Raw genomic sequence first — 72,089 nt, forward strand, 5'->3', positions numbered from 1 at the left:
GGTCTACCTTCTTGGTCAATTAACATGTAGGAAGGGGAACAGCAACTATTACAGTCCTGCAGCTGCTGAGATCAGACCGCCATCAGCATTAGGCAGAGGATGAGACTTCCCTGAAACATCCAGGAAGAGAAGCAGCAGTTAAATAAAGTGTCTCAAGCTCCCAGGTGATTACTAAGGCTAACAGCACAGTTATCCACCTTCTCATCCCTTTCCAAGGGCAACACGTATAAAGCCATTTCTAATAATCTTTTTAGAAAGCAAAATTACTGTTTCTTACTCAGGTTTTTGCAAACAGCTAACTCTATGCAGAGAGCAGGTTCTTTGCCATCAATTTCAGTTTTCAGTTTTAGCATTTCTACCACATGAGCTCAGAAAAGATAGCTGCAGAAGGATCCCAAAGCCTGCACATGCAAATGCTGTGCAGTCAGACAACAAGGATGGTTCTGGAAGCTTGTGTTTGTCACAGACCTACCTTTCTTCCACCTTGAAAGGTCACAAGCTGCTGCCCCCTGTCATGCCAGTTTTAACGGCTCACACAAGGTGCTCGAAAACTGATCTCTGGGGTGAGAGTGAGAGTTTTCAGGAGAACTTTCACAGACAAACTAAAGACAATATTACAGTCCTGGATTGGGAAGAGGTCATTTTTCTGACCCCCATGGTTTTGTTGGTTTTACTGCTGACGCCTCTATAACACAGAAACTTGTTACAAAGCTTCACTTAGCTACAAAGGAAGCAGAGGCTTAGTTTAGGCAGCTAGCACACTACACCAAAGCTCCTGTATATTTTCTTCTCCCTCCAGCCATACAGCAATCACAGGCATTTTCCTTATAAGCTTTAGCTCATCCATTTCTAATGCTGGTTCAATGACCTCTAGAGTAACTGGGTGAGAGATAACCAGCTTTTATTCTTAGCTGCTAATGTGATGTACAACCCAACAATTGTCCTTCTCTGAGGAGAAGGATCAGGCCTTAGGAGCAGGTAGGATCAGGTCTTAGAGAAGCTTATAGCAATCAGAAGATTAGTTGCTTTAACCAGAGAAGGGCTGTTTACTGACATGAAGCCTGAACACAGCTGTGCAGTGGGTACTGAGAGCTCATGGACCTTGCAGAAAGAGCCAGACACTTCACAGCTTTGCCCCTGTGAATTACAGGCTCAGCCTTCCTCTTAGAGAAGGCATTATAAGACCTGTTGTACCAGTGAAACAGAAAGAACAAGGGCAGGAAAAACCTACAGTCCTTTGGGTCACAGTTTTATCAAGCTACAGCCATCTCACTGGGATAGACAATTCAGACTAAGGAGCCAACAGTCTCTCTTTTACGCTGACTTCACACCATTTTAAACTACAGTGAGCCAGGCCCCCAGGTAAGCAACAGAGAGGACTAAGAGAGGGCAATGATAGATTGGGAAAGCAAAGTTCTCTCAATTTTACACTCGGTCACCCAGCTTTATCTAGAGACAAGAGGAAACCTCATTCCATGTAATTCACTTACCCACAGCACTCAGAAGGGAAATCATTGCAATGCTGTTTGTGAGAAAGGTGAGAGGCGTGCTTTTCTAGCAGCAGCAAAGGACATGGTGGTGTCCCAACATAATCACATCTATAAAGCTATTAAGAGCCCCAAGGAGCAAAGAAAAGAAGCACCAGAGCATCAGAAATGTACTTCCCAAAGGAGTACCTTTCCACTTTACCAGCTACATTCAGATCTTACTGCCTAACAGTTCACAAAAAAAAGAAAAGCATCTGCTTTCAGGAGAACACTTTTGTACTCTTAATTGCACTACAATTGGACAGAACTGAGGCTTGTGTCCTGCCCACTTCAGGTAAGGCTGCTACATCCTCCACGGAATGGTCAGGGAGAAAGTCTATTTGCAATTTGCAGACACTCCTCCCCAATTAAATAGTCAGCACCTGCTGCACATTTACTCACTTTTATTTGTTCTGAAATTAGTTCCCTAAATCCGTCATTATTTCCTAAAGAAAAACAAATGTATTTCAGAATGGAAATAGAGGAGGCAGCATCTGAAAAATACTCTCCACTACCATTACTGGATAAGAATGATGTTAAATGTTATGTCCCCCTCCAAAATAATAAATAGATGAATGTGTACAGAGGGAAGGGAAAGGCCTGAATCACACAAAAGGCAAAGGTTTTTATTGCCTGCTCACACACTGCTGAGCAATAAAATATACTACTTGCCAAATAATGCAAATGCCTCCTATAGTCTTATATGCAGGTATGTGAAGCATTTTTAGGTTTCTGTGTAAACAGAACAATTTGTGATCACATTTCAAAAAGAACTCACTGCAGTGTGAGTGTGAATACATAGACACATGCATGAAGCACAATGCATATGGAAATCAGACACATTCATTGTAAAAATTTGGAAAGTAACTCTACTATCACAGTCATACAGCCCCTGTGAGACTATGCAGCTCGAGGGTCAAAGCAGTCCACAGAAAGGGAGGCAGTCTCCACGTTGGGACTTTGAGTTTGAGACTCAGACTTTACAAAACAGCAGTGGAATGGAGGGTAAAAACTTTAAAAGCTCATTGGAAGAGAAGAACAGTCCTGTGCAAAAAAGACCCGACTAAAATAGAGAAAGTCTGAGATAACACAGAAGCTCAAGGAAGGGAAAGGAAATAGAAACAAAATAAGACCTTGACCTATAAATACTTCCTTCATGCCTAAAAAGGTTGTTTTGCTTCTCTACCCCTTCCCATCCAACGGGTAGTAGTTCTATCTACCTGGAGTGGATTAATAGTACTGTACAGATAAGTGCAGGCACAAAAAAAGCTGCCACAGAGAATTTAACACACAGCAAATACATGGCGTAGCTTACCACACTGTGAGTCATTTCTGTGGATGGACTCCATAGCCAGCTCAACTAGATGTGAGAATTAAAAATACAAAAAGGTGCTTATTTATACAGCCACACTAGGACATTTTCTTGTTCGTGATGCTTTTTGGGTTTCTAAGGTATCTCTCTGCCTACAGAACCTCAGTTATTCTGTGAGGCAGAGCCATGTGGATGTCACAGAGGACACAGATTTTGATCTCTTCAACTGAGATATTTTTAGTTTGTTTTATTTTTCTATTTTAATGTAAAATAGAAACATTTTAGATTGAAAGGGCATGGAAAAGTCAAAAAATCATTAGTTTAGTTATATTGTTTGAACGAGGGAAATGCAGCAAATAAACAAATGACAGACAGGAAACAGTGGGAATTAGCTTTTAAAACCCCACAACTTTCTAGATTTAGTTATCTGAGATATCTTTTGTTTATTTCAGTAGTTCATTTTGTGTCTGAACTGCTTCTTTTGTGTGAATAAAATCTTCACCTTGGGGATCTACTACTACAGATTTTTTGCAGAGTGAGTGGTATTTTCACAACACCTTAACATTAACTCAGCTGTGTTTCCCCCTGAAGTCAAGAAGTGGCATTTTATCATCAATGGCAATGAAAAGAAAATAAAGCTGATCTAGAGTGCTTCACTTTCCCACACATAATTTTCTTCTTCTGATGGTTTGTACCTGTGTATGTGCATGTACCAAAGAGTTGCTTAGAAATCTGGGACACAAAAGTAAAGTTGGTGGTTCAGGTCCATATTGAAAATAGATTTCAAGAAGAAAAAAATATAGGAGTTGTACATAAAGCAAAAAGAGACGAAGAATTTTTGTTAAGAACTACAGAAAGCATCTCCATATAAAAAGCTAAAGTAACAACACTCTGATCCAAAACAAACTAGTTGAGGATAACAGAATAAAATGAAACCAGAAGACAGTAATCTGAATCAAGGCAGACCTGCCCTCACTGAAATTTTTAAGGTAGTTTTTTTTTCACATGAGGGAATAAAACAAGTACAGTTCTGTCCAGTTTCACAGTTGCATCCAAACAGAAATTCTGCATCACCAAACAACCCACTGTGGTGTGCCAGAGCCTCAGAGTTACTTTAAACTGTGCCAACTGCTTGCAGAGGAGATATGATGCTCAGCAGCACAAAATATAGGAATATTATGAATGCTGGTAAATTCCTTATTTTATGTCTGAGAAAGCTGGTACGGAAAAGGGAAATGATGTGTCCAACAGATTACATCAGATCCCAGGTCCACAGTTCTTTTCTGCTCCCAGGAAAAGCAAAAGCAGCGCATTTGGTCCTGTCAGACTTGAATAGACAGACTGGTCCTGGGGTACTTAGACTTTTAATTGCTGCATTCCTGTGCCTGACACCCTGGAGGAGAGGTAAAGCAGTTTACAGGCTTGTGCCTGAGAGCAGCTTTGTTGCATTCCTGCTCCAATCTCCCACAGTTCTGCTTGTACAGGCAGCATTCCTGAGGGGGTGGTTACTTCTCACTGCAAGCTCTCATTAAGCTGCCCGAGCAGCACTGGGGGCGGTTGTAGGACAGCAAGTTGCACTTGTCATCAACATCGACAAGCCCCTGACTCTCTGACCACATGGGTGTGGGGCAACAGAGACCCAGCCCCCCCAGCCTCAGAGGCTGTTCTGTGTGACAGAAGTGTCTGTGCGTCCACAGGAGCAACCAAGCCAAGCCACGGCCCTGGACCTTCTTTGACAATGTGTCTTTGTGACACAAGCCCTGCATTGGAATAGGGCCCCTCCGAGGCAAAGGAGATGAGCTGGAAACTCATCCTCATCTCTCTCAATGGTGATCTAAGTCCAGGAACGAGAGTGGGGAAAAGTAGGGAGCATTTCCTGAATTCCCAAAAGAAAAACCCAAGCGCCTCAGTGTCTGGTGAGCCACGGTCAGCAGTGCAGAGCATTGGGACGTGCTGTTAGGTGGTAGGATAGGGAGAGGGAAAAAGGGCCAAAGAGACAATTGCTGATGGACATGTGCGTGCTGTGGGGCCGCTGCCTGTCTCTCTCCCTCCCTCTGATCATGCAATATTCAAGTCAGCTTTTTTTCCCCTTCTGTCTTTGGGGATGTTGGGCAGCAGCACAACCACCACTGTGGGCTGCCAAGCATTCGCTTGATAGCACAAAAGTGAGTGAGACAAAACAGAGGTAACTAGGAAAAGCCCAAACTTTGAGAGCATCCTTCATTTGAAAGACAAACTATCATCTGCTTTGTGACTCCAAGGCCTTGTGCAAGAATCATCTTACAGGCTGCATCACCAGTGCTTCTCTGGCTGGGGGGACCATGTGTGTGTGGTGTTGCAGTTGGACAGCTCTGCCAGCACTCAGTTTTTCTTCAACTGCTCGAGGCTACTGGTGGTATGAAAATGGTACATCAGTGGTATCTCAACTCATTCACTCCACATCTTCATGGAGAAAGGCAGATACAGCTTTTCCTTGGGACTGCCAAAATGTTTGCTTATTCTCCAGCTGAAGCTCAATAAAGGCAGAGGCCTCTAGTTTTGCCATGGACCAAACCTGCTGTAGCTAGACTAATGCTTTTGCCTGGGGTCACTGAGGTACAGTGAAAGTGCTGTATTTGCATTGCTTTCCTTTTTTTGGCATACTCATGGGCATTATTATAATGAAGTTTTAAAACCCTTTTCACAAAGCTATTTTTGACTCTGTGTGTGTGTGCATGCATGTGAAGGCACACAAACTTTAACTTAGAGTTGCTCATCCTTTCCCATTTCCTCCTCCCCATGGCATCTGTTTTTCCTCTTACCCAGGCAGGAAGATATTAATTTTTTGCTCTGCTAGTCAGAAGATTAGAAATATTAAGATGTATGCAGCATAACAGTGTTTATTTAGTTTGGTTTGCTTTTTTTTTTTTTTTATCTGAAGGCCAAAGAGAACTTAATTTAATTGGTGGGAAGATAAAATAGGGCTGCATTTACAAACAGGTTATCTTTCTACTGTCAACTCATCTCGCCTGCTCTGTCAATTGGTTGAATTTAATTGTTCCAGGCCTCCTGGTTTTATTAAGCTCTTCCTGTCCCCTCATTCCTGATTACTCTGCTTCTGCATAATATATTCTCTTTGCAGGTGACTGGAGGAAAGCCTTGAGTGCATGATTAAAAAAAAGACATGTTAAGCAAAGCTAGAAAAGCCCAGAGCCTAACACTCACATGTACTAATATGTTACTTAGAAGGTACAGCAGACTCACCACCTGCAGCTACCATGTCTTGAGACTGGTTATTTTTCCAAGACCTGCATACAATTTTAAATGGTTGAGGGGAGAAGTGACAGGGTTTAAGGCTGCCTGTTGCTAAACATAGCTAGATGATATGGACCACAGTGGTCCATTCTGGTCCTGACTCGTTGATGCTGTGGATTGAAAAGTGTTGGCAAGACATTAGCAGTTGGTTTTCCAACAAAACAAAACAAAACACAAAAAAACCCAAACAAAACAAAACCAAACAAAACTAAAACAAAACAAAACAAACAAACCAAAAAACAAACCACCAAACAAAACACTCTGGCATGATTAAATGACAGCAGTGCCAAAACCTCTCGTTAGTCTAAATTCCCTTGGGTATTAGATACAACCTACCTAGTGGACTGAATTCTGCCTCTGCTGTCAGTAGCAGAGCCATGACAGTAAAGAGCTGGGTGCATGCAGTTTCATGGGTAGGTTTTGCATCCTGACCTGACCTCTGTGTTGCAGCAGCTATGCTCTAGCAGTATGTGAGCTGGCAGATGCATGTCTAATTCAGGAACAGCTGTAGGAGCTACAGCCATATCTCGATTAAAATTAGATTAGCCTACCCTACATTAGGTAGGCTTCAGCCAACTCACATATGCTTCAGATAGCTATTTCCCCAGTCTCTCTTTAAGCCAGCACCACCACCATTACCAAGTTTGTCAGCACTTTTCAAAGATTTTTCTATTATTAATAACTGTACCCACACTGTCCAAGGAGAGATGTAGCCTGGGCTGGCAAGTGACTACTTCAAGTCTTCAGAGGAAATAAAGTAACTCATCAAAGGACTTTATAAGGCCTGGATGGGCTCATATATACTCGTAAGGCAAACTGATATTTTGACCTGCATCCTAAATGTACTACAGTCACAACATAGAACAGAATAACAGCACACTGAGACTTCCTATCCACTCTCCTCCCTGTATTTGCACTTTAAAATAATCATATCAATCTACTTCTCAGTTCTTGTTTGGACACTGGAATACATTCATTATCACAATTACAGCTTAGGCTGAGTCTAATGTTAGGGGCTGATTTCTCCACCCTGTGCTTCTGATCAGTACCACAGCTTGAAGCTTGAGCAGTTTTCATGCTCCTTCCCCTCTTCTATTGTTCCACCACTACCACAAAGACAACAGATGCTCACAAACAGGGTCTTACCTTGCAGCAAAGGGTGAAGGCACCATTCAACATTTAAGTAGGACTGGTGACTTAAGAGACATGAAAGCTGAAAAAATCCTACGTGTTAGTGACTGTCAAATGTGATAGATAGAGCCTGAACTAGTCAAAGCAATTCTTAAGAGTTCAGCAGTACTCTGCGTATGAGCATGCAGTATCTTGATCTCTGTCTCTCAAACTGAAATGAAGATGTATGCAGTATGCCTTTCGGATCCACCTGACTCACCTTACCTGGGATTATTTACCACAAGAAATGTACCTGGAATCTGCCATGGCAGTTGAATTCCTCTTTGTCTTCCTTTTATCTTTTTCCTTCTCTTCCTAATTTAAATTAGACTAAATGGCTTTAGAAGAGTCTTGCCTAGATTCCCCTGGTGATTCAGCCCTGTTGTAAGCACAATGCAGAGACTGGTGAGTCAGCAGGAACTGAGAAGGAACAATTCATCCACCCTTCTTCTTACCATCCCTAATCCTCCTCTGCCCATGAAGAAGCTGAAACTCTCCCAAGAAATCTATTAAGTGGCGGAGTTGTTCTCTCCATTGTCAAATAAGGAGATTAAATGCAGCTCAGAGGTTAAACAGGGGGTAAAGGAGGAACCATAGAAGTAGATACATCCCTCCAAAACATAGCTCATTTTATCATGCAACTTCACATTTGTTGTAAAGAAGTTGCAGTGTAGAACTAAGAAGGAAAAACTGATGATTTGTTTTCATCCTAGAAATGGAAAAGACTTTGGAACATCATACTTCAGAGGTACAGAAATCAATTATCTCCTATTGCAAGCACCATGGTAGATAAACACCTTTCTCAACAGGTCAAATGACATACTAAACACAGTTAGAGCATTTGCCTCCACAGTAGCAAGAGAAGTCAATCACAGTTTAGGTAGGGGAAGGGCAGAGAGAAAGGAGAAGTCTCATACTCTCAATCACAAGAAGTTTCAAGCATAATCTCAAGATGTGTGAGTGCTCACCCACCACTAATGGGAGGTAGCGCATTACTCATGCCTCCCTCCATCTTTGTAATTGTACACCTCATTTATACCAGCTCTCTAGGCTGCTCTAGAGCCCTGATCCTCTAGTGGTTAGTCACTCTCCTGTAATTTTCTGCCTCTTTTATTCATGGTTGGTATATACCCATTTGCTTTTGTGCCAACATTGTCTTTTAGCTTAAACAGCTATTCTTCCTCCTTGACATTTATCCCCTTAACTTGTTTATAGAGAAAAATCATATCCCTTCTCAGCCTTTGTTTTGTTAGACAGGTGGAACACTTTGTAGTCTCCTCACATATGACAGGTTCTTCATTCTCCTGGACAGTCCCACAACCTTCCTCAGCAACTTTCTTCTTCTGTTTCTGCTGTAGCTCAGCCAGACACGTGACTGGCTGGTGCTGAGGATGATGTTCCAGATAACGCCTCAGCTAAGCCTCATACAATACTAAAAATTCCTTCTCTACCTCAGAAAGCCTTTTCATCCTAAGATTGCATTTGCTTGTTTCTCACCTGCATCCCAGGGGTGGCTCACAGTTATACTAGCTGATCACAGGATGACTAACGCCTTGGTCCTTTCTCCCTACGGTTATTTCCAATTTATTAATTTATTTATTCTGGCACATAGAAGAAATTCTCATGTTAATCCCAAGAATGTAACCTTTCACTCTGCAGTATCTAATTTCATCCTCTTTCTATTATACCCAAGGTCACCCAATGCTTCCTTCACGATCTCACTTTTGTCTTGAAAGTCTGCAAGTTTTGTTTTATCAGCTAATTTCATCAGCACACTCCTTCTTTGCAATTTTATTCCTAATCCCTGTCTTCTCCAGACTTCAGCAGTAATTTCCCATGTGGTATCACCTTCCTAAAGTCCAAAATAAATTAGATTTGACATAGTTTTCTTTCTCTCTAAAAAGTTGTTTCTCTTCCTCAAAGAAAGTATCTGGTTAGTTTGAGATAGTTCTGCTTTGACAAACCTGGACTGTATTGAGCCCACTTACCTCCCTGTTTGTATTTGTTTTTACCTTCAAAACCTTTTTTTTTTTTTAATAGGTCTACACAGATATAGACATCTGTGCAGTGTTAAAAAGGAGAATAATAAAATAAAACAATAAATAACCAAAAACAGGTCAAAAGATAGTTTCAAGACAAATCAAGGTATTTTTATCTTTTTTTCTTTTTTTCTTTTTTTTTTTTAGGTCTGCATCCTCTCAAATCTGAGAAATTCTTATTATGATTCAACCCAGATGAATAATTTCCCATTCCTCTCTAAATTATACTACACCGTTGTATAACCTCAGGAGTTTCACAAAGGGGCCCTTGAGCAGATACACATTCTTCATCAACAGGGCTGCTGGAGAGGATCAGGTTTGAGTGGTAGGCATTTTTGGTTAGGAAAAGGCAGAGGGGGTTGGGTTATCTGCATACAGCAGGTATTTCCATCTCCTTTGAAACAGTGGGAATCCACATGCTTCATATGAGCCAGGAGCATTTTCACACAAATAATGACTTGCATTAATAATGTTGTCAGCCTCCAAGTGCTGGTGGCCTCTTTCCAGGTGCTAGTGGCTGAATTCAAAAGGGCTGACTCACATAAAGCTTGGAAAACAAAAATAAAAATTAACAGGCTTATCAGAAGCTTTACCAACCCTTTCCAGTAACCTCATTAAGTTAGCCAAAGGAAAGTGTTTAAAATCCTAGCCACCAGTGGAAACATGTATAATCAGCTGGACAACACAGGTGAACAGGCTCCAAAGACCAAGTAAATGTAGCCTGATAGGGAGCAACAGGATGAAACAGCTTAGCCCTAAACTCTTGCTTGCATACATTAATTAATTAAACAAACTCTAAATTCCAGGCAAGATCCAGTTGTGCATCACCCACTGGTGAACATCCACTTCATGTGTGAGGTCGTGCTCTGCTGGGGAATGAGGACTGCAGAGTAAACCTGCAGTGTACACTCCACACTCTTGTGTGTACTCTTCCCACACTGCCATCCCAAAGATCCTAAGGCACTCCTAGCCAGAAGAGGTGACTGATGAAAAATGATCCTGCTCACAGCACCTACTTCTGCTTAATTTAGTTCTGATTTTTTTTGGATTGTGTTATATAAGTCTCTTCTAATAGCTATTGAGTCAACTGGCCGGTTTCAATCCAGTTTGGCAGAGGAACAAAAGTCTCAAGGATATTATTAAGCTCTGAACAGTTTTGTGCAAAAACCCAGACAGGTAGAAGTTTAGTTTCACAGAGCAAGAGTTTACATTGGACATGCAGGTCTCATCTGTCCTGGAAAGCTGAAGAAGTGGATGCATTTCATTTTTATATGAGAAAACAAAACAAAATTCAAATGATGGGAATAAACATGGAATTTTTGGGCAAGTGTGAGCCTCTGAATGAACCTCAAGCCCTTTTATATCTATTTATAGGTATAGGTCTATGTTGGTTGATATAGGACAGGGAGGATAGGAGCTACATGACAGCCACTAAATTTTTTTCACAAGCCATTATGTAGAAGATGCACTGGGTTATCCCAGATTTTTCTGTTGAGATACTGGAAGGGAAAGTGATGAAGAAGTGGTAAAGTACCATAAGTTTGGTCTCCAGAGTACCGCCTTCACAACATGGACTTTTTTCTTGACCCAAAGTGAAGTTTATTCTTACCTTTCAGCTTCAGTTTCAGTCCTCTACACAGCCAGGAGGTGCTTGAGAAACATTGTTGAAAGAAAGAAATGTCCCTGTACCCATTCCGTGACTTATATGGCTAACTCCAGGAGTCAAATGAAAACAAATGGGCCTTGATTTACCAAAACATTACCCTGTGTTCTGCTAGTTCTTCTCACCTTCATACAAACATCTTGCTATTTCTACTTGCCCTTTTTGCTAAACAAGTATTGACAAAATCGCATTTAATTTCAGGAGCTAGTTAACATCTTGATAAAAGAAAAGCTTTCTTAAAGAATTCATATCCATATCCTGCCATGCTTACAGTAAATATCCTTGAGGTTTTTCTCTACTGAAATAGGGCAACACCAGCTGGAACACCTCTGACATTTCTAAATATTTGCTCACACTAGCATATACATTGCTTTAATGCTGGGAAAAAAATCAGAACAGTCCCTTAAGGCATGCTCATTTCTATTTGCATACAAGTAATAGTCCAGTTTGACTAAGCTTTCCAGCCCTTTTACGTTAGTGTGGCCACATCCACACTAAGGGTGGATGATAAAACAACATAAAATCACTTTTCTAAATGAACAATTAGAAATGGACACAAAATTTGCATAGAGATAGCAAGCTAGGGAGAGATGAAACCCTTCTCCCCTTTGGCTTATCTTTGTATAGCAAGAAAATGAAAATTGGTGCTAATGCTTGTACAATTCTATAGGCATAGGAAATGGTATTACCAAAAAGACAAGTATCACTGTTAATATTATGGAACATAAGATAAAAAACAACATTGTGGTTTCAGGTGTAGTGAAAAGCAAGAGGGTCAACGTAAGAACCAAAGTAGGGAGGCACTCATTGGAGAGAAGTCGGATTTTGTCTCTACCCTGACAATTTCCTTCCTTATTCAAAGCAATTGTTTCTGCCTCTCATTTGCATAAGCACTTTGCTCATTAACAGGCTGTAAAAGGAAAAATGAGATGGGGGTGGGGAGAAGGAATAGGGCACTGATAGAATAAAAGGTTTTAAACCAGGGAAGCAAGAAGGTCACATCAAGACCGGGGTGATAAGAGCTGAGGTCAGTGAAGGCCATGGCATCCCTTTGTCAAAGTCACTCAGAAAAAGGACATGGAACTGATTTTCATTCTTCACTCTTCTATATACACAACTATCTCTCCTCTCCATTTCTTCTTCCCTCTCCTGTTCCCTCCCATCATGCTCTCTCCATGCTGCTGGCTCTTTTAAGCCCGAGATGTTTGGGCCAATTTTCCTCTCATCCCAGATGGTTTCCATGTGCTGAGTCCATTTTCATCTCCTGCAGCAAAAAATGAAGCAGACTTCCATGTTTATTGGTATCTGTCCTTGAGGGACAAACCCACAGCTGGTGTAAAGTGGAGATGAGGATACACCCCCAAAACAGCCCCTGGGGGAGACACAGGAGAGGCAGTTCAGTCTGGAACAGACACTCTGTTGTGGTATGTGTTAGGATTTGCACTGGATTTGTGACAACTGTGGCAAGAGCACCCACGGGGGTGAAAGCTAACAGAAGCTTCTGCCTGATGCTGCAGGCAGGACACATGGACAGCTCACACTCCCAGCCAGTGGATATTGGCTCACGTCACTGGTTTGAGACAACATCTGGCTTCCTCACTCTTGCTCCTTCCCACTGGCTCTCTCCTATTACAAGGACAGTTTGCCATTTACATGGCTTCAGCCCAGGAAATAACTCCATTTTCAGAGCTGGCCAGACTCAGGCTGAACAGCAAGGAAGCAATAGAAGGAAGGAAAAAAAAAATAGGAATAAAGAGAGAAATATGACGAAGTACTACATAGTGCTACAGATAACGAGGCTGAAGAGGACATTAGATGACCAGAGTACTTTCTGATGTCGTAACCATTCTCACCATACTTGTCTGATCATGCTCTTAAGAAAACACCAGCGATGGAGACTGGTCCCTTCCTACATGATCTGCTCTAGGGCGTCTCTGCCCTTACCCTTGGAGAATCTATCCCAGTGAATCTCTCACAATTAAAATCTGCTAATTTTTGTCCTTATAAACAGAACAAGAAGATGGTTGCCTTGGGTTTTGCAACATCTTTCAGCATTTTGGAGGCTATTTTCCCTAGTGTTCATTGATACACATTAAAGGAAAAGATTGTTAATTTAAGTATAGACAGGACTCAGTCATAATTTGTCATGTAAGAGCAACTTACCACAAAAATTTGATACAGGAACACACATTCATGCATTGTTGATTTTAGACTAAGGGGGGAAAAAGTGAGTAGTTATAACCCCTGTGCTCTCTTTCCTCTGCCATTCCATATTTGGAGTATATTATTCTGCTGCTGTAACTCATTAGGTAACACAGGTTAGGCAAAGGCTCAGCAGTCCTTTAGTCAGTAATGGCATGAGAAAGGATTCCTCTCCAATCAACGTTAGTATCCACAGAAGCAGCATCTCCTGAACGCAGCAAAAGTGTCTAGTACAGAGTGACTTCCAAACCTCATGAATAAAGGCTTCCTGTCACACTCAGAAACACAACATTTCAACTTATGAGTTTGGAAAGAATCAAAGGAACAGGGCTCCCATCTTCATGACTGACTCTATTAGACTTAAGATAGAAGTTCTCACCTCCACAAATTTCCCGTGCTAGACCAAAACATAATTGGTTCAATGCTCAGTATTATTACAGAACCATTCAGGTTGCAAAAGACCCCTGAAATCATGAAGTCCAACCACTAACCCAGCATTGCCAAGTCCACCACAAAAACCATGTGTCACATCTAAATGTCTTTTAACTACCTCTGAGGATGGTGTCTCCACCATTTCCCTGGGCAGCCTGTTCCAATGACTGACCACCTTTTCTGTAAAGAAATTTTTCCTAATATCTCATCCAATCTGAAGGTTGTGCTGTACCATGGATGTTGGTATAAGGGCAATCTGGTAATGTGCAGAGCTAACCATGCATTTGTCAGATCTCTGTGGAGACACAGTGACGCTCCAGCTTTCAGTTCTCATGGTCTTGGAACTGATGCCCACGTTGCTTAATTCAGCAAAGCTCCACTCTGCTCAACCAAGTTATGTCACTTGCAGCACAAACCCACAAACCTTCACTCTGTGCTGGAGAACCAAAGCCTGATATTTATTGAACAATAAGATGAAAGAGTATCATCCTACTGTAGCCAGAGAATTACTTCATTTCTATACGCCACATTATTATGCAAATAATCATCTTTGCTGTCATAAAACTTGATAGATCAGGACATAAAATTTAGGAGGTGATGAGTTTAGCATGTAAGTGCAGGTGTAGCTAGTGTTCCTGTGGTTTCCCTCGGCCATAGGAACTGTGGTCCCCATGCTTGCACAAGAGATTTTCATCACTGCCCTGCAGCTTTCATTTTCAGGAAGTCTCTTTGTTTTGTTTTGCAAAGGGTCAGCAGCACACTATGCTCACAACAGCAGCCTTTAGACAGCCCATCACCACGGTGCTGCTGACGTTTCAGAGCAGTGTGCTTTAAAGCTGAGAAAGAATCTTTATGGGGTGTTAATAGTCCCACGCAGTTAACTTCCCCAGTGACCCAGGCAAGGTGTAGCAAATGAACTGAGTTGTTTTACTAGACACCACCAATTGTGATAGAGACAGTGCCTAAATCTTCCAAAGTGTTCGATTGGAGAGAAATCTTATTTGGCATGTAGTCAATAGCCCAGTGAAAGAATAGAACCTTGTCCAGCAACATCCCCAGAGGTAGCTGGCACATGTAACAGAGGCTGGGAATGATAATAAAAAAAAACCCCGACTTGGCTTTTCAGAATGTTAATCAGGTTTACATTTCACCACAGGAAAACAATACTTTCTGGTTTAGTCTATTTCCCAAGGCTGCTGAGACACCCAGAATCTGTCAACTAGCCACAGCAAATAAATTGAGAAGTGTGATGTTGCAGAGGGAGGATCTTGTTCTATGTTGGGCAGAAAAGCCACCATAAAAGCAATTAGACAAACTCTTCAAGTGGAGCTAAACAATAGAGAGTATCTGTTCAGGGGGCTAAACAACGTCTGACACAGGTAGTCCATAAATTGTTGATCTCTGGGGACTAGAAACACATCACAAATAAATAATTTCTCTATATTTTTCTGTGTTTCATATGCTTCCTGGAAAATCCTAATACTGGTTACAGACTTATTTATATGTGGTTTTGTTCCTGTTTTAAGATCTTTTATTTTAAGATGTCATGTTTCAAATTCCTCCATTTCAGGTCCTTAGTTGTGCCTAAGTGAATGATTGCTGTCGTTTCTTGAAAAGAAGATTCCTCACCAATCTCTGTTTTATTGATAGATTAGTTGTGGCTCAAAAATAATAGCATTACTTTCTTTTATGGCTTTCGCAAACACGTGGATCAAGGCACAACAACATACCCAGTGATGTTTCCAGCTAGTAACAGCTTTAAAGTTTGTAGAGTTGGTACCAGCTTCCAAAGAGCATTGTACACACATAAACACACACATAAACGCTTGCCTAGGCCATATCTCTCATTTCCCCTTGTGTCTTCTTCACTCTCAGGTTTGAGGCTGGCTGCAGCCAATGTGCAGCAGAGATTTGCTCCAGATCTCTCATGCATCCCAACTGTAGCCATGAGGAAGAGATAGCTGGGTGCCTATGTCAGCAGGGAGCAGATTTGCAATGAGCAAAACAATTCCAACAGAGCTTACAGACAGAGCCATGGAGGCATTTTACTAAACAATGGACCAGCAGAGCTATAGTGCTTCAAGCTATAGAAAAAAAAAAAACCACCATGAAAGCTTGGAATGAAAGAGGGAGGCCATGAACTAGCCACAACAGGGCTGTGTGCATAGGAGCTGAAAAGAAAGGGATGGAGAAGCTGGAGAGCACACCCAGAGGGAGAGCAGGCAGCAAAATAACATGTGAAGGGAAAGATTGCTTTTCCCTATACCTAAATATGGTGTGCCATCCTCTGAGTCTAAGAGCTAAAAATACAGGCATAGCTACAATAATGTACTTCCTGAGCAGTGCACAATATAGAAATGGAAGCAAGAGTGAAGGAATTTGAGGCAGTTTCCTGGAATCCCACAGGAGAAATTAAATTTAGCCTGGCTGACTTGCCTCCTGCTGAGAAAAAATTATTCTTCACTCAGAATAATAATACTAATTATTATTATTATGACTGCTTACATAATAGCATTACTTTTCATTCACCACCAAAATCCAAAACTTGCCGTGCTGCACATTTTATGTGCAGTGAAAATCATTTTCCCATGTCGTTGAGACAAGACGGGATAGGGGAAAATTTAAAGTGACTCCTAGTGCAAAAGAAGTAGTAGAACCAGTTAGGGAAATCTCTTTGTCTGGCATCTCCCAGTGCAATTGGGATTGCAGGAGATCCGATTGGGTCTTCTCTCTGTTTGGCTGGGCAAACTCTGAGCCACATTGAATTATTTTCCAAATCTTTACACTCTGAACTATGAAGCTGAAGGAAATGCATAGGGCTATGGCAAGGCTTCCGTTTATCCCTCCATTAATTCCACTCTACTGTTACCCTGAACCATGAAGATGACAGTGATGGGTTTAGTTTTGGCTACATGTGAAGAGGATGTAAGGTGATACCGAAGGTACAAATATCCACTAAGAAATGTAGTAGAGTGGTTCAAGTTTACCAGGTTTATCTCTGTTATTTCTTTTTAGTAGGGGCTGCAGTCCCCAGCTGGGACATGGGAGCTGCTCTTTGGTGTTCCCCCCCCTCCAAATCCTGCACAGCAAAGGCTTTGTTTAAGCTGCCTGACTTTGCGCTAAAACAGATAAGACTTGCACAGGAGCTGTGCTGCCTAAACTCTGAGTAACAGCTGGGAGCTGTTATATCTCTAACCCTCCACGGCAGCTACATTAGAGATCTTCCTCTCGCCTGTGAAACACCCGGACTTTCAGCTGAGCAGTTCTGAGTCTTTATGCTATGGATTTAGCAAAAAAAAGTCTATGGGAGCTTTCTATATTAACTGAGGCTGTTTGCTCACCAACAGTGTACGATGTGCATTACCCATGACAGACAGCAGGGCCTGAAGACACAGAGCAATAGGAATTGCTAACAGTCCAGACATTGAAAAAGCATGCAGACCGTGAAGAAGTTAAGAAAAATCTCCCACTGGTTCCATTTCTTTGCTCCCTGGGGGGTTCCTCTCCATTTTTAATTTGTGGTGTGCTTTGTTGCTGGTCAGAGGGTGCCACAAGGCATCCAAGACACTAATCTTTATAATAAAATATTTCCTTCTGGATACTGAAAGTGCCAGAAGTTTAAATAAAAAGAGAGAAAGACAGCAATCTCAGAATCAACTTGCAACTGATAAGAATAGAAAGGCCACGTTTTTCTCAGCATAGCCGATATTTGTTTTCATATTCACATCTCATTGCCTCACATCAAGAATAAGAAGTGAAATAGTAGTCTCACAGATACACAAGCATCACCTGCCATGAAAGAAGGTTCTGGAATGAGTGTCCAAGTCTGTGAGCCAAGACAATTGGGATACCCAACTGCATCTGTCACTGACTTGTGAATCACCTTTACTAGCAATGTCTTGAGTTTCCAGACTCTGAGACAGAGCCCACAGAGCTTAGTTGTAGGAAACAGAACCAAGACCTTCAGTTGGCTTCAGCATCCAACACCATCAAGCACAGTCAAAACCTCAGTGGCCTTTTGTAACCTTCTGGAAAGGTGTGGTTAAATGAAACTGGTAAACAAAGGAGATGGGAGGAGCAGAAAACTCGTTAAAGCATGAGTCCCTGCAGGCCCTAAGGAAGTGGCTCTGTGAATTATCTTCTTAATTTTGCTCAAGGCCTCCAATTTCAAATGGAAACTACAGAGAGAAACTTTTCTGGAAGTCAGCTCTAGAGTGGCCCAAATTAGAGATGCACTGCCTCCACCCATCTGCCACCTCTAAATGAAAATGTCATCCTTAATTCATGAATGTTTTACAAATCCTTTGATGGAAAGACTTGAAAAGCAGCAGTTATTATCACAAGCATTCAGCACTGGTATCAGGCGTGTGGCTATCTTATGAGCATGCAGTGCTTTCCCCCATCCTCCCACCCTGGAAAGCTATAATGTATCTCTGGGGCAGGTTGATATTTGCACTTTGTGGACACCCAATAAATAATAATCCAAATATTTGCACACATGGAATATTTTGTGACATTATGGAGCTGACAGACTGTGATTATTCTAGAGTTGCTTTGTGCACAGAGCTCCCATTGGTTTCAAAGTAAGTGCGGAGTTCAGAAGCACTGCAGAGTAAGACCCGTGACATTTATGTTTATGAAATAGGAGAGACCTTATCATTTACTGTTTCTGTAGTCACAAAGCCAGAATAGCTGATGAGGGGCCTTTGCTGGTATCTTCATATAATCACAATGTACACAACGGAGGTGTCTTGGCAAGTAGTAAGCGAGCTAAGGAAAACAAAGGAAGATTATCAAGGGGTACTGCAGGGCAGGAGGGGAGACACAGGCAAAGCATGTGGGGGGAGCCCTGGACTGGGAAGCCTGGGGGACCCCTGGGAGCAGTGGCAGCTGTGGCAGGAAGAGCCCTGGGCTGGGAAATATTGGGGGGCTATAGGGAGGAGTGGGCACTGGAAGAGCTAGGTGCAGAGCACTGGATGGAAACAGCAGGACTGCTTTGTGGGGGGCACTGCCACAGCCAGCGCAGAAGCTAACAGAGCTCGTATGCCATCTGCTGCTACGCTATTAACTGCTATTAGTCACTGAGCTTCATGAGCATGAAATTCCCTTAGTTGCTGAAAAGGAAGGAGAAAAGCCTAGAATGTGGCTTAACTTTGATTAAGCACCAACAAATTTGGGACAATTTAAACAAGAGGGATTTCAGACATCTCATTGAAGCATGTTGCAAAATTCCTTCCTTGCCTGGGGGAGGTACACACACAGAGTACATACCATTATACTTCTCCTTTCACAGTACTTTTGTCAGCAAGATAAGAAGAAAGAATTTGCAAGTGGTTAGGGAAGGAGCCATGGATTTGCTAAATGGATTTGTATCCTGTTCCGTTAGAGTGATATGGTTCAGCACGTTCCAAAAAAAGATGGAAGTAGACAGTAGTACGAATAGAAACAGCTTTCTCAATTATGCTAGTTAAGATAAATGTTGGTAGTCTTATTAATCCTCATGCTTCAGGGCTTTTGCCGATCAGCAGCTTGGGTCAGGAAGAAACATCCCACATCTTGTCACGGTATAATGCAATTAGAATTGATGTCTCCTTCTGTTCTGGTTTTGGCTGGGATAGAGTTAATTTTCTTCGTAATAGCTAATATGGGGCTGTGTTTTGGATTTATGCTGAAAACTATGTTAATAATACAGAGATGTTTTTTATTATTTCTGATCAGGTCACTTACAGCATCTGTGACTTTTCTGCTTTCTCACAACTGGGGGTGCACAAGAAGCTGTGAGGGGACACAGCTGGGCCAGCTGACCCCAACTGACCACACAGATATTCCATACCATATGGCATCATGCTTGACATTTAAAGCTGGGGGAAGAAGGAGGAATGTTCAGAGTGATGGTGTTTCTCTTTCCAGGTAATCATTACATATGATGGAGCCCTGCCTTTCTGGGGATAACTGAACACCTGCTTGCCCATGGGAAGTGGTGAATGAATTCCTTGTTTAGCTTTGCTTTACCTATTAAATTGTCTTTATCTCAACCTACAATTTTTCTCACTTTTACCTTTTCAGTTCTCTTCCCCATCCCACCAGGGGAGAATGAACAAGCAACTGTGCAGGGCTAAGTTGCCAGCTGGGATTAAACCACGCCACCTTGCCGACTAGCTTTAACTATTTGATTGGGTATGACATAGGGCATCTAGTGACCACATAAGGAAAGGTTCAGCTCCCAGAACTGCCCTTAATACAAAGGCAACCTTAATGCATGGAAAGATTGTTGATTTTCTTCCTGTGAGCACTTGCCCTGGAAGCCAGACTGGCACTCCTGTATTTGAGTGGGAAGGGAGACAGAAAGTGAGAGCAGAGGCAACCTAATGTGACTGTCACCCAGCCACAACACATTGACACGGCTTGATTTAAACAGCAGGAGAACTAATACATTTGCAGATAAAGGCTGAAGGCACTACTTTGAGAAAATTATAATTTCCTTCCTCATACAGAGGGAAAAGCAAAATGCATCTTCCAGATTATTAGCTGTGAACGGCTTGCTCAATCTTACTGAGAACACAGTACATATAGCAAGATTTTTGCTCAGTCTTACTGAGAACACAGTACATATAGCAAGATTTGGTCCCAACATGGGACCAGCCAGCATCCAACAATCCTATGCATCTAGCAGGGTGGAATTTTATGGCAGCCACACCAGGCCAGCTGGTGCTAGGCAGAAAAAACAGACTATTTTGCGGCCATGGGAATCATAGGGTATGGTTGGACTATGCAGTTAATCTGATCACAGGGCAACTGGATCAAAGGCTCTGCAGCCATGTCAGGTAACTGCTGAGCTGGTGTAAGTTCACTGTTGGAACAAATTTGTCTAAAGCATTTTGAAAAGGTAAGTTCGAACTCAGTCTGTGCTCACCAGTCCTGTCCCATAAGAGACCCTGTGCTTCCCAGTCTCCTTGTGTCTCTCTCACTCAAACCAGTCATGATTGGGCTCCCCTTGACTGGCAGTCAGGCACCCATGGTTTTTGGCATTGGGCAAGCCGACTGCAAATTCAGACTTTCCCAACAAACCGCATCCTAACTGAGGCACTAAAAGAAGCTGTTGTCTCTTCAAGACCATACATTACAGCCATTGTTAGTCAGTCATTGTAAAGTGCTCTTAGAGCAGTGGCAGATGTCCTATTACACTGAGAGAAGTAAGACACCTGGGTTCGTTACCACCTAATTAGGTTCTCCATGTGATTAACTACTTGTGCTGCAGACAAAGAAGCAAACTACCCAAATGAATGCCAACAGAAGACAAGCTGGCATGGCAGCAGCAGGCACCTGACAGGCATAGGCAGATCTGTAACTCATCTGGCTTCCTGACGCAGAGTGAAGGATTTTTAGGAAAAGTTATAAAACTATAATCAGAAACTCTGATAGCATATGTTTGTCTGAGTCACAGTTAGATCCTTTGTGACTCCCACAAACCCTTGTCATCTCACAGAGAAAATCCATCTTGATAAACCTACCCTGGTGCATTTGGCTCAGCATAGCCCTCAGCATCTTCCAGACACCTCACCATCTCCTCCTCAGAGACACCTCCACCTTCCAAGGAGGGGAATTCTCTCTACCATTCTGTATTCCTCTCCTCAAAGACTATGCTGTCCCTCTGCATAAGACCAGTTTTGTACCTTTGTCCTGTAAGAACAACTTCTGTTGGGGAAGCCCTTTTGAATATTCCTGTGATTTGTCTGTCTTCCTCTTTCCGCCTCCATTGCCTAAGCCCAAAAAGTTAACAAAGCATGTTTCTGTGAAACTATTCCTCTTCACTGAGAGCTTCTCAGCCTGCTAGAGCTTAGGCTGCAGTATTCCTGTGGAAGCTTGAAGGCTGCAGGCTGGATTTCCTCTTGAGTGCCTGATCCAGCCCAAACACAGATCCACATTCAAACTGTCTGAAGCCTCCAATCAATCAGTGAATTGCACTGAACGCCCTTAGGAAAAAAAGATCTTTGATGAGGCTTTGCTGCTAGCAACCAATCCAAATCCATTAGCTTTCACATCTGGAGTTCCAACGAACAATAAAAATGAGCTTGATGGCCTCAATCTTGTCCTCATTTTTCAGCATCACAATAACCTGGCTCCACTAAACACAATTCAGCATGATTGCCTGACTGCTCAGACATTGGGGATACCCAGAACCACTATAGCTGCCAGAGAAGAGGGTCAGGACAGAGGGTGCTTTGGCAAAACTCTGTGTGTGTGTGCACATATGCATATTAGGGAAAGATAAGAAGAACTGGAATTGGAGAGGATGCTGCAGGGTAGGATCAGGGGTATTGGCAGAGCTTTATAATATAAATCCACTTGGTACTTTCCCAGTCACACATGCGTATCTGTGCAGGAGTATCACTTTTACAACGTGGTCATATTTTGCCCAATTTTCACCACTTTTTGAAGTGTAATTGTTAATTCCCTCTTGTAGACACTGCTGCTGTCCCCTCATAAGCCCATCCAAGCCTGCATCTCCACCTGCAAGCAGTGGAGGGCCTTCCTTTGCTATTGGGCTGTAAGGAAGGAGAACTTCCTCTGCTTCCCAAGGTGCCTGCAGGGAGGGCCCAGCTGATTTCAGGTGATGTGAAATGCAAAGAGGTGGCAGGGCATAGCAGACAGAGGCTGGGATAATTGCATGATTTGCACTCATGATGAAAGCTGTTCTGATGCCAGCCTGGGACATGTGTGCTTGGACTAGTCCCAGTGCTGCAAAGAGCCCAGCATGGCCCTGCAGCTGCCAAGCCACTTGCCTGGCAGGTGGACAGAGCCTGTGATCTGGAGTACCAGATTTTAGATGCTTCTCCTGGTCACTCCAGGAGCTTCCTATACCACAAACGAGAAGCTAACAAGAAGTTACTCTGGTTTAGTTCTTTTTCAATTGCATTTCTGAAGAGACTCTGATCCTTCCACTTCTGTGTGGTCCACTTAGGGGGGACCAGTTTAGTTCAGCCCTATTTCCAATTACTTTGCCCTCTCCCTCTTGCGTGAAAGGCAGTTGGTAGTGGCAGTGGCTTTTCTCCTTCTCCCTTTTCTTTCACACTTCAGTTCAGGTCCCACTCCCTGAACCCACCTATCTCTCCTTGCCTTTTACAAAGAGACCTCTGTGTGAAGCCATCAACAGCATCTGCTAATGGGCAGCCTAATAGCCATTTAATGGGCCTGGTAAAGCTAATAGATTTGTAAAGAAAATATGAGCAACAATAGCCAAAGAGGAGTGCTCTAAAGCATTCAAAACTGGCAGGGTCTTTCCCACTTGGACTCAAGTAGCTAAAATAGTGCCTGAAGCCAGGCAGGAGTTCGCTGGCTTTCCAAACCTGCCACACATTCTCAGGAAGGAGACTTCATCCAAGAGTAACAGTGTCTGCCCCACCTGCAAGGTTATGTGAAGGATCTCCAAGCAGCTTCTAAAGGTCTCTGCCAGATACTGTCCACTCTGAAGTGGAGCAGAGCTGGTAAACAGAAGGTCAGCCTTCCCCAGAATGAGGAGCAGGTCACTGCTGGACTCACTATTGTTAATATACTTGCAATGTAGAGAAAGGTCCACTGAGGCTTCATCCCACAGATTTCTCTTCCCCTAACACAGCAGAGTCTACCTGTCAGAAGCAGATGGATTTATTTGATCTTGACAGAATTTATACCTAAACCTTTTAATACTTATTTTCCTTATGTGTAGCCAAAAGTTTTATGAGACACACTAACCCCTGCACAAGAAACAGACAATATATTTTGAAGGATATTGTATCTAGCTGACATATCATATAAATTCCCTTTGTCACCCTGGTGCCCACCTTTAGTTTTACAACCACTGTGGAGTGAACACAGTCCATATCTCTCTGGAGCTCCTCTAAAGGCCCTTATCACTCTGCACATATGTTGCCTGAGGAGGATGCCCACGCCTGGAAATAAAAGCTGAGCTGAAATGACTCAGGTTGTCATCAGATGATCTTGCTGTTTTGGTGTCAGCAGTAATGGTACCACTAGGAAAGGATATGCATGATCCTGACAGACTTTTCCATGCCTCTGGAAGGTCTGTGGGATCAGCAAGGGAGCCACATGGTTGTCTTGAGGGCAGCTGGCTCTGGTGCAGTGAGATGGGAGGTCTTGGCACTGCAGCCTGACTGGGCTGTTCTTCAAGCTGTATATGCAGTGGCAGGAATTATGCTCCCACTCCACCAGCACATCCACTTGAAACACGCACCATGTTTACAAAAAATGTCGAGCACTCTCTTGATACAGCATTATGATATTAATCTCATGCACAACCCAGACTCTCCACCTGCTCCCAGTCCCAGCCCACTCTAAGGCCAACTCTGTTTCAAAATGGGACAGCAGAAAGGCAGGCTGTGTTTCCCCCATATTTCCCCAGCCAGTAGCTCTCTGTCCTCATTCTGGGCAAGTCCAGCAGAACAACAGAGCTGTGTGTCTGGGGTCAGTGTGGTCTTGTTCACTGATCCTGTAGGGACTATGGGTGAGGGGTATGAGATAAGGATACCAACCCTCAGAGTATAAGGGGGAAAAGCTTTTTTTCACTCCTATTCATTGTAACATAACATTTCTGAAAGATGGGTAGGTCCTGACCCTCAGCAAGATCAAATTGATTACCACATGGGGAATTATTGACAGGAGAGGACAAAGAACACCACTTTCCTATGGCTGCATCGTAAAAGCTCACCAGGTCTCTATCCAAGAAGAGCAAAAGCACAGCAGTGATGTGACATGTGACAGTTTGGCCCATTACTTACAAAGAAGCACACTGAGAGTGATTGCATTTCCTCTTGTAGCTGAATTTAGTGAAGTATAACTGCCCTCTTCTTAAAATAATGCTTCACTGTTTTAAGGAGTAAAAAGCATGTGTTTAGGTCTTGTTAACATGGGATTTGGAGTTACTTAGTGACTTCATCAGGCTACTCGGACCTGATTGCATCTTGGTAGTCCTGGAGGAGGGATTTTGAGTTGCCATTACAAGTACTAAACACGTTGGTTAAAGCAGATCCTATAGAGAGAGGCACAAAAGATTGTTTGCACTGCAAGGATACACAGCCCATATGCCTGTGCTGCCCCACCCTGAGCAGTAGCACGGTTCACTCTTGGCCTCAGGAAACCTCTGCTGCAGCCGGCCAGGGTGGTATTGAGATTGGGGGGACAAGGAGCTGGCACACAGGGAGCTGGCCTTCAGCGTCAAGGGGGAACACAGCACCAAGGGTACCCTTTTCCTGTGGAGAATCAGAGACTACCTTTGCCTTGGCAATACCACAAAGACAAACGGGATTCATAACTGTAGGAGCTCCCTGCAGCCAGGAGTTTGAATAATTCACTTCCCAGCAAAAGACATCAATCCTTTCTCCACAACCCCTTCTACCACCTCATAAGATATATGAGGGGAAGGCAGGAGGCATTTTTATTATTTTTATTTAGTTTGTGGATGTTTAGTGTTCCTCACTATGGGCTATATTCAGTCGTCACGTGTATGATATTCTCAAGACCTTTATCAGTTAACTATCCTTCCTTTAATTTCCCCCCTGTTCTTACCCTTACTTTTCCCTCTTTATAAATTACAACATTCAGGCCTTTGCTGGCGGTAGAGAGCACTACATTGTTCTGGAATAAAATGGACTTTATTCCATTATAATGACTCTGCTTCCAAAGGGGAGTAGTTATACTGGAATAAAAGTATTTTTTATGCACCAGTCTGGAGCATAATTCAATCATAAATTACATCAGAAAAAAATAAACCATAATAATAAAATGGCAGTTTGTGCATTGATTAAAGTGAAAACACTCTTCATTCTGGAATATTCCACGTATAAAGTGAAGTTAGTGTGCAATAAGCAAGGGTGTGATTTTTTATAGCACACTAACTACCCTTCATTCATTCCCTAATGGATACCCTGCCAGAAACGAGTGCCTTTAGGTGAGTCAGGTTTGAAAGTGGTATAAACTATTGTGCATTAATGTGCACTAGGAGTATTCATAAAGGAGTGTAGGGAAGTAACTAGTGAGGTGAAAATCCAGCACTAACTTCTCCCACAGTGGCATGCCCAGGAAAGTCCAGGCAGATCCAGGCTAGGACAACTCTAGTGGAATAATTCTTCACATTTTCCTGTGGTAGATTTTTCCAAGCCATTGGTCCTTGTGGTCTGGGTCTTGAAACAATCTGTGGGAACTTGATGAGAGAGGAATTTGAAGCTGTCCTGGTTTTAGGAATGGGGATATGCCACCAGGAAATGTGCACTGCCAAAAGTATCCCTTTTACTCTTGCATTAGGATGTAGAATACATTTCAGATCCCTTAAAGCAGCTGACCAGCCAACTCAGTGAAGGCAGGGCTTTGTATCTGTGGTGGTACCCCAGAAGGATCGAGCAGCCAACATCACACATATACAGCCAGGGGCTATACTGAGGGCAGTTTCTGTTCGCTTCTCTTGTTAGACATTAATACAGCATTTGTACCCAACATCAGTTTGTATCAGTCAAGAGCTCTTGATCAGACTTCAATGTACCCCATAAAGCAACCGTTTGCAGGGAGCAAGGGAAGTGATCTCCTGGCTAGGAGGCTTCCCAGGGAATCTGTCATTCTCTTTGATTCTGCTTTGTATTTTTCTTTGTGTGAATTTACAGACTAAGAGAGTTAAACAGCATTCACATTTGCTAGTTTTACCTAAAGAATAGAAATATGCTATAAATGCTCCTCAACTCTTTTCTCCCACGATGTGCTAGACAATTATATTAAGGTGTACTCGGCAGTGATGTATGTGCCAATCTCAGCTCTGCCAGGGAGCCACTGCCTGTTGTCCCTCCTGATGAGAAAGGATGGGTCTGAGTACAGTAAGAAATTTGGGGTGCTCCCAAGAATGGCACTGAGGCCCTTGACAACATGTGGATAAAATTTACTCATGGTTCAAGACTAATATGTCCTACCATGTGGGAAGCCCAAACATTCAAGATTTCCATATTTCTTTACCTGAGAGCTGGTTTGCCCAGAGCCAGCCCTGCCATTGCCCTCGTCTTGCAGCCTCCCTGCTCTCCCAGCCCAGGGCTCCCTGCACCAGCTCTGCATTTCTTGCTAAGAACACTAAATCACTGCCACACTGAGAGCTGGCCTCAGATATGCCTTCACCGGTAAAAAATATCCTCAAAGGCTCATTACTTAACACATTTTCACTAATGTGATGTTCAAGTATCACTCAATGCCTCATATAGGAAAATGATATTCCGACACTTTAGCTACTCATGGCTAAAACTAAGGTGCCTTGACAAAAATGGCATATTCAGAAATATCACTGCCCGTATGTACGTGAAAAGGAACATTGCCTTTGAGATCGTGTTAGTTACAACCGAAGTCCAACTTCCATGGACTTCAGGAAGACATAGACATCCACAGGCCTCTGAATCCACAGCAATCTGAATTTCAGAGCATGGGTAGCTCTTAAGAGTCCACTCATCCCTGCATTATTGTCCTATGTTCTGAAAAGTAATTAAAGCTTAGCTAACTTCTTTGGCAGTGAACAAGGTCAGGAGAGCTCTCACAATCTCCCACCAAAGTTCTGATGTCGGAATGGAGACATTTAATGAGGAACAAAATTAGGTGGGAAGGAGAAGATGGTTAGCATGGTCAGCTACCAGATTGGACTGTTGGAAGCTCATGATCTTTAAAGTCTTTTTTCAACTTAAATTGATTCTGTGATCTTCTCCCCTTCTGGCATGTGATTTCTGGTGTGGATGTGGAGAAAGGAGCATGTGGAAATGACAGAGTACTCCACAGGCAGAGGAGCCTGAGGCCATCAAATGACTTTCTTTGTGCTCAGATCAAGAGCTGATCCTAGCCCTGCGTATTGAGTCTCTCACTGCACTTCTCAGGCCCCTCACTGAAAGGTTAGGGTGAAGCAAAAAGCGAATCAGAGTTGTGGATTATATCAACGATTACAATCTGGAGCATAATTAAATTATAAATTAAATTGGAGTTAAAAAACCCCAACCATAATAATAAAAGGGCGATTCGTGCGTTGATTAAAATGAAAACATGCAGTCATTAGCCTGTGTATAAATCTTGTTAGCTGCGAGCAGAGCTGTGTACTGCCATTAACCTGGTGAGTGCCTGTGGGGAACTGGCACTTCTCTGGCTGTTTAAAGCATGGATGTGCATCAGGACAGCTGCTGCCCTCTGGGACCTCAGTGCTGGAGGTCAGGCAGGGGAGTGGTACATATTTACTGGTAATAAAAATCATTAACAGTATCTGCTTTGCATTTCCCTTAAAGGCTTTCAGGGAGCTTTGAGGGTTGCAGAAAGCCAGATGTTCTTGGCCCCTGCCTCACATCCCTGGCAATTTTTTGCCCCCTCTGATCTGTGTCACAGGCAAGACAGAGACCTCAAGCAGGCCTAATGCATCCTGAACCTCCTTCATGTTCCCTGTTAAAATGTCATCATGCCTTCCTCCCACACAGTGCTGTATAACCTTCCTCTCACATCTGTTTTGCCCCACTGGGCTCAGGAGCTTGTGTCTTCCTTGTACATTTTGAATAACCTTCCTGAGTAAGCCTGCAGGGATGCATAAAGGCTCCTCCTTGCAGCCCCTTCTTTCTCCTGCATTTCATACCTCTCCTGAGCCAAGCACACTGTGTTCCCATATTATGAGAGAATAATTGCTTTTCCACAGCTCACATCCATGCTATTTTTTTTCTCTTTTGTTTTACAAACTCCTCTCCTAGAGAAATATGTCCCTGCGCGAGAGCATTAGATCGAATTTTTAGATCAAATTATCCTTCTGTTCTATAATACCATCCGTAATTACTCCCTGTAACTTTGCTTTTGCTGGTGATCGCAACCATCAGGCAATTTTCACACATCTCGCCAATAGAATTCAAGAACAAGCAAATATTAGAGTGAGTGTGAATTTATTTTTATTTATAAATTACTTAACATAGGAAAAAAAGCGACAAGTTCTGAGCACTTAGCAAATTACTGACTTGAAATAGATTTTGCAAAATTTGCCTGTGTTGTTTTCTCCTGTGCCTTGCAAAAAGGAGGGGAGGTAGTGGGGGGTGGGGGTGGTGCAGGGGGAAAGGCATACGTGCTTAGATACTGGAAAGACTGAAGAGGAGCTGAACAAACCATGGCATATTTCACAGCGTAAAGATGCATACAAAAGTCTTGAGTATTCAATACAGTGAGATTTTTCAGTCCCTTGTACATTTGGGCACAGACTCAAGATACCTGCATGAGAAAAGCAAGCTTAGTATTTCACCTGTTCGTGCCTGTCTGAACTGAATCTCCTTTAGGTTCTTAGCAGCTTTACCTGGGAGCTACTCAGTTACATTGCACTTTGGTTTGGTTTGGAAATGATTTTTCCCCAGATTTTTGTTGCTTCCTGTAAAATTTCAGCCAAAGATCCGGCCGACAGGGAGCTGAGCTCTGAATTAGCCCAAGTTCATTTGAAAGCGTAGCAGAAGAGAAAAAGAAAGATCCAATAAAAGAGGCCTGCTTTTGGCTCCAGCTCGAAGTGTTCAGTTCCAGAACTGAATCCAAAACCAAACTTTGCAGTTCAGACCCATCTGCCACAAGCCCTTGGCTCACAGGTGGAAGCCTGTAACCTGCTGCCAACGAGGGCATGTTTCATGAGAGTGCAGTGGGAAGACTTGGCCGGCAGAAAGTATCAATGTCTGCATTCTCCAGAGGCAACAAGCACCAGCTTGCTCATACAGAAAGTGGACATTGGGATGAGTAGGAAAAAATCAAGACCATCACAAAAGACTGCAGCACACGGGTTTTCTCATTCTGGCCAAGCTTTTCAAGGCCAAAGGGGAACAAGATCCTATCTTAAATGAGCTTCTCTTGATTCACCAGCAGGTAATAATTCCCTTTGGATTATCAAAGCTAATCTTAAATTTGAACTGGAAGGTCACAGGGAAGTTGCAGGGAGGAGAATTTTTGGCTAAGGGACAGGTCCCAGTGGTGGACTTTGTTCTTGTTAAGTGACAGAAAGAGAGCATGCCTACTTATTTTTGGCAAGCCTTCTTTCAGCTACCAAGCTGCATAGCAGATCAGATAGTGGGATCTCTCGTCTTGGAGATTTTCAAGCTGTGGCTGATCTGATCTGATGCTGGTGATGGTCCCAGGGAAGCTGGATGACATGATATCCAGAGGGCCCTTCACATCAGACTTTCTAGGACTTTTGTAGCACAGATATAACCTCCTTAATTTGGTTCTCTGTATAAATATGAGGCAGGATTGAGTCTGCAACATTGCTCAGAATTCCCAGTAACAAAGTGAAGCATAGGCTCATAGCATAACTTGGGATGGACAAGATCATTGCAGGTAATTTGGTCCAACACACTGCCTAAAGTAGGGTCAGCTTAGATCAAGTACAGTCCAGCAGAGGGAGGAGAGATCACAGGCTATTTCCAAAGGCCCAGCAAAGGTCACCTGTATTCAGAAGGTTTACTTATGCTGCAGGGAAGCCTGCCAAACATGTAATTCCTAAAGTATCTCACACCCACCCCTAAAATATTTTAGTATTCCGCAAATCAAAAGAGAGATTGAAATATCATTTACTTATTAGCTTCACTTCTAGAGGAAACCCCCATGGTAATCAGGCATTAAAAGCAGATGAAAGGCACGTGAGAAGACATCAACTCTCTCCTCCCATCCAGGAGTAGAATCCCTTGCAACTGTGGCAGTTCAGATAGAAATTTTCCTTGAAGCACTGTGGAGAGAGAGGCCCCATAGTACCTCCAAGCAGGCTCTTCTGAGTGCTTCATTCTCCTTCCTATCTAATGCTTCCCTGTGTTTTTAACTTAGTCTCACTTCCCATGATACAAAGGAATGGCATCTTCCCCTCTTTTTCACACATCTTTGGTAGGTTACCATCACATTCATCTGCCAGCCCTGCAAGGCAGGGACACAGCCTTATTGATACCTGTACAGCATCTAACCCAACTGGGCAGGAATCAGAGCCTTTCCCTTTGTATCGTATTTGTAAGACACAACCTGAACCAATGAATGCACTGACCCTGTAACGCAGGGAAGTGTCATTTCAGAGATGAGAAAATGAAACAGAAAGACAGGCAGCATAGCAGCATGCCAAAGTTCACACAGAAAGTCTGTGCCAGGCCTGGGAATCGCACCTTAGTCAAGCATCTTAATGTTCTCTCCTCTCCTTTTGGCACTGCTGAGATATAAAATAAAAATAATCATGAAATGTGCCCAGACACTAGGAAGACCATCACCTTAATTCAACTAATAGGAATAGCCAGCATCTGTGTAATGGAGAATCAAAATGTTGTATAATGGGGAGAACAAGATGTAGCTTTGAGTTTAAAAGTAATTAAAATTTCCTACCTAAGTTTCTTTTGCTTAATGTACTTCCAAAAAAACATTTATCTGCTTGCAAATGCCTGACCCTAGGAGTGCAGGTTTCAATGCGATGGAAAGGCGTACATTGGCAGAATGACAGCAACTGAGCAGCATCTCATCTGGATCCAAAAATGTAAAGAAAAGGAAATACTCATTATTCCAGAGGCTCAAAGACAATTTCAATCCATTTTAACTCTAACAGGTCCCCCTGTGGCCTCTTAAAACCTACTGAATTGAAGCAAAGTAGTGTAAGCGGCAGAGTTTCATCTTCAAAGGTGCAGTGAAAATATCCAGGTTGACAAGAGGGCTCAGTTCAGGAGGTTTTGTGGGGTTTTGCTGTGGACTTTTAACAATGCTCTTCCACAGCACCTTTTATCTGTGGATCTTACTGCACTTTAAAGATATTGACTGATCTCTCACCTCGTTGCTCCTGAGAGAGGTATATTATTATCTCAATTTAATTAACAGGGAAACTGAGGCATAGCAAAAGCAAGTTATTTGCTTGGGTCTTTGCACCACGCTGGTGAAAGAGTTTGGATTGGAAACAAGCTCTCTGGATGGTTTAGGTGTCCCTAGCCATTTTCTCCTGTCCTGCCTCTGCTTGCCTCTTCAATTACAGTTCCCCCTAGTGCTGAGTTATCAGGAGCCTTAGGGGATCTGAGGGGTGTGCTGAGCCAGGCAATGATCACAGCAAAACAAGCAGCAACCCTACCTGCTCATTCAGAGCAGTTCTGAGCATGTATAGATACATCTCACTGGCCCAGTCAAGACCTGATAGTTCAAACAGCCCTATTCCTAGACTACTAGTCATAATTTGCAAAGGTATAAAGAGAAAAAAGCAAAACGAAAGCAAAACCTCTTCCTTCCTCCCCTGTTACTCTAGCACTGCTGTGCAACTGCTGTTTCCGACATTTCCAACGTTTCCAAGACCCAAAAGACGGGAAACTGTAGTTGTACTGGAAGCTCTTGGCATTCACTGTGCACCTATACAGAACTTCTTTCTCATCCCAGAGTCACACCTGTTTTTTTAAGCTGTATGTGCTATTTTTCCACATACATATATAGACATGCGTAATGACGCAGAAATAAAAGTTTGTTATGTTTACGTGACTCTCCAGAAAACAGAAGGAGAAGCCCTGAGAGAATTACCACTGTTACTGAAGAAAGATCTTCTGCTCAGCACCTTTACATGGCTATTTAAATATCAGCTTTGCAAGCTGTGGTAAGATGAGTATATTGAAGTCCACATATTTTCCTTGCTTTCTGAGGTAGCCCTGGCAGGCAGGAGTCAGCAGTACTCCAGGCATGTTAAAACATATTTCCCTATGCTTGGTGCCCCGCTTTTACAGAAATGATGGTTGCTAGTTCAGATCCAAGCAGTTCAGAGAGTTTTTTCTGATTGCACTTGAATGCATAGATGTGCGTGTTCATGGGAAAAAGGGAGTGGAAGGAACGTCCCCTCAATTTACCTTTATTCCATTCCTCTCCTCATAGCTTTCAAGTGTTATAACTATATTTAGGCTGACAAGAACAGACAGCAGAGCCTATGCCGTGCTCACAATGTGGGGGTTGATAGGATTTGACGGTGTCCTTTTGAAGACAATCCCCATGTAGAGACTGGGCAGCTCTAGCAGAAGAGCTCTGGAGAAACTGGATCTAAGCTGAGGGGAAGCAGAAGGTTTGGGGTAGGGAGAGTCTCTGACTGAAGTGGGTTGTCAAGTAGAACATTAGGGAGATAGTCACACAGTCCTAATAGAGTTTCTAACATAGATGTGATTCAGAGAACCAAAACTAGCATTTGCTTTATTTTGTTATAGGGGAGAAGCAGGTGCCCCTAGAAAGGAGTTCAGGGCTCCTGAGGTAATTGAATAAATGTTTTCTAACTCACCAATAGCAGGCACAACCTGAAAGGTCATGTTTGAAAGATACAGAGGTATCTTTGCTTTTCTTCCTTAAGAGCAGCTAAACTCAAAGAGGCCTTGACCCTATTCCAGGGAACAAGAAGTCTCTTCTCTCTCTCACACAGGGCTGCCTCCAAAGATAATCCAAGTCCAGTTTCCTCACAGAGCTGCAAGGGAGATGACGTCAGTGGACACTGGAGGCTGCTAAGACACCCTGGCTTCAACTGCAAACTGTTACATCCTGCCTGTTGCTTAGGCTCAGTATTTGCTAAATGGAATGCATAGTCCCCATGCTGATCATAATTAATGGAGATGCTATGGGGTTTTTAAGTGGCAAGTGCCTGTTCTTTTGGCACAAGAGGACCTGAGTTATATCACTGGTTCTGCAATGAAGATGGAAGTCAACATGATGTACAGTATAGAGACAACTAAAAATTATTCCTATGACCATGGATTCATTAAATTACTTAACGCCCTCACACAGAACTCTGGAGTTTAATAATGCTAATGGGGTACTTTGAGATCCATATAGAGAAGAACTAAAGGAGGAAAATGATTATTATGTTCTCCCACTGTCATCTGCAGGTTTCAAAATATATTACAGTCCTTCACTAATTGTCACAATGCCCCCCTAAGTCAATATTATTATAATAATTTTGTAAGTGCTGAGGGACTGATTCTGTTCTCACTCCTATGGATTCAGTCACAACATCATATCCCAGACAGAAGGTTGTCTCTTGCATTTCGGAATTATGGTAACACTGCATTAGAAACTTATACAGAAAATAAACTAACTTCGATGACAAAGGACCAGATTAGAGAACTGTAACATTGCACCACATACATGGCAAGTCTGGTCCACCAGTTCCATTGCCTTTATGACACTTTACAGCATAGGTCCTGTCTCACAGGAGTACTTTGGCAATTTTGGGCATAGTTCTGGGGTTCTTTCAGAAGGTTCTTTCAGGGGCTCACACCTTAAAACAGAACTTCCTATTTACATCACTGTGCATGACAACAAAACCCAAACAGCTTGTTCAAGATTGCACAGTGGTATCAGTAAATTGCTCAGAGTGAAAGCTGGGTCCTCACCTTTGACCAAAGATAACCTTTCCCTCTCTGTGCTTTTGGACTGTTAACAGTGCATTAGATAAGTACATAGCTGTAGGCAGGGATAGGGAGTTAAGAATTTGATTTCTGAGAGTTATGAGAGATCCCTTGTCAAAATTTTCACGTCAGTGGGTAACCTAAGTATTCATCTCCATAAAATGCAAGAAGAAAACAATCTTGCTTTATATGTTGCTCTGAGATTCACAGATAAAACACAATTTCTAGAGCTCTGATGCTTTGTTAAAAAATTCACAACATCATTTTACCTTCTGCCCTCCATTCCACTAACCAAAATTCAGGGGTTTGTGGGTTGTTGCAGGGGAACCAGGAGCTGGAAAGAAGTCTTTATTTTATGACATCTTATTTATTTGCAAAGAACGCATGGACTCATATTTTCTTCCATGCAGGAGAAATCAAACAATCCAGAGGGTTTCTTTGCTTACAGCATCAAACTCTAGGCTTTTCCTTAGGGTCAGGCTACCAGCTGCTTGAACAGGCAGTGCTTCAACTCCCTTCTTTCTCCATACTTGCATTGAAGTTTCATTCTCTCTCTCTTTCACATGCATACACACCCTCCATATTTTTTCAGAGTCCATTTGAAGTTGTCTTTCCTGAGTGGCTAAAGTGCTTGGATAGAAGCCTGCTATCATTTAATGAGAGAGTTTAACCATTACTCTAGAGTGAAAAATGAAATTTAACTCAAGCTACAATGCCATTGGTGATTCTCAAGCCTTAAAAGCAGTGGCCAAAGCCACCCGGTACTCTGCTTCTCAGAGGCTATACCCAACAACATGAATTCTGCACTTAAATTACTGCAAGCCTTCTTAGGAGAATTTCTTCACAGCAGTTCAAATGTTTCTCTCTGGCTCTGCCAGATACCCAGGGAATTTTTCTGAGGTGCTCTGTACTGAGGTTTGTCTGCTAACTTGCAGGGCATGCTTTCCCTCCTAACAACACAACTAGTAAGTCAGTCATGGGAGTAAGAAGGATGCAGAAAAGAGGATGAGTTTGGAGTTGTTTAGGTTTCTTTAATGCAAGGTGGCAGAGTGCAACAGAAGCAGAGAGAGGCAAGATCTGAGAATTTCAGAAACAAGAGGAAGAAAATTATATTGAGGGTCTCTTGACTTGACTCTACAACTAAGATTGTGAACTCTCGAGAGAGCACCACAGGAGAAAAGGGGAGGAAGGACAAGCAAATAAAAGCTAATAAAAGCAAGGAGATACATTTAGGAGATATGGGAGAGGCTTTGGGAGAAAATTGGGAGAAAAGGATAGGCAAAAGCAACATGAAGGAAACAGAACCTAAAAGGTGAGGGAAAAAAAAGAAAGAAATGGAAGAAAAGAGATGGACAAAATAGGGAGAAAATAAACGAGAAAAGAGAACAGGGAGTAGGAAAAGAAGCAAGCAGGCTTTTACCCTAACAGGTAAAATTTTAGAATTGAGCCCCGGAATTATTAAGCTCCTCAAAGCTAGTGGTCAATTTTTAAGAAACGGGCTGCACTGGCCCTTCTTGCAGCACAATGAAGAATTGCTGTGTCCAAGAGCACCATCAAGTGGTGAAGGGGAAACGATATTAAAGCAGTCAAAAGGCTCTTTTTGGTGCAGTAAGTTTGCGTAACGGAAAACTACACAGAACAATTCATTTCTGTGTAGCATCCTTCGCACAGAGAGACCTACATCTCACTACAGAGGAGATTAAAAGAAGAGATAAAAGTTTACACAGCAAGCTGTGGCATTGCACGTACAATGTATTAATGGGGCTTCTGATTGCAGGTGGAGAGGTGGGGGAAACAAGGTGGGAATGGCCCAGAGAGAAGGAGTCTGTTGACAGAGCAGGGGAGCAGTGGCAGTAGAGAATGGAGAGGAAAGGACAACTCAGAAGAAGGTGCCTGGGGTCAAGTGTGACAGCAAGGGGGAGGGAGCAGCAATCGCAGCGGTCACTGACTGAAACCAATGCGATCACACACGTCACAGGTATTTGCAGAGGGTTCAGGAAAATCAGAAAAGCAATTCTGATCTGGGCACCTTACTGGGGAATTACCTCTCCACAGTACTAATCAGCCTCCCTTCATGACTGCAGGTGCTGTGCCCAGCATGGTTTTGGGAAGAATCACATAAGGGATAATTCTGAATAGGTCAGAGTGTGACAAGTCAATGATGATGGATTTTAACAAAGGAGTGCATGTGGCAAAAGCAGCTTGTGTGTGTGTGTCTGGGATGCTGGAGCATGAGCCTGACAAAGACATCAATAAGGAAATCGTGACTAATATAAATGTGAGATCTCAGTAAAAGTTGATTCTAGAAGAAGCACACTGACTATTGCCCCTCATCTGCTAGTTTTCACTTACAGATCTCAAAATATTGGGGGAAAAAAAGGGCAGATCAGCATCATCTTTATTTTGCACCTTGAAACACAGAGACGTAGAGAAACAAGTCATTTGCCCGAGAAGCGTAACCAAGAGCATAATTTCAGTGTCTTGGGTTCTGTGATGAGTACCCTGCAAAACAGGCATGGCATGCTGCCATGCAAGGAGGAAGCAGAGAATTTCACCCAGGCACAGACAGTTCCCTGCAGGAAGCCTTCAGAGGTAGGAGGTTACAGTGGAGGTGAGATGTGGTAGAGTCCAGGCAGACAAACAAGAGAGATGAAAGGGTAAGCTGAAGGAGATGCACGAGTTGAGTGTGGCCCACACAGGAGTGACACCACCAGCCTTACAGCTAGCACTGGCACAAGAAATGGGAGCAGTGCTAATGACAGAACTTGTCTGAAAGGCAGAGAGAAGAGGACAGAGGGCTCAAATAGCGTGGCTCAAACTTTCACTCAACAGTGAAAGAGCATGAGCTGATGAGGCACAATTCACACCAGGAGGTGAAAGAGGGATAACTCCCAAGGAAGACTGCTTTGATCAACAGCCCTGAGAAGCATGGGGAGGTCACAGAAAATAAGGTGGAAAAAGGAGGGTTTTTTCTTACAAGAAAATAAAAAAAGGAAATGGACAGCTTGCTGCTGAAGTACCAGTATGATCATTACAAGAGACTGATTTCCTCTGAGCCAGACCTATCTTGTATCTACACGAAGCACAGCTGTCTCAGTCAAGTCTGAACTTAAAGAAAGACTCTGACACTTTGTGTAACTTTGTGGGCCCCTTAAACTCACTGTGGGTTTCCTTGTTAGGGTCGATTGGTTTGGGGTTTTTGTTTGTGTGGAGTTGATTGGGTTTTAACTCCTTTTTTCAATTGGCTCCCATTTAGAATGTCGCTCCCTATACTCTGCATTTGGACCTATCCTTTACTTTGGCAAGGAGGAATCAAAGCCCTGGGCAGCTTTGCCATCTCAGCCACAGAGGAATTCTGCTGTGGTGACCTGCAGGACGATGCAGACTTCTCTGAAGCAGTGAGGGACACAGAGAGGTCTTTTTGCTTGTCTCATTAACCAGAATGCCTTTGTAGCTTCCAGCTGCCTTGGAGCAGTGCTGAGGTCAGAAAGGTGAGCAAATAGAGATTTCCAGCATGTGGTTGCACATGGCAGGCAAAGGAGGGGGGAAATACTTTCTCCAGTGGGCTTCAGAGTCTATTTAAAATGCAATAATTAATGAGTCAAAAATTTCCTCAAATAAGACTCCAGAGTCTCAGCTTCCTATCAGACAATTTTCTACCTCTTCCCAACATGTCTATTCCACACATCATCAGTAATTCTTCTTTCCTTTTTCTTCTGTTGGAGTGATTAATAATTAATTATTATTAAAAGAAAAAGGCTGAGGGGATAAGCTTCCAGTTTTGCAACCAAAAGACCCAAAATGACACTAATTATAATCCTAGTCACTTTTCATCCAGCCAGGCAAAATATGGCACAGAAGGCTGTGCATTTGCTTCTGACTGTATCTAAAGCTAATGGGATGGGGAGGGATGAGGAAATGCAGCAGATTCTCATGAGCATTAGAGGGAGCTTATATGAGGCAAGGCAGAAATGAAGAGGTCTAAGTTTTTGGAAAGCCCTTTTGAGAGCTCATTGGAGGAACCATAGCAGAACTGACTGCTTCTGACTTCTGCTAATACCCCATGCTGAATATTAATGATAAACATAATAAAATATGTATACAGTGTAATAGGAATAAAAACGCACATGTAGCACCACAGATTTATAATACTGCTTTACATACACATTCAGACAGCTGAGTAGCTGTGGTGAACATGGAGCCTGCTGTAAGGAATAAAAACAAGCTCCCTGCTAGAGATACTTATTCATGCTTATGCCAAACTTATTTCCTTGTCTGCTGCATAGCTTTCAAGTCCCTTTGCTTTCCAGTTCCCAATGTGGTAGCGTCATCTGTATGGTTAGCCTAGCACCTGGAAGTATTTAAAGCTGAGGAAAAGTGGGTGGATAAGGAGTAGGTTTGCTAATGTTCCACGACCCTATCCCATGAGAGATTTCACTGTAACAAACCAACGAATCAGAATGGCTTAGGTCCCTCCAGTGGAAGACCTAGCCCTGCTCCTGCCCTACAGCTGGGTACATTCTAGGCTTTTCACCACCTTAGATCTGCACAGAGCAGTTTCTGACAGCCAGGGACTCTCAACAGCATCTGATAGACATTTCCCTATAGCAAATTGGAATATGCCCTCTTCTAAGCCCTTAACAGTCACCAACTGGAATCAACACTAGAGAAGCCTGAAAAGATCCTGAAGTTTGGAGAGTCAAGATGACAGTAGCTAGCTGGTCAGCAGGTCAAGGTAGCCACCTTCTGTGGTCTCCAGCCATCAGGTTTTTGGCTGTTGTACCAAAAAAATCTACAGGGCTTTTTTCCCATCTCTGTCATTTGGTTTAACAAAATAATTTGCATCTTCCTATAAACTATCTTTCTTACTTTAAAAAGGAGCCTTTCTTCTCTTTCAACTCCAGTCCCATTCTGCCATTCTTTTCCCACACCTTTCATGCTTCACCCATTCTATGTCGTTCTTTCACTAATTTGCATTGTCAAGACTGAAGCCCCCTGTCTATTTGTGTGACCTAGAAGTAGTGATGTTTCAAATTAGGATTGATCAGTTTTGAGGAAGACCTAGGTTTTTTTGATATATGACTGTTTACCCTTAAACACAGCAATAAGGTGTATCACACAGAGTTCCTTCACGGTGTGGGCAGAACTGGACTTGGCCTCTCTCTATGATGGCACTTCCTCTGTGAGGAAAATATGGATTTCTAGTATTGCTGGAAGGGAACAAAAGAAGCAACAGAATGCTTTCCACAATGCCCCTCTCACCCAGCTGCTTCCTAACTCTTCTTTCTTAGCACACCAATCTCCCGGGTTCCTTGCAGTGCAAGCCCTTTGCACACTGCTTTTGTTATCCATACCATTACCTTTCCCACTGAAGGCAAAGGGAACAAGAAGGGTTCTGGAAGTAAATCAGATGCTGTACATAAAACAAGAAAACATGCAGTCATACTTTAACTAACTGTAAGGAAAAGAGCCACGGTTCAAAAGTGCTGTGAGCTCAGCAATTTGTGTCTCTTTAGGAGAAAGTCTCATTAGAAGAGGGGCACAGACCCAGGGAGTGGATTTGATGATTCTGCATGAGAGCACCTGTGGGTACTACCACAGGGTCCACTGGATGCACTAGGACAAGTCACTTCACTCTCCATTATCTGTCTCTGTTTTAATCTTATCTCATGATTTCTTGAAGCAGAAATGGCCTCAACATGTATAAATGAGAACTGTTAGGCAAAACCCGCAGAGTAGTAGTAAAAGTAATGATTATGGTAATAACACAACACAGGCAAAATATCTTAACATGTGTTTACAAATAACAACACTCTCCTTTAAGGTACTTGAGACATCCCTTGCCCTGTAAGGTGAATCTGTTCATCAGATAGGCTGTCTCCAGGGGTCTGACCTGAACCACTGAGCAGCTTCAGGTGGGAATTAGACCCCCTCTGGGACTCAAAGCCCTGGAAATTATTTAAAGTGCTTGCAAGCAAATCCATTGTGCCTATCAAACAGTTCCCCAGAGACAGCAGAAGCAAGGGAAAAATTCTTCCTGTGGAGACTCTGACAGTGATGTTGAGAAGGCACCACAGGAAGCAAACAAGTCCTCACCTAAACACAGCTAGAATTGTCTGTTTCCATCTTCTGCTCTGATATTCAGCACCTTTGCTTGCTACCTCTCAAAAGAGCTGTCAGCAGAGGTAGCTCACAAAGGAGACATGGTTTTTTTTTAACTAAGTTTGTTCGCAGACTTGGCCAACTCAGCACTTTTACAGAGTCATTTCATTCTCCAAGGTTATTTACGCCAGAGGAATATGGTACCATCCTCCAAAGCATTTAAGTTACTGGAGCTCAGTGAGTAACCAAACATTAACATGGCAGCTGCTCAAATACAAGTTTAAGACTGCATCCAGGCTATATCAAGCAAGTCAAGGAAAGAGGGGCCTGCTGTGAACTGCCCTCCACCAGAGGTTACTGTCTAGTCCACTCTGCCAGCTTAGAGACCTGCTACTTTTATTCTTTAAGACAAAGTCACCCATTTAGACTGAAACAGAAAGGAACAATGAAACAAGCAGTTCAGCTGGCAACTCTTTGAAGGATGGCATCACCAGCACCATGGGGCAGCTATCAGCAACTACCTTATCTTCCACTGACTCAGCTGTTGGCAGAACCATCCATTGCTCTGTGCCCTCAGCCCAGCCACCAAGCAAAATGTGTTCGTTGAAACAAATGTCTCTTAGCAATAACTTGATCACTTCACATTGAGTGCCTGTTAGCAAGACTCATTTAAATTATCTTTTTAAAAAATTGCTATAGCTGTCTCTAAGTTAACTTGTGCAAATCCCTCCGCATCCTGTGTAGACTATCTCATTTAGCCCTCTAATGGGAAGGTCACCCCAAGGGCACATGAAGAAGCCATTTCCATGAAAGAGGGGAAAAAAACCAGTTTATCCAACCAGTCTGTAAATCACTTGCACTCAACTGGTACAAGCTTCTTGTGTAAACCAGGTGTTAGAAAAACAACTCTTGCTCTTAATTAGCAAAGATGAATTCAAACTGCTGGAGCAGGTGAGTTTGGCACCTAAGCTGGTAAGATCAGACAAGCTCAATAGAAAAATCTATGCACACAACATACACCCAGCGGGATGCACACAGAGAGCCCCCAGAACACAAGATGGAAGAATTTCCATCATCAAAGCAGAACATCACAGGCAGCTGCAGGCAGCCTGAGGGCAGGACACAGTTGCTAAGCAACTCTTCCTTGGGTTGGATGTCACACACACCCCCAACCCCAACAATGCTGGGCATATAAAGGATATTTTACACTGGTGTTTCAATGAGGCAGCAAGCTAATAAGGGAATTGTTTTCCAACGCTCTCTTCAAGCAATGCCAAGGACCAATAGTCCCCTTCCAAAAACATGACTGACCTTCTGTATTGGAAGTGGTATTTGACTGGACCACTTGCTCATGGCATAGATGCCATCAGGATGAAGCAGATTGTCTGCTGCACCTACTGGTGCAGAGGTGTTTTAGTCTGGCAGTGTTTTACGTGTGTGCCCAACAAAAAGAAGTTCAGAAATAAATAGGCAAATAGAGGGCATGGTTAGAGATAGTCAGAAAAAAATAGTTCTCCTCCCTATTCACTCCCCAAAGAACTGTAAGTTTATTTTTTTACCTTCCTTAAGATGAAACAATAAAACCAGAAGATCAGTATTTTGAAGAAAGCAGAAATATTTTAGGACATCTCACTTCTCTCCCAAGTATTTGGCTATCTAGCTGGGGCTATCTATCTGCCCAGGAAGCTAAGAGAAGATGGGCAGCTTGCAGAGAGTTTTTGAACAGCTGAGAAGTTTGAAGGGCTGGTGAACTCTCAAAGGTGAAATCTGAGAGAAAAATCTACCTGCAGAAACTGGGCCTGGAAAACCAGAACCACCCAGCTCAGCAGAAGAATATATAATGCCTTGAGCCAGACTGGACAGGCAGCATATCTGTGCCTTTTTTCTGCTGCAAGCTTCAGCAAAGCTCATACCCCACTGCAGAACATATCTGTTCCAGTGAGACACTGGTGCCTGAATGGACAAGAATTTCCTTTTGAAAAACTTTTCAAAAACTGGTTTTGCCATAGGTGTAAGTTTTTAGTGATGCCCCAGCTTAAGTCAGGGAAGGTTTCCTCTGGCTACATCTTTGGGCTAACCCAGTACATCTTGAGGTAGTTAAAAATACCTTTTTCACTTCGGGGAGCAAATAAGACAAAAGTGTCCAGTTTTCTGACAGCACTGACAGCAGTAACTGGGCTCTTTAAGGGAGAGGAAAAAGAGGTGACTGCCCATGCAAGCTGCAAATATTAGCATTCCTTCCCTCCGCCCTGGCAGAACTGAGCTGTCTTTTCTGAGAGGTATTTATACTTCCATAGAGCAAGTTTTATCTAGTGCTCTGTAACCACCATAAATTCTTTCACACCACCCCAAACTACTTTTACTAGAACATTTCTCTGTAATTATTCACCAGTGCTCACAGGTCCATTGTACCAGGCATGGGATAAGCACACACTGAGAAACAGCCCCAGGCCATCAAAAACAGAGATACAGTTATTTGGTATTATTGATTTATTTCTGTAGATGAGCAGCTCAGATTCTGGGATCATTAATCAGATACTTAAGGTCTTTTGGGATGCTCATAGAAGAACTGGACACATTCCCCAGATTGCCTGAATGGCAGAGCAGCATTTTTTGCCTGTGCAGGTAAGATTATTCTTCCTAAACTGAGTTTATATGAAGCTCCAGGTATGTTATCAATGAGGTTTTATTCATTAGAAAGTTACCTGACCTTTTGTTTCATATTCTAGTGGGCCAAAGAGAAAGTCAAGAACTACTCTAAGCACCAGAATTCAAGGGAAGGGCAAACCCTCTCCTGTCTGTTTTTTTCTTGTAGCTTGAGCCTTGAGAAAGAGAAACATATCTCAGCAAGCCTTTCCTTCAGCAGTCTCTTACAGTTGCCCATCAGGGTGTTTATGTGAGCTTGGGCCTCTGAGAGACTTCTCCAGGAGACAGGGATTTTGCCAAGCTCCACGTTTATGACAAGGGACTTGTGGCATTGCCCACCTCCAAAAGTTTTGGGCTTTTACCACAAAGATTAATTTATCCCTTTGGGACAAAATAGCAGTGTATGTGGACAGCAGGCAGACAGCTTGGAGATAAACAAAATAGCAGGTTTCAGCTGAAGGTTTTTTCCTCCTTTTCATTTTTACACAGGAGACTCTGGAGGGGAAAGAGAGAAAGTGAACAGAAATGTCCACAGGGAGAGGAACATGTGTGTGGGGAGGAGAGGTGAAAGGAAACAAATTAAAATGACAGATAGAAGTTGTGTGCAATAGTGCATTATTTATAAAGACAAGCTCAACTGAAAAACATTCCTGTCCAGTCAGGAAGAAAGAAAATAACTCTTTTTGGTTCACCATGTTAATTAGTGCTATCATCCCAATCTGAGTGCCAGAGGCATTGCCTGCAAAGCAGCCAAAGATTGTGGCCACAGCCAACCACGCTTGTATGGAACTTCTGTGGCTTGCAGGTCAACATTATGAAAGAAAGCCAAAATGGTTTCCAAAGTCCCACATGCACATTCAAAATCCCCACACAGGAACAGCCTTCAGATCACAGTGTTTGTTAGGTGAGCCTGCTCTAGAGGAGGAGAGCAAGAGCAAAATTGTCATGTTAAGCAAGACAGATTTTGGCATCTCTTCAGTTATCTTCCAGTGCTACTTTTCCAGGATTGGAGAGGAGAAAAGTTGCCAGGTAACATTGGCAATCTTCCAAAGAGTAAAGCCCCAAGTTTTCATTTGTATCTTGGGCAGAGATAGGGGAATTCCCAGAAGATATTACCAGGCCTGGAAAAGGATACAGCTGCATGAGCTGTCAGTTTAAAAAAGTCTAGTTTTCAAACTCCCAAGGACAGTTTTCACTCTCCAATTTTCCTCTCAAAATTCATACAAGTTAATACAGAATTTAAAGCTATCCAATATTTTGCAACAATCCACATGTGTTATAACTGCCTTTTGTCTTCCAAATTTATATTCTTCCAATACAAAAAGCGTTTGACCATGGAGTTTCTCTGTATACTTGCTATTGCTTATGGTTTCATTATCTATTAACTTTTTGGTGATTTTCCAAGTATCTATTATTTTGCTGAAAATAGAAATTAGACTGAAAAGATGGTTACTTGCAGGATCACTTATTTTCTGAAGGTCACTCACTTTTCTTAAAGCTTTCATTATCTCCTCAAATCTCCCTGCTTTTTCAAAAATAATTACCAGTATTGCAGCAAAGTTAACAACTAAGTACCCTAACAAACACATTGTGCAGCTGTTTGCCTGTATGTAAGACAGCTGGGTCAGTTCCTCCAGTCCTGAGAGGACCTGCCAACAAACTCCACTCTCTGTCAAAGCACACTCATCTTTTTTCCATTCTAACCAAAATGATGCTGTTATGGCTCATGCCTGCTTCCCTGCTCCTTTCAAATCTTTTAGGGTCTGGGATTCCTGCAAAAATGAATCATCTCCTGTAGGCATCTTCCAGCTCTGTTCTGAGCCTTTTATAGAGACTGTGTGATGGTCACAGCTGCATCTGACTGGGACTTGGGGGGTCCTGTAGAGCCAAAGCATTCTGGTATAGTATCTCACCCATAGGAGCTGACCTACAATATATCTTGTTATAAGCATCCCATACCTACTCTTTAACAGCCATTTTACAGCTTATCCTTTACATTTTCAAACTGTTCTTTTTATTGGGGGGTGGGAGAAGAAAAACTAAATTCACAATCTCAGCCATTTTTAAGCCATCATTAATTTCTTTCACATCCTCATTTACTAATAGACCTACTTTCTCCCTGCTGCTACTTTTTCCTCTGATCTGTTTGTAAAAGCCTTTCTTATTCTACTTTAACCCATTGATTTCATTCTGTTTCTCATCTGTCAAGCCCTCAGATGACATGTTTTATTGGCTAGGAATTCATTTCGTTTCTTTCTATTATGCAACATTATCTCAGTGCCTCGCTGAAATCGAAGCATAAGAGGTCTCCTGCACTGACTTTCATCATCTAAGGCTCTGATTCAGTAAGGTAATGCCATCAGGCTCACCTAAATTTTGTCACTGAGGTCAGGCACTGAAAGTTAGAAGGATAGTCTTAAGACCCTTATTTAGCAATGGTAAAAGCTCACTTGCTGATATTCTGTGGAAAAAGTAATATATACATTGAGGGGATATATATTGATATATAGTATGTATTTATATATAATGAGGATAAAGGAAAATGCTCCAAATAAGAGTTTCCTCTTTATTCCTAATCAATAGTGTGCCTGTCACCCGCTTCATCCCCCTCCTTGCAGAAGAAATAAGGATTCTGTCCAGAATTCCTGCTGATCCTTTAAGGTCATCTGTCCCAGAGAAATGGAAAAAACTACAGAGAACTGGCACAAGGGCTACTTGCATTTGTCAGCTCCATCCTTCTGGCCTTCCTCTTTGACTGCTGCTCCCCAAACCCAACAAATACTCTGTGGGTCATACAGGGCACCCTCTCAGGAAGTGCTAATCCACAAGATGCTTTCCACTTGTGGTAGGGAGAGAGGGGGTTGATGGGGTGCATATGTCTCAAGCAGTCAATGATATTGAAAAATAGCCCTTCAGGAGGATTAATTATGCAATCTGAAGCAAAGAAAATTGAGCAAAAAGCGTTTGAAAATCTCCGCCACTCTTCTGTCCTCCCCCCCACCTCACTTTCTCATTTGAAAACTCTCAGATGCCTCGCTCTCTCCGGATGTTTTGATAAGGCCTTTTCTTGTTTCTTTCCCGCCCCAAGCAAATGTGATTTGATTTGGCTTCTCTTTCCTCCCCTCCCTGGTTTGAGGTGTGCACTGGTGGCTATCTGTTCAATTCCATCTCCCTGCTTGTTCATTTTCTATACAATTCCTTTACACACCCTCCCTTCAGCCAAATGGATTTTTTTTTTAATCTACCATGTATTTTAAGTTGTCTTGATATTGTTAGCCTTTGGGCTTACGAGACGGTGTTTTTAATACTTTCCCATCCTCCCTATGCCCCATCTCCAGCTCATACTAGGGGACAGCTTTGCATTCCTTTCTATCAAGTCCATAATTGGTTTGCAGAAAGTTCTAGCATCCTTATTAGAGATATGTCAGAACCAATACCATAGGCCTGATTCCCCAGCAATAGAAAGTGAAGAACTATCAAGGCAATGAGAACCATTTATCACCTGCAAGGGCAGATTGAAGTCACTACATGCAAAAAACTGTTTGAAATTGTGGGGTTGGCCTCCCTCTATAATGAACTGAACCAGAAGTCCAGACAGCAGAAATATTTCCAAATCCATATTCCAGGTCCAAGCTACAATTAAGTAGATTGGGATATTAATCTGAATATGGCAATACCTCCAGAAACTCTCACACTCCTGTGAAGTGGACTCCTGGGTGATATGGACGGTGTTCACCTGATCAGTAAATTTCAGCCCTTACTTGCAGGCCACCACAGACACTGCCCTTCCCCAGCCTTTCTTACATTCAGCTCCGAAGCCCATTGCTTACAGTATTATTTTCTTTTAATCTCTTGCAAAAGAAAATTGCTGGACACTCAGTGTACAAGCATGTCTGACAAGATATTTCTTTGTCAACAGTGGGGTTTTTTTCCCCAATAGCTGTTTCAGTAATAATAATAAAACTGCCTTGTGCTTTGATTCTAAAATACCTGAAAGCATTTCCATTATTTTCTTATGGTTTGATCTGGCTTTGCTTACTTTTGAACATTTTATTTTTTTTACACTGTGTGACCATGACATAAAATATCTCCTTATTTATTTTTGCCACACTTCACTACTGAAAGTTCATTGGTTTTTTACAAGTGCAATTGTTCTATTCATGCCACAATGGCCTGTTTCTTTGCCTCATTTAACTCCAGCATACTCCAGTTGGGGTAAACCAGAGTATGTAATACCATTATCCCAAAAATAACACTGTAGTTTCTCAATAAATCCAAACCAAACTCATTGTGGGGGGTATGTCCAAAGAGATTTACTTTGACCATCAAGTGTGGAAATATATGTTGGGACCTTCCAGGGCAGCTCAGTGCCTTTCATTTTGATGATTTCACACAGAAGTAAGAAAAGTCCAGCTTGTGCCTCCAGGGCTATTTTTGGCTCTCAGGGTGCTAATGAAATCAGAAGGCTCTATGTGCCTTACTCTAGGTGAGCCAGTCTCACTGTGGTGATGCCCAGGGAGAAGCCAGTTCGGTGGAGGAACACAGGATTTGTTTTATTCCTCCTTGCCATATGTTCACAAAGTCTTCTAACATTTTGGCTCACTGTTTTGTTTCTGCTTAGTATGGAGACCATTCTGAACTAAGGTCTGTCACAATGCTTGGATCTTTAATCTCACAATAATTTAATGTCCAAGCTCTCTGGACATGGGAATTGACCCCATAACGCACACCCTATTAGAAGAGATCAGGTTAAAATTTAAAATGTCTATATAACCATGATAATTGTGGAATGTCAAATAATTTTCAAAACATTTGCTAATGAATCCTCAAAGCCCACGGTGAAGCCTTATCACCAGTATTTGAACTACACAATCATGAAAAAAGCAGCAGTGACTTGACCAGGCTCACACAGTCGAAGTGTAGAACAGGTAGAAGTATCTCAATTCCTACCCACTCCCAGGTCAGTCTGCACAGAAAGGGATAAGCTGTGTTGTTTACCCTGTTCTGTTTGTTTCAAGAGCTTAGAGGGAGCCCCAGCTCACTGTTTCAGAGGACAATACAAATTTTTTGACCTGTACCTGCTGGGATCACTCTGACCCTCTGTTAATCAAGCTGTAACAATGAGATCATGCTTACAGGATCACTTAAAAAGGAAACAAGTTTCTAATGAGTATCTCATTTATTAAAAACCATAAAGCCTTCTTTTTATGGCCCAACTTTTTATCTTAAAATACAGTGGGCCTGATTCATATGGGAATGTCAGGTCAGAAGTTCTACACAAGGGAAAAAAATTGGCTCAGAGAAAACGTTGAATTACCTTTTTGATCCGTCATTGTACAACCTCATTTTCTTCTGCCCTAGTTTTTTCTTTCCTCTGCTGTTGATGGTATCTTCCTTTATTGGTATTCTAGTCACATGCATTATCCCACCCGGTTTCTGTAATGCCAACTAAATCATCATTGTTTTCATGCATGAGATCTTCCTGCTTAGTCATTTCCCATATTTCTTGTGTTGAGACAATGACAAAAGAGTTTTGTCCATTTTCTTTCACACCCTTTAGCCTCACTTTCTTTTTTGGTTGAATTCCCTTTTTCTTAATTCTGGTCAAGCCTAGAGACATAGTCAGACCATACCTCCTGCTCACCTTTGGGTGCTTCTTCAATAGCAATTACTATGCTTTATGCCTGACTGCAGCTTAGTTCAGTCCCTGTAAACCATACAGTTCAGTCTTCCTTGCTGAGAAATCACCAGTGACCTCCTGCTCCCACTCAGTTCTCTTCCTAGATGGCTTTCCAATATCTCCTCCTCTGTCAGCCACCCCAGTGTTCTCAGTAGGGATGGCAATAGGACTTTCACAACCCCTCCCTTTCTCTGGCAACATCACCCCTCAGAAACAGAAAGCAGCATGCAGCCCTACAAGTGTAATAATAGAATAATTCAGGGTGGAAAATACCTTTAAGATAATTGAGTCCAACCATAAGTACCTTCATGCCCTCTTCTCTAGGCAACCCTCCTCACCAAATTTTTTTCCCACCTGGCCCCACACCACGCCTCTGGTTTGCACATTTGCTTTACTCTCCTGCATGACCTCTCCCCACAAGGCTTGACTATAATAGGTTAGAGCAACCAAGACTTTACATTCTTCATTCACCTGTTCCCTTTAGAGTCAGTAAAGGAACCCAGAGGAGACTGGAGATGGCTCAAAAGGATATACCCTTACACCAAACCCTCCAGAGGGCACCCCCTTTTCCCCCCCAGCTTCTTCCCCAACCACACTATAACAATGTTCTTGATTCAGGGATGCTTCATGCCTGGCACTTTGCCCAGTTTGGGCTGCTGTCCTCCAAAAATTAATTAGTTATTGCTTTCCTCACCATGAATATAACCTTCTGCTACACAGCCATTGCCACTTCTTGTGATTCCCTTGTGATAATTTCAGGCCCTGCCTTGCAGTCACCCACCTTTCTCCACCTCCTCCATCCACACAGTCAGCTCTTGCACCCACAGTAAAAGGAATTACATCTCCATGAAACTGGCAATTGGAATTTTTAATAGTACTAAAATAATTTAGTCCATACTACAGGTAATTTTATTAACAGTCAATACTTTCTACCCTAAATGACAGATTTATTACAGCACATTATTTTTATTATTGAGTGTAATCATATCCCCATGCTACTGAAATCCCTTGGGCATCCACAGTGCTCTAGCTGTAATAAATAACCAGGGTACACAGAAAAACTTTGCTAAGGTGAATTTAAGGTTGCGGGCACATATCAGTGGTTTGAGTGCATATTGCTTCTCAAGAACATTGGAGTTAACAAGTTGTTTGCAGGTGACAGCAAAAGTAATTCTCATTTATGTTTCCAGTTCTAGGTCCCACATAAGCTGAAGTCATAGGGTTCTTCTCCAGCTATTCTCTTCTATCTCCTATGGACATACTTTACTTGTACCATCTCCCTTTGTTTCCTTGTAGCAGTTTGCCCAAGTTAGGCCTAGCTGACAATGTTAGCATATGAACTTTAGTTAACCCTATGGGATAAGGGAATAACTTCAGTATAAGAAGAGCAACTTAAGAACATGTCAAGAACTGATTGGCCAAATGAGCAGATTGATAGCACCAGCAGCTGGCAATAGACAGACGTAGTGCACTTAGGGAATTTATATGGATTAATTAAGCATTGGTTAATCTCTACTGAAACTTGAATCTGGAGTCACCTGTGGACAGTGCCCAAGGGGCCCCACCACTCAGTGCTGGGATTATGCATGAAACAGTTGGAGCTGCTATGCTGACCCATCCCACTTTTCTCTTGGGCTATATCACCTCTCCCACTGAAAAGTTGTGTAATTCATAAAAATGCATATATCTGTGATTAAAATGTTCTGGTATCCAAGTCCATTTAGTCTCTGCAATGTCATTTGGTCCTAAATGGCAGCAGCCCCCTCTCCCTGCACATACATCTATGCAGCATCCCCATGGTCACCTAACCAAAGCTTGGACAAGAGGCAGCACATGCTGTGTTTGCTCTAAGCTATGCACACGCTCATCAGCCATCTGACAGGACACACTGGGCAAGTTACACTTCAGATCTCACCATCGTGTTGTTTCCCAGCGAGGGCACTCATTTAAGTCTGTTTCCCTAGCCTAGTCAACAACTTCCTTGATACTTCTAGGAAGTTCACGGTTTTTGAATCATCTATCCTGTTAGGAAATTTGGCTGAAATTAGTCAGCTGATACCAGAAGAGATCAGGACTGACAGGTTGACGTGCAGGCAGACAGAATGATTGCCTCTCTCTTACTTCTTGAAGAAGCCAGGATATAGAAAACCCCTGGAAACATAAAAATTCCCATTCAGATGAACCACTCAAACTTGAACTGCTTTCCTACAGAATACCATTTCACTGTTTCGCGTTCATTGAAGAGTTTTAAAGCAATGCAGCAGAGGGCACAGAACTATTTGCTATCTACTCCAAATAACAACCATGCTGCTTTGTTACCACATTAACCTTTGGTCTTTTTCAGGTAAAAACTTAAATTCCGCAATGAGGGAAGATGAGGTTTATCTGTGGAGGCAGGCAAGTGCAGCATTCAGGAGCACTCAGACAGCAGGGCACAAGGTGGAATTGTCAAACTTAACCTTGTAGGCTGCTAAATACCTTCTATAGCAGCTGTGTGACCTCAGCACCTGGCAAGGTCACAGTCCTATGCTGCACGGGGAAAGATTGCCTTCAGCATGTTCTTTGTGTAAATGAGGATTTGTGTGCTATGTATGACTGCAAAGAAAGCAGTAAAGCCCCTTGCTTACATTTGGAATATTCCCGTTCGTTATAGTCACATGACAGACTAAAACCACTTGCAACTACGTTTAGCTGTGTTTTGCCTTGTGCCAGGGCCTCTCCACGGTGGAAAAAAGTCAAGGAACTGGAGTGATTTTGCTAAGACACTCAATCTTGTCTCTTCATTTTCCTATCACTAGTTGTACTTGTTTTTAAAACATGTGCATGCTAGGTGCTTAAATCACACGGTCTGCAACAGGAGCTGAGCTAGAGATGGCATATCTACTACTGTGAAGAAAACTGTTTTTCCTGCCTTCAGCCCAGTAAAAGCCAAAGCCCTGATCTTCTCCTAATAAGAAATTCCAAGGGAGAGGGGAAAAGAGATTGTTTAACAGAAAAGAACAAAACCAAAACATTCCCTTTGAAGCCAAGCCTGGAGCAAACACAACAATTGTGTTAAGTGTTGCACATCTGGGGTTCAAGGCCACTGTTCTTCCCACTGGTTGTACTCCTTGGCTGGCCTACCTCTGCCATGATGCACGGTGGCTTGTGAGACCACACCTAGCATCTTGCTGCCTCTGCAGGACACTTCATGCTCTTCCAACATGCAGTGCATTATAAAGTAACATAGAAATAATCCAAATCCAGCATCTTTCCCTTTGCAATTCTGAACTAATACGTTCTGGAACCCAAATTCTCCATGTGTTATTAGTCAAGCACACTGGTATGAGAGGGAATAATGCAATTTTAAACTTATTTGTTAATAAACATTGGCTAGAATTTTTCAAATATTTAATATTTTACAATATCTTCTATGAGTTAAGCACTCAGTTCAGTGGGATTTGGATGTCTAAGCAAACAGGGTCCTTTAAAGAGCTAAGCCATAAAGAGCTTTGAGATCCTTGAATGAAAGGAGCTATAAGTAGTGCAAAGAATCATTGGCTACACAGAAATTGTCATTATCTTATTTTGTGATAGCAAAACCCTGTGTAACAGTTCAACACATTAGGCATTAACAGAGAGATAAAATACTCCCTTAAATAGGAATCTTCCTTTAGTACAACTGAAAACTGCTGAGCTGATGGAGAAATTCCTATCTTCTTAATGCTTTCTGTATTAGATCTTTGGCCCACTGGTGTATTATTTCCTCAGAGTGGAATCTGAAAGAAGGCTCCTCAATAATAAGTGTTCAGCTGTGTAATGTTCATGGCCAAAAGTGCTGCACAATACAGCAGAATGCAGCCCATATGGAAGAGGTTGGAGTTGTCTCTGGAGTTGTCTAGGGCAGACATCTCCCTCCCAGCCCCCTGGTATCTCCTGCAAGTTTAGCACAGTCCACGAAGCCAACAAAGAGGTGGGAGGAAAAGAAAGAAGTGTTACAAGATAGAAAGCAAGAGGAGGACATTTGAATTTCATAAGACAGGTTAACCCCGCAGGGCTGAGAGAAGCAAAAACAACTTATTCTGAATAAACATGATATGGAAATTGCAGAGATAGAATTGAGCATGAATTTATCTAGGAAACTACAGCACAAGTTGGTGAGAGATGCCATCAGGAAAACCTTGCGAAAACTGAAGACAAGAGAAGTGATCTTACCAGCCACATCCATCCAAACCCCAGACTCCTTGTTCCCATATTTTTAGTATGAGAGGTGATGGAATAGACATACCCACTATTGCCCCTTTGCTTAACCTCTAGGGTGAAACAAGTCCTCACAAGCATATTCCTGGCCTATATCAGGAACAGTGTGGCCAGCAGGACCAGGGAAGTGATTCTTCCCCTGTACTCAGCGCTGGTGAGGCCACACCTGGAGTGCTGTGTCCAGTTCTGGGCCCCTCAGTTCAGGAAGGATATTGAGGTGATGGAGCAGGTCCAGAGAAGAGCAACGAGGCTGGTGAAGGGACTCAAACACAAGTCCTATGAGGACAGGCTGAGGGAGCTGGGGCTGTTTAGCCTGGAGAAGAGAAGGCTCAGGGGAGACTTCATCACTCTCTACAACTTCCTGAGAGGAGGTTGTAGCCAGGTGGGGCTTGGTCTCTTCTCCCAGGCATCTATCAGTAAGACAAGAGGGCATGGTCTGAAGCTCTGCCAGGGGAGGTTTAGGTTAGATATTAAGAAGAAATTCTTTACAGAGAGGGTAATTAGATATTGGAATGGGCTGCTCAGGGAAGTGATGGATTCTCCGGCCCTGGAGGTTTTTAAGATGAAACTGGATATGGCACTTAGTGCCATGGTCTAGTAACCATGGTGGTAGTGGATCAAGGGTTGGACTTGATGATCTCAGAGATCCTTTCCAACCCAGTTGATTCTGTGATTCTATGATTCTGTGTTTTGAGTTTGCCATCTCCTGGATCGTGTCCAAGCATTGGCAGTGGAAATGCTACTTGACATACCCTAAAATGGTAGCGAGGAATATGCTAAGAGTTAAGCAGCACGGACTGCTGTGGGCCAGTGCTTGAGTCTACATCCCAGCCTTTGCTCACTGGTTAGCAGGGATTCAGCAAGTCTCCAAGCCTAGGTACTTCAGTTTCTCTCAAGAACAGGAAAGACGGTAAGGGATAACTCAGGCATACAACATGGAAGCAGACATACTCTATGATGAAGCTTCATGCCCTTATCCCAAGCTGTCCTCCTTAGTATGACTGATGGTCCCAGGCAAGATAGAGTCAATTTACATCCATTCTGAGTGTTTAAATGTGTTTGATAGATGAGCTCCAAAGAGACTAGCTGATGTGATTTAAGATGTTACCTCTCCCCAGCTGTCCACCCTGTTCCTCTGCCAGAAGTTACTTCCTCAACAGCAGGTTAGAGCAGAAGAAACATGTGTCTGCACCTTGAATGCTCTGGCTAAGGTTGGTATATTAGCATAAATTGCCAATGAAGGGTGGGTTTGTGCTAATATATCAGATGAGAGCTGCAACCACTGGAGCACAGGCATATGTCTCATTCTGCCAACTCTCCAGTTATCTCCAACAAAAGAGCAGAAAGGACAGCTGGGAGTATTAAAGTCATGTGTGCTGGGTACAGGTAGTCACATACATGCATACATATATATCTATATGTGTATATATGCCCAGTACTCTGATGAAGACACTGTTTTCAAGTCCATTTTCCTAAAGCCTGATAATCTGCAGACCCACTGATGCACAGCCTGAGCAATGACTATCAAGCATAGTAAGACAAGCAATCAACACTATGGAGTGCACTTAAAATGGCACAGCTACAAACCTGCATGGGGCGGGGAGGGAAGGATTACTTCAGTCCCCTCCTCCTCAGACCTTTCCAACTACCTGATACCTTGGCTCAGCATCATCAAGAAGGTTAATAAACCATCACCCAACAAAAGCTTCTTTAGAATTATGGAACCACAAACTAACAAGTTGGAAAAGTTCCAGGAGTATAAAAAGACAGGAAAATTTGGTCAGCTTATTCTAATATTCATTTCTGCTATCAGTATCACTGATGCACATTTATGCTAAACATTTCTTTATCTCATACAGCATAGGACTTGCTTTTTACATGAAAATCATTTGTGCTTTGGAAAATCCTGTAATGCAATGATTTGCTTAGCTTTGTGTTGTACTCTCTCACTTTCTTGTTTGCTTTGTGCTTGTATCTCTTGCTTATGATCTCTCTGTATGCTGAAAATCCAGTACAAATATTTAGTAAACAATAAGAAGCTTATTGCTGCTTTCAAGCAGAAAATTTGCCTGTGCCTCACAGAACATCTATTTTGGCTTGTATTTAATTTTTTAAACAATGCATGAATGTATATCTATAGATCAGATCTTTCCTTGCTTAGATTCTACAGTGGTGGGTACTTTATAAAAGTCAATATAGATAGAATCAGCTGTAATCCATTTATGGCAAACTCATCTTTGATCAGAAGATATAGCAATTGTTCTTTTTCATATCTGACTGGCACAAACCTCCTTTTTCAGCGCATTGTTTTGAAAGCTTAATTTTTATTTGAAGCTGAAGAACCCCTGGACAAGTTTTCTGTTTTGACCCTTCAAGAACACCTGAAGCAACCCTGACCTTGAGATCACAAAGAGAGCCATGACACGGATAAGGCAACTAGCACATTCCCTCTAAACTGTTGTTCTAGCACAGACCTAATGGGTGATGTACAAAGTCCTAGAGTTCTCCCTTTTTAGGGTAGATATATCATCCCAGTCAGAGTCCATGTAGATAATTCACTCACATCCTTAAAATGCATTGAAATTTCAGATAGAGCCAAAATGATTTCGAACTGCAACGTTGACACATGTTTTTCCTTGTGAAATCTCAGGCTAGTTTTTTTGGGGGGGTTTATAATAACCTGATTTTGAGTGCCCAGCTACGTTCCAGAGGCTATAGTGACTTCGCTGATTATGGTGTCTAAATTCAAAAGGCTGATGTGAATCTTGGACTGCCAAGGATACACAGCTGTCAGACCCAGGCTCCATCTACAGTCAATGGAGACAAAGTTATCCTAGAATTAGAGCACTGAGGCATGTGATACTTCCACAGACTTTGGTAGCCCTGGAAAAGACTTAGTCCATTTGTTGATTCACTGCCCACCATTATTTTTTAATTTAGTTCCCACAAAATCAGGCAAACATTTCTTCCTTTTAAGGATTTTACCAGCTGGCCTAAATGTAGCTATCATGTACCTCAGCCAGTGCAGCCAGAAGCTGAAATCTCTAAAAAAACAGGAGCCTTGGCTGAGAGTGTTGGCACTGGTTGTAGTCTCTGAAGCAGGTATTAAGGCCCCAACAGACAAAAAGAAGAATCCTCAACAGGCAGAGAATAGCTGCTTCCTGCCTCTCTCCAGCTTTGAGGCTACTCACTGTAACCAATTCAACCCTTTTTTGCTTAGATGATCACTAAATGATGGGAGACCCTCCCTAACTGGGCATTTCCTAGGGAGAATTCCAATATTTCTGTATTTAAAAGGGTATATAAGAAATCTTCATTATACAAAGCAAAATGGGGAGTTGGGGCGGGGGGGTGGGGGTGGTGAATGACAGAAGCACCATGGCATCACGAGTTTGGATTAGAAGCAGAGGACTTTGAGGCCACCCTGGGGGTTTTCAGGCAGAACAACTGTGAAGCTAGAGCTATAAATTTAATCACTGTATATTGATGTGGTGATGTTGGGTGTATTGATGTATTTTATTGCTAAGCAGTGCATTCTCCCCATGTTTTTTCCCCCTTGAGCAGATTAACTGTAGATTCCAAAATACTGTCCAACAGAAACATGAGTGGCATACTGTTCACTTTGCTTGCCTCCCACATAAAAGAACATCTGTGAATGTCAGCTGAGGCTGATTTCTCCTGCACAATAGCCTATCATTTTTGTAAAAATAAATAAGTGGCAATCATTCATTTTTTTTTTCATGGATATAAACACTTTGGGTCAAACTCAAAGTGACTGAAATGATATTGCATTTTACCTCTGGTTGATAAGTAGTTGTAATTTACAGGCCAATAGAACGGGGTAGATAGAAAAGCAACTACCAAGTAGAATTAAGATAAAGAACCTCCCACTCTCACTTTGTCTTACACCTTTCACTGAGCTGCCTTTGCTCCTGCATCATTTATTTCCTGACTGTACGCTCTTGTAAGTTACACTAAGTTGCTGCCAGGTAACATACAGCATCATTTATATCACCTATAGCACTGCCCAATTACAGAGCAAGATGCTGGAATCATTGGTTCAGTCCCAAACACACAATCAAAGCAACTTCTGCAGTGAGAGCAGGCACAAAATTAAGTCTTTCTACAAAGCTGCAGAAATTGAAAGCACAATTGCTGGGTAAAGTGCCACCCACGTACAGCTCGCCCTCAGTGATAAAGGCTGATTGTCATATGACAGGCTCTAAACATCTAATGGTATCTCTTACCCTTACTCTCTGCACAGACATCTTAGGCTTCCCCAAGCTATCTCCAACTGATGTCGTAATTCAGCTTGGTACAGTGTTGTGCAGTGGTTACAACAGGACCCCCCAAAAAACAAAGCCTGTGTCAATGAGATGCAGAGTTTTCCAGCCCAGGGATAACTTGATCAGTACCCAGTCAAGCATCTCTGCACTGCTCTTTTGCACGCCACAAAGGAGCCCTGAAAGATCAGGCTATATTAGGATTGAAGTGCAAGGATTTTCTACAATGCATAGTGCATTCCAGTTGCCATTGTTTGGATCTTGTCCCTCCTCCCATTCTGCATCTAGGAGTGGCTTTGTGCAAGTCACTTCCCATTTTTATCCCTCTGCTGGTCCCCATAGTATGGTAGTATTGTAGAACCTCATGAATGCAAGAACTCTGAGACCATGTCAGTACCAGGACTTGGAGCCATGCATGTATTTGCCACATTGCAGTTGATATTGGTTGTATATTATCCTTTGGCATCAATACTTTTATCACTGAAAATTAGCATTTTTCTAGATATGGCAAACAATGGAAAAAGCTCTCAAGCATGCATAAAAATCTCCAAAAATACACCAGGCTGGCATTGGTAGCAGTATGTTAGAATATGTAAGATGCATTTCAGTTTATGAGTTCTGGAAGGATAAGATTAAACCCTCTTGCACTAATACCTGCTGCAGTGGCTTCCCCTTCCCTCCTGTTGGAGACTGGAAAAAGCCCATTAAAAATACAGATCTTCCCATTCACACTGATGCCGAGTATTAATAATATTTTCACTGAAAGCCTGAAGACCACATATATTCTTACTCACTGTATCCTTCACCTTAACAGACCTTGGTCTAGGGATATATCTTTAGGACTTAAAATACACAAATGACAGAAAAACATTAAGAGTTATATCCAGTGTACATATAATACTTCCCATTTTCCAGATGAGTGGTTTTCAAACCGTGGTCTGCAAACCCCAAGGGCCTTGGTCCATTTCTGTATCTGATGTGCATTGCAAGGATCTGCACATGGGAATTTCCTAAAGGTGACTGGACATCTTTCAGAAGTACAAGGGATCAACAAATTAAGAGGTGGTAAAAATTTGGACGTAAAAAGCATTGAGGCCAAATGCATCCGTGATGAGAGTGGAGAGGAAAAGATGAGTGTCTGAACGCTCTAGCTCTGTGTGACACCAGGCACTCCCACACACAAGGTATTGCTATCAGCAAGGGCTAAGACCCCATCAGCCTCCTCCTTTCCCTTTCCTCCTGTAAATCCACAGCTGATTAAAAACATTAATTAACTGTCAAACCCTCTCCTGCTCTCCCATCAATTAAATCTGGTTTATGTCCATTTTATCTATCCATCCAGATGCTTTAATTAGTCTCCATGATTGCAATTCATCAGCACTTCCACAGAGTAAAACACATCAGCAGTCCTCTCCATCTCTCTCTGCAAAATTTACCCAACACCTCACCTAATGGGGCTCTGAGCCCAGCTCATGTTTTGGCCTCAACTACAATGAAACTAACAGTAATGATTAGTACAAAGGGAACTGTCTTTCCATTCCCACCTTAATAGCTAACATTGTGTCTTCATAATCCACAATACAATGATTTAGTAGTGCCATTTGTTTTTCCTGATTCCCTAATGTAATGACTTAGTACCACAGGGATATGCACATTATCTTCTGTTTGTAAATTTTTATCAGGTTTATAAATACAGCATGGCCTTACTGTGCAACCTCACAATCTCTCTGAACCCAGAAAAAGTTTAAAATTAATAATAAACGATAAAACTTGGGAGAAAAAAAAATGAATCGGGCTTCATTAAATGATAAAATCCATCCAGGAGCCAGGGGCAAGGACAGGGGCAGGGACTCAGTTAATTTGTGAGAGTAACGTAATTTTGAATTGTTGAAAAGATATAACAGTGGAAATACGTAATACAGTTTAATCTTGGAGGTCACCCCAAGGAGAGAAGGCCAAGTAGCTATCTGACCTTCTCCAGAAGAAAGAGAATATATTCTGTAACCTTGGTAAAATTGAAAGACTTATGTGTTCTTAAGCTGTAATGATTAAGAAATCAGAGAGTTCAAACAGCCAAGTTGTGATCATTCCCACCCCAAGAGAAGACCTCCATGCACATCATTAGCTGTAAAGAAATTTGGGCAGCGAGCCCAGGAAAACCCCCACCTTATTTTGTGCTCTGCACAGGAAACAGCCATATCATAACTTCAAGCTTAAGATTAGTTCCACAGCAGTAAGACATTTTTACCATAAAAGCTCTCCTGGTAACCTCACCTCTACTCCATGTCTCCATGATGATGCTTTAGAGCAGTTATAACCTGGTTATAAACATTTTGCTGGCAGAATTGGACACTGGGTCACTAAGCCAGGTTAGTATGAGCTTCCTACATTGAACAGACATTTGAATTTCAGACAATAATATCGATGGTGAGGGGACTTCGCTTTCCTCTACCACCACATGCAAGCAAATACCATCAAGTTCAATACTAGGACACACTAGAGGACACACTAGAAAATATGTCATGGAAAGATACCCAAGCTTAACAGAAGAACCTCAGAGGAAAATGAATTAAGCAATCTCTTCAGTAAGCTTCCATGGCCAATGCATTGCCACTGTAAAAAGTTGCTTCTCATTTCCTGTGTATTTTTTTTTTTTAATTTCAATATGCACTGTTTAGCATTTACTAGGACTCTATCCCTTAAATTAGAGGTTGTGACACTTTGAGAAAGCAGAATGACATGAAAAAGTAAGAATAGGTGTCATATTAGAGAGAAAAATTAAAATACCCTCATTTTGAGCTGGTAAGTATGACATTGGAATGCTAAGTCCTCTCCTTTTGTAACTGTGTTTAGTATTATTCTTCTCAGGGGAGCAGGAGCTTTATACTCCTTAGCTGAAATCTTAAAAACAGTATAGTCTTCTATCAGAAAAGGTGATCTGACAGAACTAAGCTGTGCAGTGTCTGCATGAACATATTGACAGTATAAAAAGAGTTGCTCAGTGTTATCAAAATACCTTTGAGTGTAAATACATATTTCACAAAGTATTCAGAGATCTTTAAAATATTTATGTTGCAATTAAACTAAAAATACTGAATGTGTGTTTCACAAATTAAGCCAGTAACCCAACTGGGGCTTTCATCCCAGTTTGACAACACAAAATTTTGAAATGTCAAAACCGCCTTCAGGACAAAATTTCCATTTCTGTTGCCATCTGTCATGATGTCCCTCAAAAGATGCAGACCACACTGCTCTGATCTCTCCAGGTCAGGAGCTTCAATTGCTACTTCCTGTTTGCTATTCCCACTTTCACATGGGAACGAAGAACTCATTCGAGACCACTACATGTCAAACGATTAACAGGCAGAGAAAACAAAAATCAAAGGTAAGGAAAGAAACAAACAAACATAAAGGCAAACAAAACTGTGTTCAACTGTTACTGTGCCCACATATCTTATGTAGGCTGCAGCCAGGGAGTAAAAAGTTACCAACAACTCATCCATTGCCACAATTGTCATCTCTGACGTCCTGACACAGACACATGAATAATCACCCCCGAGTTTTGTCAAGAACTGTAGCTATGCCAACAAAGGGGGATATTTTCTGGTGATGAGCAGCTGAGATCACTAACCTTCATCCAAGACCGACTGCTGCTTTGATCTAACTCTTCTGTTGAAAGTAAAGTCTAGGCTGACACTTGGACTAGAGTATGTAAAGAAATGCAGGTTGTGCTCAATATGCACTGAGCTCTTTATACAAACCAAGGCTTTCCAATGATGGAAAAGTTACACTTGAGAATCCACAAAATAGTAATTATATCAAAATATAGCCAAGTATAATTGCCTTACAAACTATCTATCACATCTGAATACAACCCAGATATCTTCCTGCCACGAAATCTTCTGATTCTGGTCCCTTAGAGATCCATGAGATATATTTACAGCTTCCATTAAAAACTAACAAGAGAGACTGTTATGTTAATTCACCATAGAGGGGCCCTCAGTCTCAGGAAATTTTGTAGGGATTTGCAAACTAAAAGAGATTGAAAACCACTGTTGCCTATCAACTCCCCAAGAATCTATATGGTGCTCATAGTAAATATCTTCATATATTATTTGCATACTCTGCAGATGTTTTCATGCTGTGATTATGTAGAATAATAATGCCTTGAACTGTAAAACACTGGTCTTATTTATATACAATGCCATACTTGGTATTTTATGTTTATCTTTTCTCATAAGCCACCTTTATATATTACATTGGTGGGAAACCATCAAAACAGCTTTGAAAACAACAAACACTCAATCACAGGTCAATTTTTCTGCCAATTCAGTTTCATGTTTATCTGGGGAGGGAGTCTTGGCTCTGGTGGCATCAGAGCAAATTTCATCACTGACTTCAGTGGTCCCAGAATTTCAGTCAGTGTGTTATAGTATTTTTATTGCATCTCAGGCAAAGTAATGTCTAGCCTTCCTTTTGGAAACTATTTAATAGCTCAATGAGCATCACCATAAGAGTTTCCTCATTTGCATTTCTTCCCATCAGTGCTAGCTCTGCCCAACACATTAAGTAATTCCTTCTCCACTTGGTGTTTACACACTTCAAATATTCATAGAGGGCTCAGTTACTCCACATTCCCATCACTGCCAGATGCATTAACTTTCATTTTTACCAAGTTGAATCTTCATTTGTTTTCATACTAAGTCTCTAATCTCTCTAGGTATTTTTGTATTATTACTATTTAATTTCTGTTAAGTACTGACGGTATGCCAGGTGCCTTCAGTTTGCCAGACGCTGCAGAGTGGAAAGGCACAGTTCTCCTCCTGTGGACCAGGCAGTCTAAATGCGAAAGCAATGATGGGACAAAGTATTCTCACAACTCAGAGCATATGGTTAGGCTTAGAATGTGGGTGAACCTGTGAAACTAGGTTGAGGGATAAAAATAGGCAGGTCTCTTCTACAGTCCTGGTTAAAAAAAAAAGAAAAAGAGTGGGTTTCCCTGACATCATCAGATGGAAAGGTTGTGCAAGTTTTGTGGGAATTTTGAGGGAAAGAGGTGGCATGAGGCTGAAAGAATGTATTTAGGGAGTAGGATAGGATCCAGAGCAAAGACCACTGCAGGAGTCAAAACAGCGCAGTCACCCCAGCAAAGGGCGTGGTGGCATCAATGAGAAAAGTACTCTAGATCCCTTCCTCGGGAGCGAAGGCACTGAAATAAGTGTTTGGAACCACCACCACAAAACCAAGAGAAAGAGAAGAGGTGATCAAGCAGACAGCTGGCCTGAAAACATTAGAGGAAAAAAAGCAAATACAAGAACAGCCTCAGAGAATCACAGATGAGACTGGGGGGTAAAATGCAGCCCTCAAAGCTGCCAACAACTGGGATAGCACCTTTACTGTCCTGACCTGCACCCTGGTTGCAGTTCTTCCTGTCTTACTAATATCCACACAGGAGACAAGAATGTGCTATTTAGTTTTTCTTCTAGCTATAGGTCACTTTGGAGGAGTGGATATACTTTTTCTCCCCAGTGCATAGATCTATAGTCTACCCTGCTCATTTCCCTCAAATCTCAGAAAAGCAGATGATGTTTTACAGCATGACTCTTCTTCCTAGGCCAAGAACATTAAAAGAGTTGTTGACTCTTTAACCACAAGGCAAGAAAGCACACTAAAAGGAACTGGAAGTTTCATCCCTGAGAACAGACTAGAGGCTCTCCTAGCCTGCTTTCCACAGTGTGAGAAGGAACAAATGAAAGGAAATCTAGGGACCAATCACACTTACCCTCAATGAGGCCACATTCTGTCAAAGACTCCTAAAAGCATCAAAGATTTTACCAGAAGTGGCCTGCATTGTTTCCAACGTGCAGACACATACAGAAGTCATAGGCACTTATTGTTTGTTACAGCAGTTCTCATGGCTGCTCCTTAGGCAAGCTGTTCCTGCCCCCTGGATCTCTGCCCCAAAACAATGTAAAATGTTTTCTCCAGCTTTAGCCATGAGATTGAGTTGGCAGACAGTACTCTGTGTAAGTATCCCTCCCCACGTGCACCTTCTCCAAGCAAAGCTTCTCAGTAATTCTTCAGGGTCTTCAATTCTTTGATTACCAACTTAATCTCACATCTTGCTCCACCATTCCTAGTGGGAAAGAATACTGAGCACATACCCTAATCTTCCAGTCTCCCTACTACATCTTCTCCCACTTCACCCTAGAGAGGATGAGACAGAGATAGTGCCAAGCAAGTTCCATCAGAGGAGGGAGACATGAAACACTGAAATTAGATTTATGCACAGCTTTAAGAAGTTCCTGAGCTCCTAAAAGGTGGCCTTAAGGCTTCTTCAGACAAGCAGGTACTAAAATACCAGGCCACAAAGAAAACTGATTAATACATATAGTACTGCACAGGTAAAAGACTTAGGACTTGAGTCCAGAGCAGAAGCATCCCTGACTGAATGAAGGCCAGAGAAATAGCCACTGCTATTCTGTTTCTCACAGAAACAGCACTTTTTGCAAAGAGCAACTCCCTCCTTTCAGATATCCCTATTCCTTCCCTCCCAGGAACCTACAGGCAAGGAGATAAACTGTTTGTAAATACTGGTTTCACACCAATTAGCTCCATGTTCTGCAAACTGCATTGCAGACTCAGTGTGGTGTTTCCAAGGACTTGTTATTTCAGAGTACTGCATATATATTTCCATATAATTGATCTCTTCTGCTTTAAAGAGGCCATCAGGAAGATATGTGGGCAATTTATTGTAGAGGTAAGAGAAGGAGAGGCAAAGGGAGTTAACCTCATATTAGATGTGTTTACACAAGAGTGTTTTATACTGTGGGCTCTTGGAATGAGACCAGAGTCCACATTGTTCTCCTCTGCCTCCTCAGCACCCTGCTTTCCCCTGGAAGGGAAGGCAGTCACAGCAGTAAAAAGCTAGGAGGGTCAACCTCACAGTCATGGCAAGGCCAAGATAAACACAGAAAAATCTCTGCCCCATAGCGTGGCTGCCACCATTTGAGCAGAGGTCTCTAGTGCTGGATGACACAAAGCTCAAGCATAGCTGACTAAAGACAGGAACACCTGGATATGGCCTACATTAGGAACCATTTGGCTACTGCCACTTGGCACACCTGACCAGCAAGCAAGCTGGCAAATGCTGGTGGCAAATATACAGAGTACTGTAGCATCTCAAAATGCCAAGGTTCATGGCCTCAGAAATCTCTGTGCCCTGAAGGTAACATACCATGCCAGAAACAAAAGAGGCAGGCCACAGAACTATGACTATCATTTGTTATCAAAATACAGACAGTAGAAGCAACCAGGGTTACTCTGACCTCCTTCAGAGCACAGGCCATGGCCCCCACCAGTAGTTCCTGCATCACACTTGTAATTTCTCCTCACACCATGCAGCCCATGTAGAAGGCTGACAGGGTTGGACTGAAGATGTGAGTGCTGGTAAATTCCCCTGCTTTTGACAGATTTCTTCCAATAGCTCATTATTCAGCTGTGCCTTATTTGCACTCCTGGTTTGTCTAGCTTCCATCTCCAGTTCTCAGCTCTCTTCACATATCTGAGTACTAAAGAGCTGTCTTAGATCAGACAAATTCTTTCCCTGTTGGCTTTATTCCACGACCAAGACCCTTCACTTTAATAAGCTAAATAGATAGAAATGTCAATGCCTTCTCTGCAGATGAGAATAATCCTAACTCCGCATCTTTCTTGTAGTTGACTCTGCCATTTTCAGCTTTTGATATGTGGGCCACAAAATTGAAGCAAGACCTGGAATAACTACACCAATATACATCTCCTTAATCTATTTTGCTGAGGGCTCTGCAGCAAGGCACAATATACCACCTTCAGCTCTCCCAAGCCAGCCAAGAAACATATGCAAGCACCACACCTGAAACCAAGTGAGAGACTGGAAACCAGATACGATACAGTTTTCTCCAAAGAATGTGGGAACTATATTTGGGATCTGGGTGAGGACCACACAATTGGCTTGTAGTCATGGTCCATACAGGATTTTCTATTTGAAGGATTCTATAACAGTTCTCAGCACCTTCCTACAATCAGGAGCACCACTTCAGGACAAGAGGGCATGGGCTTAAGCTCTGCCAGGGGAGGTTTAGGTTGGATATTAGAAAGAAGTTCTTTACAGAGAGAGTCAGGCATTGGAGTGGCCTGCCCAGAGAGGCGGTGGATTCACCGTCCCTGGAGGTTTTTAAGATGAGGCTGGATGTGGCACTGGGTGCCATGATCTAGTAATCACAGTGGGGTTGGATCAAGGGTTGGACTTGATGATCTCAGAGGTCACTTCCAACCCAGTTAATTCTATAATTCTATGATTCTATTCACAAGGAGACTGGTGTACTGCCAGAGTACCAAGGCCAACTTTTTAAAACATGGCTATCCGTGCACTGAGATGAAACACCTCTCAAAATAAAAGGCACTGGGCAAATCTTCTACTTGTTTCCTACTTTGATGTGTCTGAACAATATCCCAAAATCTCATATTCAACCCATTAATACCAGACCCCCAAAGCGGTTTACCAAAACAGGCCAGCACAAGAGACAGTTCTCCCAGCCAATGCCTGCCCCACACCATATTTTGTGTATTAACCCTGAAAAGCTGGGCATCACATCTGCTTAGACATTGCTCCCCGGAACCGGCCTCACCCTGTTGCTAGTTAACATGCAACCTCTGTTACGTGAAAGCTTTACAAGCAATGATTTTATCTCTTCCCCCCAGACACATCTGTTTTGTTATTGTAACCAGTAAACTTTCCCATTTCTTTTTAGAAGATGGGGAGGCAGCCTTCTAGTTTTAGCATGAAATAGCAGCTTCATGCACAGACCTTACAGCAAGGTACTGAAAGAACATGAGAGTGACAGGAAAGAAGACAAACCCGTCAGTGGGAGAAGAAGTTAAAAGACGTGATCACTGAGGACAGATCAAGGGGAGAAGACCTAAAAGCAAAGCAAATTAGAAACATAAGCAGAAGCCATGAGATGTAGGGCCCTGAGAACAGAAGCCGATTTTGATGCACAGCACAATGAAGAGGCACTGAAGTTACTTAAGGAGGCAGCTGTATAATTAGGAGATCTCTGGGCACCTTCTCAAAGATGTCGTGACTGGTAGTCAGGGTGAGATAGCAGAGTAGCAAAGCAATACTGCAGGGGCTACCAGCTTGCTTCCTTGCACTAGTCTCCAGAGCTCCTATATTGTTCTGGAAAACTTCAAAAGCAAGAAAACATGTGCAGATTCGTGATTTTTTTCTATCCTTTTAAAGTTATTCTGCTGTAGCATCCTGGTGAACTTCTGCAGAAAGCTAAATCATGGATCCACAGAGATAATGTAGAAGAAATACATCCATTGGATAGAGGCTATTTAAATATTTGATGGCTAATATATTAAATGTTAATTGAATACTACAATGATTTTCTCCCCTGGACAGCACACAATTAACATTTAATTTGTTATAAAATATTTAAAGTTATGAAATATCCGAGGGCAACTGAAATGTCTCTTCCACCAAATGGTCTTGGGACAATGTGTTAAGTGGACAAAAGGGCAGGTTAGCATTTCAAATTCCTCCAATGATCTGTGCAAGAGACATGGAAAAGGTTTCAGAGCTGACACAGTTCAATGACATAAAGGACATGAGGGGGGACAGATATTTGATTGTGTCCCATTCAAGTTAAGCAAGCTCAGGATTCCTTATGGCTACAAAGCACCCACCTTGAAAAGTGCTATGGTAACTATCCATTCCTCAGAGAAAAGCAAATTCTGGGCACTTAGACAAAATATATATTTTAATGTTACTTGTTTCAGAGATATCAGTGGGGGATTGGACTCTTGACTGCTCTGCACTCATTTTCTCCAAGGCATATTGACAAGAATAGGATTCAGACAATAGAGAGCTACGGCTGTGCTCAATGCTTCACTGAGTATCAAGAATGGTAATCAGCTTGGGATGTTAAAATTGTTTAGGACCTGAACACAAATCTATCTCATTTGCTGTAGCAGAGTTGAACATCCTAGCTCTTCAGAAACTTACCATACTCTAGTGCCTTGTTTGGCAAGAGGGGTAGGAAACCTTCGCTAAGACTTCAGTGTGGAAAAGGAACTTTTAGTTAGTTGTGAATCCTTCAGTAAGTCTAGGAAAGCTCAGCCTCAATAGTCCTGATATTTTTTTAAAGTAAAAGTCGAAAGAAATAAAAAAAAAAAAAAAAATAGAGTTCTATTGTGTATCATTCAGGAGACAAAAGGAATCCTTATATAAGTAAACCAAACATCCTTTACAGGTATCCTTAATTAAAGATGCAACTTTCATTGCTAAAAAATGCCCAGTGGCGCAGAAAGTTTGCTTACTAAACTCAACATTGCTTAGCCTTAAGTCACCTCAGCTTTAAAGAGAATATATGCTTTATAAAGCTGACCTGTTGACACATCTTCTTCTAAATTCCTAACTTTCTTGGTCTCTGACCTTTCACTGACTATTTTCTAAAGATCTGCTAAAAATTCTAAGCCTTAGGCTTGTAATAATTCTACCTAGAGGACTTTCAGCTTCCAGAAGCTCCTCCCATTTACTACTTCAATGTTTGACTAATGTGGGAAAATAAACATGTTCAGTTCATGGCTACATAAAAAATGGTATCAGGGAAAAAAACCTGGTCTTTTTCAGATGGAAGTCAATGGCATTCATGCGACACACTGGCTCCCTCCCTCCCTCATATTCCTTTGATAAGAGCCTTTTTGTCAATCAGCTGCCGTGGTGAATCACCATCTCTTCACGCACAAGTATACAGCATCACAGAAAAATTGCATCCAACAAACTGTAAGACTTGTCTGTGGGAACCGACTGACGGCTTGCACTAAGGATTTCCCTGGGCTCGAGATGGTGGCCCTAAGCCCTGGCTCTAAGACAGAGCGGGAGCCTTCTGCCTGTTGAAGTCTTTCTGTCTCTGTGTGGCAGAGAAAAGAGATTTATAAGAACACACTGAGAAGGAAGGAGTGCTTATACGCTCTCAGTGGTAATTCTCACATAAGTAATCATGGAGGATATAATACTGCACAGCTGAGGTCACAGTCATGGTAGACTGCTTCAAGAGATGAGCTTGGAAGCCTGCTTGGTGCCACCAATACAGAAGCTGCATATACAAACAACTCCAGGAAGCTGAAGAGGTGTTCAAATGAACATATTACTTCAAGTCAAGGCTGAACCACAGATTCAAAGAGACTCTAGATTTCACACACTTGATGGCCCAGAATGTTGGAAACCAGCACTTTGGCCTGACTTCTTGGATAAAGTGCTACTTTTTCAGTTTGTCCTTCCTCACTCCTAGTACTGTGGGAGGCCTTGGAGGAATTTTGCTTGATTTTTACCCCTCCTGATATTTCCAACATGTCAAATTATGGCCAAACAGAAGAGGTCAGTGAGAGACAACAAAGGTTTTGGGAGGAAGATTTCCATAAAAATCAGATTTTGCTTCTGCAGAATGATTCTGCCCCTTACTGTCACAAAACACCAAGTTTATTTCATCTTACACGCTCTTTGGTCATGAAAAGACATGAAACAGGAGAATATAGAAGTACTAAAGGACAGAACTGATATGCTCTTTCAGGCCTGAGCAGAGAAACTTCAGAACAGTACTGTGAAAAGTGGCTTTAGCACATGAATGATGAGTGTGAGCAGACATGGATGTGGAGAATATACAACACAAGCTAGTGAGGCTCTTTTGTTCACCCTGTTTGCCAACCACATCTTTGGTCACACCTTGGGCTTCTTTGTTCCGCCATATCAGATTGCTCCATCTTGTTTCACTCTGTTCCCAGCCAGAAATGGACCTCTTCTCCTGGTATGGTGGCTGCCACTTACCTGTCCAGTGGATTTGGCCTTGTGGCAGGTTCTTGCAGTACCATAGTATATCAGTGTCATACCTAATTACCATTCTCTGAGGAGTGAGCCCATTAACAAGCTGCACTGAAACCAGATCTGCATACTAATTAGGGACCTGCCTTGGAGGATATTAATTAGGGGTGACACTTTCAGGGCAAATTCTACTATTCTTCCTTGTATCCCATTTGAGACATGGCCAGGAAATGTGAGTACAATACAAAAAGAGACAAGATGGGGCACTATAGGGACAGCCTGCTACTGCAGCAGAGGACAGGAGTAAAAGAATTATAGTAATATTCCTTTTAGGAATTGCTACTGTCTCAAGGAAAAATCTAGAAACCCCCTAACATTGTTTTAACCTAGAAAGGAAAGATGCCAGCAAGCTGGTTTCTTTGTCTCCACAGAGGTAATCCTTCTGCTTCTCTCATTTACACTCTTCTAGTCTCTTATACAAGTCCAGCAGCCTTGACAAATGGCTGGAGCACTTGCAAAGAGATCAAGAACTCAGTTTCTTGTCCTGGCTCTGACAAGTGACTGAATACTTGTTCCTTGAGTTCTCACTTCGATTTATCATCTTCAGTCTCGTACAGCACCTTCCTCACACAGCTCTGAGCACTGTCTAGCTTCATAGGTCCCCCATTCTCTTCTACAGCACCACCCTGCCCCCAGAGCAACTCTGAAGAGCCAGCAGAAGAGCAGGTTTGCAACTGGAGACAGGTTTCACAGAGCTCTACGGACTGCCAGATTTTACTGTTAAGACTGAAGGTGGGAAAGAAGCAGCAGGAGTGAGAACTCCACAGCAAGGAAGATCCTGTTTAGAAGCACACATCACTTATTTCTTTGCTGCTCAACTTTGTATATTGTGTTTGTGTACAATTCACACATCTGTCAACACATCACTGTACAAATAATTTCACCTCCTACTAAACTGCTGCCACCTCCCTTACTATGTTCTCAGTGCATCCCCACCATCACTTTCTGGTGTTTCACAAAATGAGGAAACAAGGAAAACAAGTGCTAGACTGGATCACGTAAGGCCATGGAATGCAGGTGTCCAACTCCCACAGTGATCTGCATGAGAAGCTGCAGAAGTGCATGTGCTCTCCTGCAATTAACAACCCACCAGCAGGGGAAATTTCATCCTTGAAGCCATCAGTTATTAGCAAGCAGATACCCTCAAGCACAAAGGTTTGCATCCCTTCTGCATTTGTAACCTGTCTAATGTAAATATGTATGCTCTCACTGGCTAATTTAACATCCCTTCCCCTCCTTAATTCTACTGAGCTTCCAACCCCAAAGTTCTCAGTAGCAATGAGTTCCATAGGATAGTGGCACTGTAAAAATGGACCTACTTCTCATTCTTAGGAATGAATGTAGATTAGGCAATGCAGATTTCCTGCACATTTTAATGCTCACATATATGCTTCATTTCTGCTTTTTTCTTTGGGAGGTCATATGCTGCCTCCTGATTTGTAAGGCAGACTTGTTTAAGCTACTGGCACTAAAAACAGTAGAAACAAGTGAATAAAGAGGAAAGCCTGACATTTCTTTTCCATGTGGGAAAAACTGGAAATCTATCTGTCATTTCTTTTTAGTGATCACTTACTCTGAATCCCTTCATTTCCATAACAGAAGCAATAATGCATAGATAACTTTTTTTTTTTTTTTTTTTTTTTTTTTGGCAGGACGGAGTCAGCAGCTGCTAAGGAAGTCAGCAAAACACTCTACTTTTTTCACCCTTTTCCTTCAGGCTGAGGTCACTCACCTGATATCAGGAGGCAACAAAAGCACAACTGTTCCACAAGGGAAGGTGACTTAAAAGCTGAGGATATCCAGAATGTTGTCTCAAATCAGAGGCACAGTCCCACAGTATCCAAACAGGGCCAGGTCAAGTTCTGCTGGCAGCACAGTGGTGAATAGCAATCCAGGTCTTGGGTTCATGCAGAAAGTCCAGTCCATGGAGGCAGCTGGAGATAAGACTACCTGCAACATAGGTCAAGCCAGGACTGGGAGTCTGAGTTGGAGCCTAAAAGCAGTTCCTGACCAATGGTGGAGGGTGCATGAGTGAAGGGTTCAGGTGAGGCTGCTCAGGGTTGTTAAGCCACACAGGTACACTCAGAGTCTTGATTAGCACAGAGTTCCATCTGCATGTAAGCCTCTGTGGCAGAAGGCAAGACTTTCCCCTCACTGTGCTGAGGATCTATAAGATATCCACAAGCCAAGGAAGGTTTTCCAGTTTTATAAATTGTTGTAAGGCTCAATGGGTGCAAGCAAGTTGGGGTGACTGTTAGACAGTGGGCAGAGTTCATTGCTTTGACTCTTATACTCTTTCTTTTTTTTTGTTGCCCTAATTACCCTCAGAGTTGACAGCTTTTCAAGGTGTATGCTTCTGGTTTATTCTTTTCTTCTCTACACCTCCTGTTTCAACAGGCTTTGGGCCTTGTATATTAAGGTCTACTGAACTTCTTATTGTGATGAGGAACACCTGCACTTTGGGAAGAGGTCAGTGAGATGACAGATGAGCCTTAGTTACTGTAGGAGTTCAGTTCATCTCAGACTAGCTCTTGTAAACTCTTTGCTTCTTTCCAATAGAAACTTAGGCCTTGGAGTCTTGTCCAGCAGTATGCAATGTGGCACTGTCTGCACTTTCAGCCTTAGAGGACAGCCTTGAGATTAGCCTTGCCTAGTTTCTATGCTGCAAGCTGCAAGTGTAGCCTCAGGCATCGTGCAGCCATGATTCCCATCACACGTAGGAGCACAGGAGCCCCAGTGTACTCAACACACCTTGCTGCCAGGTACAGCCTTCAAAGCGGTCCCTCCACTGACTGTGAAGGAACCACAGAGCCCAAAGCCAGGGAAGGTGCAAAGCATTTCTGCTTCCTTGCACAACTTGCTTTCACTGAGGAACAGGCATAGCCCGTTGTCAGTCCTAGCTGCTGCCTTTATCCCATGAGACATAGAAATGATGTGTTCAAAGCAACATTGCTGGGCTCTATTCCTGGATTCATCTGTATGCTAGGGATGATTTCCCCAGTGGTTTTCTTCTCCCGTGCCAGTGAATCATTTCCCCAACAGAGATGACGTATCCCAATAGCTTCTAAACATGCTCTGAAAGAGCATATTTTCTGTCTTTGGATTATGCCAGATGGCATCAACTGATTAGTGGGTTTAATATAAGAAGCTTCCCAGGGGAAGAAACTCCTAGATCTCACTAAAGG

Source organism: Myiozetetes cayanensis, unplaced genomic scaffold, assembly GCF_022539395.1.
Source record: "Myiozetetes cayanensis isolate MyiCay16 unplaced genomic scaffold, myiCay2020 scf5-8, whole genome shotgun sequence".
Taxonomy (NCBI): Eukaryota; Metazoa; Chordata; class Aves; order Passeriformes; family Tyrannidae; genus Myiozetetes; species Myiozetetes cayanensis.